Source organism: Sphaeramia orbicularis, chromosome 18, assembly GCF_902148855.1.
Source record: "Sphaeramia orbicularis chromosome 18, fSphaOr1.1, whole genome shotgun sequence".
Classification (NCBI taxonomy): domain Eukaryota; kingdom Metazoa; phylum Chordata; class Actinopteri; order Kurtiformes; family Apogonidae; genus Sphaeramia; species Sphaeramia orbicularis.
The window spans coordinates 2,576,609-2,639,961 of record NC_043974.1 but is presented as its reverse complement, the minus strand read 5'-3'; the positions used below and the strand labels follow the sequence as shown (position 1 = coordinate 2,639,961).

Below are 63,353 nucleotides of genomic sequence, written 5' to 3'. Positions count from 1 at the left end.
CAAAAGTACAAAAATGGATAAACAAAAAGAGGAAACACAACATGTTCTACATAAACCTAAAATAACCCTAATAAACTAAAAGGAAGTACAAAGTACTCTATAAAAACTAAAAGCCTGAGGTAGAGAACACATGGTTCCAGATACTTAACACTAGTGGGTCTTCACAAGAACACAGAAACAACGCACTGACGACAGACAAAGAGAGAGAGGAGAATATATGAGGGAGGCAGGATCACAAACAGGTGTGGACGATTACAGGAGGAACAGCAGGTGGAGGCAGTGATGGGATTAAGGAGGACGGAGACCAGACTGACAGAGCAGACACAACAGGAAGAAGACCACCACCACCAAAATAAAACAGGAAGACACAAAAACCCCAAAACTAAATCCACATAAACATCGACCCATGACAACCAGTAAAATAAGAACAGAATATAAATGATGTCAACTCTAAACTTTTCTCTATGTTCTAGAGCGAAAAAAGTAAAATTACATGATGAAAATGTTTACATCTACAAACTGTCCTTTCAAACAATGTGAATAACATGAACAAACTGAAAAAAATGTGTAATTTGAACACTATTCTGCCTCAGTTTATCATTTCCACATGTGCATTAGAACTGACAGATCACAGTGGATCTACAAACACACAATTTAATTTAACATTTAATAACAGACAGAATATGATTAAAACTGTACTGACTTTTCTTCACACATTTCAGGTTGTTCATATTTGTTCAGGTTATTCAGATATTTTTACAATATTATACTTTGTTATAGTGTAAATGCATGACAATATTTACATTTACAAACAGAAACATTTGGAGTTGTGAGTATTTATACGTTATTATGACCCACCTGAGGTTGAACTGGTCTGAATGTGGAACCTGAACTAAAAGGACTGGTCAGATCTTTGTGTTATTTTTGCATTTCACAAATTCATCCCCAGGACCGGACTGGACCCTTTGGTGGGTTGGACTGGACCCTTTGCAGGGTTGGACTGGACCCTTTGGTGGGCTGGACTGGACCCTTTGGAGGGTTGGACTGGACCCTTTGGTGGGTTAGACTGGACCCTTTGGAGGGTTGGACTGGACCCTTTGGTGGGTTGGACTGGACCCTTTGGTGGGTTAGACTGGACCCTTTGGAGGGTTAGACTGGACCCTTTGGTGGGTTAGACTGGACCCTTTGCAGGGTTGGACTGGACCCTTTGGTGGGCTGGACTGGACCCTTTGGAGGGTTGGACTGGACCCTTTGGTGGGTTAGACTGGAGCCTTTGGTGGGTTAGACTGGACCCTTTGGTGGGTTAGACTGGAGCCTTTGGTGGGTTAGACTGGACCCTTTGGTGGGTTAGACTGGAGCCTTTGGTGGGTTAGACTGGACCCTTTAGTGGGCTGGACTGGACCCTTTGGTGGGTTAGACTGGACCCTTTGGTGGGTTAGACTGGAGCCTTTGGTGGGTTAGACTGGAGCCTTTGGTGGGTTAGACTGGACCCTTTAGTGGGCTGGACTGGACCCTTTGGTGGGTTAGACTGGACCCTTTGGTGGGTTAGACTGGACCCTTTGGTGGGTTAGACTGGAGCCTTTGGTGGGTTAGACTGGAGCCTTTGGTGGGCTGGACTGGACCCTTTGGAGGGTTGGACTGGACCCTTTGGTGGGTTGGACTGGACCCTTTGGAGGGTTAGACTGGACCCTTTGGAGGGTTGGACTGGACCCTTTGGAGGGTTAGACTGGACCCTTTGGAGGGTTAGACTGGACCCTTTGGAGGGTTGGACTGGACCCTTTGGTGGGTTGGACTGGACCCTTTGGAGGGTTGGACTGGACCCTTTGGAGGGTTGGACTGGACCCTTTGGAGGGTTGGACTGGACCCTTTGGTGGGTTAGACTGGACCCTTTGGAGGGTTGGACTGGACCCTTTGGAGGGTTGGACTGGACCCTTTGGTGGGTTGGACTGGAACCTTTGGAGGGTTAGACTGGACCCTTTGGTGGGTTGGACTGGAACCTTTGGAGGGTTAGACTGGACCCTTTGGAGGGTTGGACTGGAACCTTTGGAGGGTTAGACTGGACCCTTTGGTGGGCTGGACTGGACCCTTTGGAGGGTTGGACTGGACCCTTTGGTGGGTTGGACTGGAACCTTTGGAGGGTTAGACTGGACCCTTTGGAGGGTTGGACTGGACCCTTTGGTGGGTTGGACTGGACCCTTTGGAGGGTTACACTGGACCCTTTGGTGGGTTAGACTGGACCCTTTGGTGGGCCGGATTTGGTCCCCGGGCCGCATGTTTGACACCTGTGATCTAGAAACAGACGACAGTTCTTCATTTGCTTCTCTAATCAGTGGATTAAAATTACATTTTCATGTGGTATAACCAAACGTGTCGTCAGCAAACAAAAGAGGCGGGACATTTTTACAACCCATAGGGAGATCATTCATGTCAATCAAAAAAATCCCACATCATGATGTGATCCCACATCAGAACGGTTGTCCTGGTTCTGCAGGAAATCCAAGTAATTATTGACAGAAACAAACAAAACATGGCATTATTACTTTGTTTACTGGAGCCAAAACAAAAATATAATGTTGTAGTGAATCACAGCTGAACTGAAAGAATGTCTTGGTTTATTTGGCTGGTTCTGTTTCGCAGCCATGAAAGAAAAACACACAGTTTAACATCATATTTATGCAGACATTTTCCTGAGTTTTTTCTGAGTGTTTTTATTCCTCTAGGCCAGGGGTGTCAAACATGCGGCCCAGGGGCCCAATGTGGTCCACCAAAGGTTCCAATCTGGCCCACGGGATGTATCTGCAAAGTCCAAAATTCCACAGTCTTGAATTGAATTAAGCAAAAAAAAAAAAAAAAAAAATTAGCTTGAATTAAGCAAAAAATGTTGAATTAAGCAAAAAAAATATCTTCACTTAAGTAAAAAAAAAAAAAAAAATCTTGAATTAAGCAAAAATGGTAAATGGACTGAACTTATATAGTGCATTTTCTCCACCTTCATGGTGCCCAAAGTGCTTTACAGTTCCTCACATTCACCCACTCACACACACTCATACACCAGTGGGTGTGTGCTGCCATACAAGGCACCGCCTGGCCCTGCTGGGAGACATTTAGGGTCCAGTGTCTTAACCAAAAAAATCTGACATTTAGCAAAAAATCTTGAATTAAGCACAAGGTCTAACTTTGCAAAAAATCTTGAATTCCGCAAAAAAAAAAAAAAAATAAAATCTTGAATTAACAACTTCAAATGTTTGTCTTTGTTTTAGTGCAAAAAATCACATTAAATTCTGAAAATCTTTCCATTTCCAAACTCTCCTGTACCAATAAAATGTGACTAACCTGAACAAATGTGCCCAACCTGAAATGTCTGTATTAAATTCAGTCCAGTTTGAACTCTTTTCTTCCTGTTCCTCCGTGTTTAGTGTCTTTGGAGATCTGATCCAGAATGCACATGGACAAAACACTAAGCTGAAGCAGAAGACTGATAACATTGCACTGATTTTTCTGAAGAAATTTCTTTTTTTTTTCAGGTTATTCACATCGTTTTTGTTTGGATAGTTTATAAAAGTAAGCATTTTCATCATTTACTTTTTTTTTTGTACTAAAACAAAGACATAAATTGTCAGTTGTCATTATTTATTGGTTATTCTGTTCTTATTTGACTGGTTTGACCCACTGGAGATCAAATCAGACTGAATGTTGAACCTGAAAGAACATGACTTTGACAGCCCTGCTCCAGGAATTAAAAAAAAACAAAAAAAAAAGCGATTGACATTTTTTTATGAACCTATTTTTCATGGAGTTGCAAAAATATCCATTCAGCTGGACACCATGCATTTAATTTTTGACACAAAGAAACATATTTACTGACAAACTGTGTGAAAATTATAAAATAAAAACATTTGTGATGCAGCTAATTTGATGTTTTCTGACATTTGAACATACACTAATACAGGTCATTACTCACTTCATGGAGATAATATGCAAAAAAGAAACCATTTTGTTTAAAAAAAAAAAACCCTGTTAACTACAGTCTAATAACAAGAACTAGTACTTGATTTACTCTCAAACATGTTAATACAGATCAGGTTTATGTAGAACAGTACAGTTACAGTAACAGTATGAACTGCAGTGTATGTGATGGTGCATGAGCGTCCACTGTCGGCTGATACGGAACTAAAACCATAAAAGCTGTAGTGACCACTGTGCAGGAAAGAAGGTTATTATCGTTAATGAAAACTAACGAAATGATGAAAACTAGAAGTGTAAAAACATTTTCGTTAACTGAAATAAATAAAAACTATAATTAAAAGAAAAAAACATAACTAACTGAAACTGTATTGTGTGTTTACAAAACTAACTAAAATGGATAAAAATTCTGGATCAAATTCCCTTGGTTTTGGTCTTTGTCAATGTCAGATTGATGTTCAATGGATTTCTTTGTCTCTCTCAGTTTTCTGTGCTGTCTCCATACGACACTTTTTGCTCCGTCACTTGTGTTCACTGTGTTTTCCAGTCGTCTTCTGGTCCCCACTCTACCTGGAAACATGGAGACTAAAGCAGCAGAGTCCTGTCTGGGATTGATTTGAATAGGAGCACAGAGAAGAAGAGAAAAGAGACCACTGAACTACAACTGAACTAAAACTGAACTAAAACTGAACTACAACTAAACTACAACTGAACTACAAATGAACTACAACTGAACTACAACTAAACTACAACTGAACTACAACTGAACTACAACTGAACTACAACTAAACTACAACTGAACTACAACTGAACTACAACTGAACTACAACTGAACTACAACTGAACTACAACTAAACTACAACTGAACTACAACTAAACTACAACTGAACTACAAATGAACTACAACTGAACTACAACTGAACTACAACTGAACTACAACTGAACTAAAACTGAACTACAACTAAACTACAACTGAACTACAACTAAACTACAACTGAACTACAACTGAACTACAACTGAACTACAACTGAACTACAAATGAACTACAACTAAACTACAACTAAACTACAACTGAACTACAACTGAACTACAACTAAACTACAACTGAACTACAACTAAACTACTACTGAACTAAAACTGAACTACAACTAAACTACTACTGAACTACAACTGAACTACAAATGAACTACAACTGAACTACAACTAAACTACAACTGAACTACAACTAAACTACTACTGAACTACAACTGAACTACAACTGAACTACAACTAAACTACAACTGAACTACAACTAAACTACTACTGAACTAAAACTAAACTAAACTACAACTGAACTACAACTGAACTACAACTAAACTACAAATGAACTAAAACTAAACTACAACTAAACTACAACTGAACTACAACTGAACTACACCTGAACTAAAACTAAACTACAACTGAACTACAACTGAACTAAAACTGAACTACAACTAAACTACAACTGAACTAAAACTAAACTACAACTAAACTACAACTAAACTACAACTAAACTACAACTGAACTACAACTAAACTACAAATGAACTAAAACTAAACTACAACTAAACTACAACTGAACTACAACTAAACTACAACTGAACTATGACTAAACTACAACGAAACTACAACTGAACTACAACTAAACTACAACTGAACTAAAACTAAACTACAACTAAACTAAACTAAACTACAACTAAACTAAAACTGAACTACAACTAAACTACAACTAAACTAAACTACAACTTAACTAAACTACAACTAAACTACAACTACAACTAAACTAAAACTAAACTACAACTAAGCATTTAGAAGAAAATGAAAACGAATAAAAACTATCAAACCTGCTCTAAAAACTAATTAAAACAAACTGAATTAGAGGAAAAAAAAAAAGTCCAAACTAAATAAAACTAAACTAGAATGAAAAATCCAAAACTATTAGAACCTTGGCATGAAAGGGTTAAAAGGCTGTCGGTTCAGGTTTGTGCAACAGACTTCTGTATTATCATTAATCGGAGTCATCAAAAGTTAATTAATAACCAGTGGTTCTACAGAAACCATCCATTTTTCAGATATCCAAATGTGTGGAATCACTAACAGATTTGTATGGTTTTTGGAGTTAATCATATGCTTTGACGGCCTGTGTGTGTTTTTTGTTTTTCACTATCATGTCAGTTTGAGATTTCAGATTTTCAGACAAATCCGACCCAGTAACAGGTGATGACATGAGAGATTTAAAGGAGGAAAAGGAGTGTTGAACTGAGTATTTTCAAACTGTAGCTGCTCGAACCGTTTGTCTAAGGTCTCATAGCCCACCTTTAATTTCATGGTGTTAATTGCTTTTAAACTAAATGGAATTCAACTCTTAGGTTTGGTTTTGTCAAGTTAGGTCGAGGTCAGGGCTCCTCAGGCTGGTGTAGGCATTGAATGGAAACATATTATTAAGTATGACTAACCCAACAAAGGGTCCAAAGGGTCTGATCTGACCCACAGGATGAATTAGTGAAATGCAAAAATTACACTGAAGATATAAACAATCAGTGGTGTTAGAATCATTTTAGTTCAGGTTCCATAGATCATAGAAAATAGGACCTGTTCCAAACCTGCTGCTGCCCTGTTAATAATATGATAGTGATATGTTAATAATATATGCAATAATATGAAGCACTTTATTGCACTGTGCACTTCAGTTTTTAGTCTTCTAGTCTTTTAAATTTTTATACATATATATTTCAAATGTTTATAGTATTTTAAGCTATTTTTTTATATTTTGCGAGGTGTGTTTTTGTTTATTTTATTTATAAACTGACACTGTGGTGAACCAAGCATCAACATTTTGTTTCATCACGTACTGATGGTGCATTTATTGAATGACAATAAAGCAAGTCTGAAGTCTGAAGTCCACATACAGACACATATAAACCAGTTAGATCTCAGTTGGCTCAGACCAGAAAAATACTGTCATAAATAATGAAAACTGCAGAGTTTATCTTTGTTTTAGTGTTAAAAAAAAAAAAAAAAAAAAAGTAAAATTACATGAAAATCTTTACATTAACAAACTCTCCTTTAACAAAAAATGTGAATAACCTGAAAAAATATGAACAATGTGAAATGTCTTGACAAAAGTAAATGCAAATTGATCACTATTAGACCTGTTACTAAATGTTTAGTGCAGTTGTAATGCACACGTGTACATGATAAACTGATGAACTGAGGCAGAATATTGTTACACCGCTGATCTGTGACATAAATATGAGAACAACTGGATTAACTGATCAGGATCAGGTTGGGTTTGGACACAGACATTAAAGTGCCGATCAAATATGGACATAACTGTGTCAGGTTCAGACAGAAACAGAGACAGTGGGTGCATGTGGAGGCACTGACAGGGGTTCTGCTGCTGCTGCCCTGGGGGGGGGGGGGGGGGGGGGGGCGGGCACTGGTGAAAACACAACAACAGCACTCCTACATTTATGTCCAAACCCGGCCTGACCCATCAGGTCCTGTCAGGTTCAGGTTGGAGCCAAAGTTTGAATAGTTTTGGATTTTTCATTCTAGTTTAGTTTGATTTAGTTTGGACTTTTTTTTTTCTCTAATTCAGTTCATTTTCATTAGTTTTAGAGCAGGTTTGATAGTTTTTATCAGTTTTCATTTTTTTTCGAAATGCTTAGTTTTAGTTCAGTTGTAGTTTAGTTGTAGTTCAGTTGTACTTCAGTTGTAGTTTAGTTATAGTTCAGTTGTAGTTTAGTTGTAGTTCAGTTGTAGTTTAGTTGTAGTTTAGTTGTAGTTTAGTTGTAGTTCAGTTGTAGTTCAGTTGTAGTTTAGTTGTAGTTTAGTTGTAGTTCAGTTGTAGTTCAGTTATAGTTCAGTTGTAGTTTAGTTGTAGTTTAGTTGTAGTTCAGTTGTAGTTTAGTTGTAGTTCAGTTGTAGTTTAGTTATTGTTCAGTTGTAGTTCAGTTGTAGTTTAGTTGTAGTTTAGTTGTAGTTCAGTTTTAGTTCAGTTGTAGTTCAGTTGTAGTTCAGTTGTAGTTTAGTTGTAGTTCAGTTGTAGTTCAGTTATAGTTCAGTTGTAGTTTAGTTGTAGTTTAGTTGTAGTTCAGTTGTAGTTTAGTTGTAGTTCAGTTGTAGTTTAGTTATTGTTCAGTTGTAGTTCAGTTGTAGTTTAGTTGTAGTTCAGTTGTAGTTTAGTTGTAGTTTAGTTGTAGTTCAGTTTTAGTTCAGTTGTAGTTCAGTTGTAGTTCAGTTGTAGTTCAGTTGTAGTTCAGTTGTAGTTTAGTTGTAGTTTAGTTGTAGTTCAGTTGTAGTTCAGTTGTAGTTTAGTTGTAGTTCAGTTGTAGTTCAGCTGTAGTTCAGTTGTAGTTTAGTTGTAGTTCAGTTGTAGTTCAGTTGTAGTTCAGCTGTAGTTCAGTTGTAGTTTAGTTGTAGTTTAGTTGTAGTTCAGTTGTAGTTCAGTTTTAGTTCAGTTGTAGTTCAGTTGTAGTTTAGTTGTAGTTTAGTTGTAGTTCAGTTGTAGTTTAGTTGTAGTTCAGTTGTAGTTTAGTTGTAGTTCAGTTGTAGTTTAGTTTAGTTGTAGTTCAGTTGTAGTTCAGTTGTAGTTCAGTTGTAGTTTAGTTTAGTTGTAGTTCAGTTGTAGTTCAGTTGTAGTTTAGTTGTAGTTTAGTTGTAGTTCAGTTTTAGTTCAGTTGTAGTTCAGTTGTAGTTCAGTTGTAGTTTAGTTGTAGTTCAGTTGTAGTTTAGTTGTAGTTCAGTTGTACTTCAGTTATAGTTTAGTTATAGTTCAGTTGTAGTTTAGTTGTAGTTCAGTTGTAGTTCAGTTGTAGTTTAGTTGTAGTTCAGTTGTCGTTCAGTTGTAGTTTAGTTGTAGTTCAGTTGTAGTTTAGTTGTAGTTCAGTTGTACTTCAGTTATAGTTTAGTTATAGTTCAGTTGTAGTTTAGTTGTAGTTCAGTTGTAGTTCAGTTGTAGTTTAGTTGTAGTTCAGTTGTAGTTTAGTTGTAGTTCAGTTGTACTTCAGTTATAGTTTAGTTATAGTTCAGTTGTAGTTTAGTTGTAGTTCAGTTGTAGTTCAGTTGTAGTTTAGTTGTAGTTCAGTTGTAGTTTAGTTGTAGTTCAGTTGTAGTTCAGTTGTAGTTTAGTTGTAGTTCAGTTGTAGTTTAGTTGTAGTTCAGTTGTAGTTTAGTTATTGTTCAGTTGTAGTTTAGTTGTAGTTTAGTTGTAGTTCAGTTTTAGTTCAGTTGTAGTTTAGTTGTAGTTTAGTTGTAGTTCAGCTGTAGTTCAGTTGTAGTTTAGTTGTAGTTTAGTTGTAGTTCAATTTTAGTTCAGTTGTAGTTTAGTTGTAGTTTAGTAGTAGTTCAGCTGTAGTTCAGTTGTAGTTCAGTTGTAGTTTAGTTGTAGTTTAGTTGTAGTTCAGTTTTAGTTCAGTTGTAGTTCAGCTGTAGTTCAGTTGTAGTTCAGTTGTAGTTTAGTTGTAGTTCAGTTGTAGTTCAGCTGTAGTTCAGTTGTAGTTTAGTTGTAGTTCAGTTGTAGTTCAGTTGTAGTTCAGCTGTAGTTCAGTTGTAGTTTAGTTGTAGTTTAGTTGTAGTTCAGTTGTAGTTCAGTTTTAGTTCAGTTGTAGTTCAGTTGTAGTTTAGTTGTAGTTTAGTTGTAGTTCAGTTGTAGTTTAGTTGTAGTTCAGTTGTAGTTCAGTTGTAGTTTAGTTGTAGTTCAGTTGTAGTTTAGTTGTAGTTCAGTTGTAGTTTAGTTTAGTTGTAGTTCAGTTGTAGTTCAGTTGTAGTTCAGTTGTAGTTTAGTTTAGTTGTAGTTCAGTTGTAGTTCAGTTGTAGTTTAGTTGTAGTTTAGTTGTAGTTCAGTTTTAGTTCAGTTGTAGTTCAGTTGTAGTTTAGTTGTAGTTCAGTTGTAGTTTAGTTGTAGTTCAGTTGTAGTTTAGTTGTAGTTCAGTTGTACTTCAGTTATAGTTTAGTTATAGTTCAGTTGTAGTTTAGTTGTAGTTCAGTTGTAGTTCAGTTGTAGTTTAGTTGTAGTTCAGTTGTCGTTCAGTTGTAGTTTAGTTGTAGTTCAGTTGTAGTTTAGTTGTAGTTCAGTTGTACTTCAGTTATAGTTTAGTTATAGTTCAGTTGTAGTTTAGTTGTAGTTCAGTTGTAGTTCAGTTGTAGTTTAGTTGTAGTTCAGTTGTAGTTTAGTTGTAGTTCAGTTGTACTTCAGTTATAGTTTAGTTATAGTTCAGTTGTAGTTTAGTTGTAGTTCAGTTGTAGTTCAGTTGTAGTTTAGTTGTAGTTCAGTTGTAGTTTAGTTGTAGTTCAGTTGTAGTTTAGTTGTAGTTCAGTTGTAGTTCAGTTGTAGTTTAGTTGTAGTTCAGTTGTAGTTTAGTTGTAGTTCAGTTGTAGTTTAGTTATTGTTCAGTTGTAGTTTAGTTGTAGTTTAGTTGTAGTTCAGTTTTAGTTCAGTTGTAGTTTAGTTGTAGTTTAGTTGTAGTTCAGCTGTAGTTTAGTTGTAGTTTAGTTGTAGTTCAATTTTAGTTCAGTTGTAGTTTAGTAGTAGTTCAGCTGTAGTTCAGTTGTAGTTCAGTTGTAGTTTAGTTGTAGTTTAGTTGTAGTTCAGTTTTAGTTCAGTTGTAGTTTAGTTGTAGTTTAGTTGTAGTTCAGTTGTAGTTCAGTTGTAGTTCAGTTGTAGTTCAGTTGTAGTTTAGTTGTAGTTCAGTTGTAGTTCAGTTGTAGTTCAGTGGTCTCTTTTCTCTTCTTCTCTGTGCTCCTATTCAAATCAATCCCAGACAGGACTCTGCTGCTTTAGTCTCCATGTTTCCAGGTAGAGTGGGGACCAGAAGACGACTGGAAACCACAGTGAACACCAGTGACGGAGCAAAAAGTGTCGTATGGAGACAGCACAGAAAACTGATAGTGTGAGCGGTGGTGTTTTCTCTGTGTTGTGTTTCTTTGTGTTGTGATGCAAGATGGACCTGCAGGACACAACGCTGAGACTGGAGGAGTAATGGACACTCACACTCTGTTTATTTCCTGACAACATGTAAATTCAAATACAGTCAGTCTGACTACGGTCCAACCCCAAACTATAAAGAGAAGACAGCGGTTAGCATGTTCTGAACACACACTCCATTCACCTGTCAAACATCTGCACAACCAACCAGTACTGACACACAACCCACTGGAACACCACCCAGACAACACAGATCACATGAAATGTCCAAAAGGAACAGAAAATCACTTAATAATACACGATGACAACAGATAAAAACAGATGACCTACTTCTTCCCATAATGAGACATGACAAAAGGGAAGAGGAAGAGGAGGACCCCGACTTTATACTGGGGTACCCCTGGAAGTACATGAAGAAGAACGGACATAAACCAACGAAAAAGAGTGTGGAGGACCAAACACAACACAGGACTACGACTAAAACAATGCCAGATAACACACTGAGATTAAAAGAATAATCAGAATAATGACAAAAATAACATTATTATTCAAATCAATAACTTCTACTTAACAAACATCCTGCACCACAAGGGGGCGCTACTGCCCAGTTTATCATGATTTAAAACTACTTTAATAACTATGTTACACTAGAACAAAATAAATCACTTTCGTATCAATCCGACATTGACAAAGATGAAAACGAAAGGAATTTTATCCATAATTTTTATCCGTTTTAGTTTTGTAAACACACAATACAGTTTCAAATAGTTATGTTTTTTTTTTAATTATAGTTTTTATTTATTTCAGTTAACGAAAATGTTTTTTCAATTGTAGTTTTGGTCATTTCGTTAGTTTTCGTTAACGATAATAACCTTGGTTGCAGCAGTCTAATGTGGATCACTCATGTTAGGCGGTCTGCTGCAGTAGGTCTGGTTTTCAAACACCACACCTTCCTCTCCCCCTGCCCAGAACTCTAACTCCAGGTATGTCAGTCCATTCTGCACTGATAGGACAGCAGCCAAATACAAACTGACCAATAGGAGAAGAGATGAGCCCAGGACACGCCTTTAAAGACCGCCCCCTTCATTTACATAATGAAGCATAAATGCAAACAGAAAAAGAAAAAGGACAGGCAGAAATGTAAAAGAGAGAAATAAATAGGCTTGGAGAAATAAACAGAGGAAGAAAATGCATGAGGAGGAATACTGAAGAGGTAAATATGAATATGAATAAAAAAAGTCAATAAATAAATAAAATGTCAGATGAAAATAAAACAAAGAAATAGATAATTTTGTGGCCATTAAGAGATAAAGAAAATGTAAATATGGAAAATATAAATAAGGACAAAATAAATACATAAATAAATGGCGTGGAAAATGAAATGTTAAAGTAAATAACTAGGGTTTTTAACACAATTAAATTAAAATGGTTAAAATTAAAATACACATACCCATTTTTGTCACATTTTACAGAGAACTTCATAGAAAACGCCTTTTTTTGGATCATATATTGGCACATGGATTCATTTATCAACCCATTTTTGTATTTCTGTGTGTATTTTTCTATATGTTAGGTTCGGTCCTCCATACAGGAACAACTTGTGCAGTGAACGACACTTGGCCAGAACACTAGAGACAAATAAATGTGTTTATATAGAAGGGTAATTAAAGCAGAGGATGGAGTAAAGGTCAGTCTGTCAGTGATCTACTTTGACTGTGACTGCGTTCTGAACGTATGAGCCACTGCTCAGTAAACAGGTAGGACGCCTTACTCAACTTTTATGTTTTTATGTTTTTATGTTTTTTTCACACGCAGCCTAAACCAGGGCTGTCAAACATGTGTCCCCCCAAAGGGTCCAGTCTGACCCCAGGGATGAATTTACAAAGTGTTTAAATTCCACAGTCCAGGCCGTGGAACTCATTTTAGTTCAGGTTCAATATGATCTGAAGGAAAATAATAATAATCTGCAAGAAAAAATGATTCCAGATTTTCTTCTCAGTTTGATGTGGAAAAAAAAAATTATACTATGTCTATAAATAATGACAACTTCAAATGTTTGTCTTTGTTTTTGTGCAAAAAATAACATTAAATTCTGAAAATATTTACATTTCCAAACTCTCCTGTACCAATAAAATGTGACTAACCTGAACAAATGTGACTGCTGCCATACAAGGCACCGCCTGGCCCTGCTGGGAGACATTTAGGGTCCAGTGTCTTAACCAAAAAAATCTGACATTTAGCAAAAAATCTTGAATTAAGTTAAAAAAAAATGTTGCATTAAGCAAAAGATCTAACTTTGCAAAAACAAAAAAAAAATCTTGAATTAACAACTTCAAATGTTTGTCTTTGTTTTAGTGCAAAAAATAACATTAAATTCTGAAAATATTTCCATTTCCAAACTCTCCTGTACCAATAAAATGTGACTAACCTGAACAAATGTGTCCAACCTGAAATGTCTGTATTAAATTCAGTCCAGTTTGAACTCTTTTCTTCCTGTTCCTCAGTGTTTAGTGTCTTTGGAGATCTGATCCAGAATGCACATGGACAAACGATAAGCTGAAGCAGAATATTGTTAAAATTGCACTGATTTTTCTAAAGAAATTTCAGTTTTTTCAGGTTATTCACATCTTTTTTGTTTGGACAGTTTATAAAAGTAAATATTTTCATAATTTAATGGGTTTATTTGCACTCAAACACAGACATAAATGGTCAGTTGTCATTATTTCTAGGTTCTTCTGTTCTTATTTGACTGGTTTGGTCCACTGCAGATCAGATCAGACTGAATGTGGAACCTGAAAGAACAGGAGTTTCAGAGCCCTGGTCTAAATCCTTCTGGGTGCTGTCAGATTTGAACCAAAATGAAGAATTAAAGTGATTTGAACTGATTTCATAAGTGATTTCATCTGAGTTATCCAGACGAACCTGAAGTCTGTTTGAACACAAACACCCACATGTAACCCATGTGAAAAAAACAAGACAGAAAGAACACATTTAAATGCTTAGAAACTTTATTAGAATATGCAAAAACAGGTGAAAATCCATAAATAGGGTTAAAACTCATAAAAGCATTGATGAAAAATCAGTTAAATCCATTTTGATGAGAATAATTGAAATTCTGTTAAATAAGTGAACTTTCCCTTTAAGAGCTGAGTTACAGTTCACTGTGAAGGTACAGGAAAAGAAGGAGAAGCAGACGGATGAGTGTGTGACAGAACTGATAAAAACAGGTTTATTTACTGTGAAAACTAATACTGACCTGGTTATAGTTTCACAACAACTTCTGTGTGAACTAACCACAACAGTTCTGGTCAGTTTTGGGTTGTTGTTGTCGTGTACTTTGATGATCCAGTAAGAATTTCACTGTTTGGATTTTGAACTGAACTCAAATCTGACTGAGGAACTGGAACGGATCTGGAAAAAGGTTTGAACTGAACTTGAACTGACTGAATTATTATTTTGTGAACTGTGTTATTTTCATATTTGCAGCATTTCTGGTTTTGTGATATACAGTATGTGATGTTTTATTCCATAACGGTGTTGAAAAGGTTAAGGTTTGTTTCTGACCTGTGGAAAAGCCTAAACTCAAAGGAATAACAAGAACATTTATGCAGCGCTATTTTTGGATCTGCTCCCAAACTGATGGGGTTCATCCTTGGTCCATGTCTGACATTTGAACCAAGTTTAGTGGAAGTCAGTGCAGTAGGTTTAGTGTGATCCTGTTGATCCACAAGTGTGTGAACACACAACCCTCCTCACAGAGGGAACCTCTGCTGTGTTCCAGTTCCAGCTGTAACTGCTGTTTTTCCGTCCTTCTACTGCTGTAAATGCACTGGAATGTTCAGTCAAAGCTGGGACTTCCACCTGTGAACTCCTACTAGATCCATGTTCTCCCAGTTCTGAGCTCTGATGTCATGTACAAGCCCCCCCATGGATGTGGTGTTTATGCAGATTATTCATTAAAACAAGATATTACTCTGAAATTATTTATCTGTAAATGTTCTGTATAATCAGCTGCTCTAGTGTTAGCTAGTTTCAGTCCAATGAGTGACAGAATAAATTCAAACCAAATCTGAATCCAAATAAACAGAGAACATCAAAGGTAGAACAGCTGCTCTGTCCTTCTGCACCGTTCTTCTTCCTCTGTTTCCTTTAAATAATCAAAGAACAAACACCTGTGGGATAGAAATGACTATAAATGAACAGAACCTACGCTCCACCATGCTGGTTTGTTTACATCTAACTCCCACAATTCCTTGCACTCAGACAGTTTGGTGTGACTTGCCTGAATGTTACAAAGTCGTGAGTCGTGGTTTGAAGTCGTGACTTAAGGGTTCAAAAAACGGCCTCGAACGCAGCATAAATAAATATGTAATCTTTAAGAGCTTCAATTGTGTTGAACTCTTTCTTTATAAAATACAAGTGACTTTTTATTGTAATATGACTGATGACTTTATTGAATGAATGTTCATTCATAAATGTTCATGTCCTTGTTTCATGCTTTTATTTTTTAAACTACAGGATGCTTCAGCAACAAACTCCACTGAGCGCCTTCGCTGTGTTGACCTGTCTACTCCTAAACAGCTGTTGTGAAGGTGATGTCACATCAGAAAATCTGTGCACTGGTCTGCCTTGGTGGAGGTCTGTGCTCTATGAGTGCTCTTCTACTTTTGTTAGTTTTTCCTTAGGAATGTACCACTCAAACATAACGTGCCCACACTTTAAAACCCTCATCCTTTGGTCCACACCACGGTTTCCTTATCATAGACTATCTGCTACCCCCCCCCCAGTTGAGAAGTACTGGTGCAGCAGACAGACGGACGACGAACTGATGCCAATAGGGCTGAGGGTAAAAATCTGAGAATATCTGAGGTTTTCTCTCATAAAATACATGTTTTTGGAAATCTATGAATTTATAAAGATCAACAATATAAATTTTTTCCTCATAAATTTAACACCATTTACCATGCAGAGTTTATAAGCTAAGAAAATATCCTTTTGTTGTGCATTTTGTATTTTTTCCCTCAGATTTACGACTTTAAAAGAGTTTTTTCTTGCATATTTGGGAGTAGGGATGGGAATCGAGAACCGGTTCTTTTTGAGAACCGGTTCCCAGTAGCTCGATTCCTTGGAATCGTTTGCCTGCCTGCTTATTGATCCCGCCTTCGTTGCGCATGCGCGATGATGTCACATGTACGCTGCATTGTTTTGGTCAGAAAGTAGACAACATGGTGTTAAAGCAGAAACAGTCTAAACAGACCACACCAGGTCCAAACAGACCACACCAGGTCCAAACAGACCACACCAGGTCCAAACAGACCACACCAGGTCCAAACAGACCACACCAGGTCCAGTCTAACACTGTCACAGCTTCCATTTCTTCTAAAGGTGGAATCCCTCCAATATCCTTAAACATTTGTCCACAGCATGTGACTCATTTACAGGAATGTCACATATTTGATTCTCTACTTAGTGGCGCTTGTGAATGTAGCAGCAGAGTGAATGTCACACGGAGGTTACCCCTTTAAGCCGGATCCCCGGGCCACACCAGCACAGACACAAAAAGGCAGTGTTCGTATAAAAATGATTTATTTGTAATAAAATAAGAACAGAATAGAATCTATGAATAAAAACAGTTAAAACACAACTGATCAGTGGTTAAAATATGCTAAAACATAAAACAATCTAAAAAAAAAGGGGCCGCTACGAATAAAACACAGGAAATGTCTGAGTCCCACATCCATTCAATGAAATCAGCGCAAAGCGCTAATCAAGATACTCAAGTCTGCTGACGGCGTCCGTGTAGCGTCACGCGGTGAATCCTTATTCAGGCCTTGCCTCTGTGGGTCCGGTCACAGTGCCACGGCCTCGCTCCGTTGCAGCTTGTCCGGGTCGGGGAAACTGTCGCGGCGTCAGCTTTATGTCCTCCGGTGAACCGTTGTGTGGCCTCGTCCTCCTGCAGCTCCGATACGTTGTTCCTCGCCGGCTCGTCCTCCCCCAGGAACGCTCCGCCACGGCTGGAAGAACAGTAGCAACTTACGAGCTGATCTACACAGATAGCAGCCACATTCACCCACACAAACACAGTTTCATACGTTCCTTCACTTAGCGTATTTGTGGCTCATCAAAGTCCTTTTCCCCCCGACACCGTCCGAACGCTGGAGCGCTGGCCATGAAACGCCGTCCTGCAGAGCCTCGAGCTTCCTCCTCATCGCTGAGTCTGTGTCTTTTATAGCTGCTCAGGAAGTCCGTGAAAGGGGAGAGTGTAACACCTTTCAGGTGCGCACCCCTGCTAATTGTCAAGCCCAGCTGGCTGTGGACCAATAGTTAATGTAGGGGGAGGGGAACAGGGGGAGACAGCAGTGCTGAATAAAAAAAGTCCAATCCACATTGGCTTCTGCTAGTCCATATAAAATCACTGCAAGCTGCACACAGAATAAAATGTACACACCATGCAATATAAAATTTACAATAAAAATGCACAGCAAGCATAAAACACTAAAAGCATGTACGATTGTTTAACACATAACAGCCCCTGTCATCCTGTGACATGAACACCGGGCCGGTTCTGGTTCGGGCAACAAACGTCGTAACTCCTTAAATACAAGTTTCTGAAGGTAAGAAGGGAAAGGAAATGAGGTGCACAACAACGGGAGACAAGCCGAGTCGAACCAGTTCCACGTAGTAGAAATGCAGCAATAGAGGAATTAGTAAAGAGTCTGTAGTTTCACTTTCACTGTACACCCACCCAACCCCCCACCCCACCCCACCCCACCCCCCGAACTGGCCCAGCATCATCTGTTATTATTAGTTCATACTGTATATGTTCTATTTTCTGTGCAGATGGAAATATAACAGACAGTTAATGCAAACACACCTGTTTGTACTCTTTTATTCCCTCAGCCAATGAGAATCGATAAGAGAATCGGATCAATAAGCAATTTCGGTAATGGAATCAGAATCGTTAAATTCTTAATGATTCCCATCCCTGTTTAGCAGTCACATATCTGAGTTGATCTCTTAGTTTCTTTGCATATGTGTGTTATTAATTTCCATGTTTATTTTTACAGAATAAAAGTTTGTCTTGTTGTAAAATGTGTTTTCTGACACTCCCAAAGCTGCTATTCCTTAACCCTAGATCCTCATGATCCTCCAGAACCTCTTGGTCTGCTGTTTTGCTCCTCAGGTCAGGGTCAGGTGTCCAGTCCTTCTGAACCCTTGGTATCACTGGTTGGACACAGTGGAACTCTGCCGTGTCACCTTCATCCTGCTGCTGATGCTTCACAGCTGACTTTGGTGTGGACCAGATCAGACCTGGACCCTCGCTTCGTCCTGGTGTGGCCTGACGGTATAGAACAGGGAGGATGAAAACATCCATCCTACACCAACAGAACATCAGTGTCCCCTGAGAAACTGAAGCTGGGAGATGCTTCACTGAGGCTGTCCTCAGTAAGGCTGTCTGATGAGGGGACGTACAGATGTTTTATCCCACAGCTGACAGACTCTACAGTTCAGCTGGTTGTAGGTGAGTTTGTCTGAAGTGCACAACACAGGAACAAACGTTATACACATGTGCAGTAAAGAACTGGGTTATTTCCTGGAGGATTCACTGATTATTTATTTGTATAAAACAGGAAAAAGTGTGAAAAAGCTCCTTGTAAATAAACTAGGGCATTAACTGAAAAGTCAGTTTGTCGACACGTCGACGTCTGTGGCACAAGTCGACGTTCCTTTGGAGGAGTCGACTAGTCGTGTGTTATTCTCTCTCTCCCTTCCATCACCTGATAGGGCACTAGCCTTCATTCAGCACATGTGGATACTCTCATCTTTCTACATGAAAACATGGAGCACAGTGAGCGGTAGTGATGCATGGATCAGCAGACCCGGGTCGAGGTTGGTGTAGGTCCAAAAAATGTCACTTTATTTGCGGAGCAGGTCAAAAAATTCCACAAAGTGACTTAAAAAAAAAAAAAAAAAACACCCGTGCATCACTAGCACAAAGCCAAGACTGAAGGAAGAAGACGACAGAGTAGGAACTGAACTGACTGAGATCTGTTTAAACTGTGGTCTGATGTTCTGAACCATGTACGCACCACCAACACTGAAGAACACTGTGGACAGACTGAAGAACACTGTGGACAAACTGAAGAACACTGTGGACAGACTGAAGAACACTGGACAGACTGAAGAACACTGTGGACAGACTGAAGAACACTGGACAGACTGAAGAACACTGTGGACAGACTGAAGAACACTGGACAGACTGAAGAACACTGTGGACAAACTGAAGAACACTGTGGACAGACTGAAGAACACTGTGGACAAACTGAAGAACACTGTGGACAGACTGAAGAACACTGTGGACAGACTGAAGAACACTGTGGACAGACTGAAGAACACTGTGGACAGACTGTAGAACACTGTGGACAAACTGAAGAACACTGTGGACAGACTGAAGAACACTGTGGACAAACTGAAGAACACTGTGGACAGACTGTAGAACACTGGACAGACTGAAGAACACTGTGGACAGACTGAAGAACACTGGACAGACTGAAGAACACTGTGGACAGACTGAAGAACACTGTGGACAGACTGAAGAACACTGGAAAGACTGAAGAACACTGTGGAAAGACTGAAGAACACTGTGGACAAACTGAAGAACACTGTGGACAGACTGAAGAACACTGTGGACAAACTGAAGAACACTGTGGACAGACTGAAGAACACTGTGGACAGACTGAAGAACACTGTGGACAAACTGAAGAACACTGTGGACAGACTGAAGAACACTGTGGACAGACTGAAGAACACTGTGGACAGACTGAAGAACACTGTGGAATGACTGAAGAACACTGGACAGACTGAAGAACACTGTGGACAGACTGAAGAACACTGGACAGACTGAAGAACACTGTGGACAGACTGAAGAACACTGTGGACAAACTGAAGAACACTGTGGACAGACTGAAGAACACTGTGGACAAACTGAAGAACACTGTGGACAGACTGAAGAACACTGTGGACAGACTGTAGAACACTGTGGACAAACTGAAGAACACTGTGGACAGACTGAAGAACACTGTGGACAAACTGAAGAACACTGTGGACAGACTGTAGAACACTGGACAGACTGAAGAACACTGTGGACAGACTGAAGAACACTGGACAGACTGAAGAACACTGTGGACAGACTGAAGAACACTGTGGACAGACTGAAGAACACTGGAAAGACTGAAGAACACTGTGGAAAGACTGAAGAACACTGTGGACAAACTGAAGAACACTGTGGACAGACTGAAGAACACTGTGGACAAACTGAAGAACACTGTGGACAGACTGAAGAACACTGTGGACAGACTGAAGAACACTGTGGACAAACTGAAGAACACTGTGGACAGACTGAAGAACACTGTGGACAGACTGAAGAACACTGTGGACAGACTGAAGAACACTGTGGACAGACTGAAGAACACTGTGGAATGACTGAAGAACACTGGACAGACTGAAGAACACTGTGGACAGACTGAAGAACACTGGACAGACTGAAGAACACTGTGGACAGACTGAAGAACACTGTGGACAAACTGAAGAACACTGTGGACAGACTGAAGAACACTGTGGACAAACTGAAGAACACTGTGGACAGACTGAAGAACACTGTGGACAGACTGAAGAACACTGTGGACAGACTGTAGAACACTGTGGACAAACTGAAGAACACTGTGGACAGACTGAAGAACACTGTGGACAAACTGAAGAACACTGTGGACAGACTGTAGAACACTGGACAGACTGAAGAACACTGTGGACAGACTGAAGAACACTGGACAGACTGAAGAACACTGTGGACAGACTGAAGAACACTGTGGACAGACTGAAGAACACTGGAAAGACTGAAGAACACTGTGGAAAGACTGAAGAACACTGTGGACAAACTGAAGAACACTGTGGACAGACTGAAGAACACTGTGGACAAACTGAAGAACACTGTGGACAGACTGAAGAACACTGTGGACAGACTGAAGAACACTGTGGACAAACTGAAGAACACTGTGGACAGACTGAAGAACACTGTGGACAGACTGAAGAACACTGTGGACAGACTGAAGAACACTGTGGAATGACTGAAGAACACTGGACAGACTGAAGAACACTGTGGACAGACTGAAGAACACTGGACAGACTGAAGAACACTGTGGACAAACTGAAGAACACTGTGGACAAACTGAAGAACACTGTGGCTAGACTGAAGAACACTGTGGACAGACTGAAGAACACTGGACAGACTGAAGAACACTGTGGACAGACTGAAGAACACTGTGGATAGACTGAAGAACACTGGACAGACTGAAGAACACTGGACAGACTGAAGAACACTGTGGACAGACTGAAGAACACTGGACAGACTGAAGAACACTGTGGACAGACTGAAGAACACTGGACAGACTGAAGAACACTGTGGACAGACTGAAGAACACTGGACAGACTGAAGAACACTGTGGACAGACTGAAGAACACTGTGGACAGACTGAAGAACACTGTGGACAGACTGAAGAACACTGGACAGACTGAAGAACACTGTGGACAGACTGTAGAACACTGGACAGACTGAAGAACACTGTGGACAGACTGAAGAACACTGTGGACAGACTGTAGAACACTGGACAGACTGAAGAACACTGTGGACAGACTGAAGAACACTGGACAGACTGAAGAACACTGTGGACAGACTGAAGAACACTGGACAGACTGAAGAACACTGTGGACAGACTGTAGAACACTGGACAGACTGAAGAACACTGTGGACAGACTGAAGAACACTGGACAGACTGAAGAACACTGTGGACAAACTGAAGAACACTGTGGACAGACTGAAGAACACTGTGGACAAACTGAAGAACACTGTGGACAGACTGAAGAACACTGGACAGACTGAAGAACACTGTGGACAGACTGAAGAACACTGGACAGACTGAAGAACACTGTGGACAGACTGAAGAACACTGGACAGACTGAAGAACACTGTGGAAAGACTGAAGAACACTGTGGACAGACTGAATAACACTGTGGACAAACTGAAGAACACTGTGGACAGACTGAAGAACACTGTGGACAGACTGAAGAACACTGTGGACAGACTGAAGAACACTGTGGACAGACTGTAGATCACTGTGGACAAACTGAAGAACACTGTGGACAGACTGAAGAACACTGTGGACAGACTGAAGAACACTGGACAGACTGAAGAACACTGTGGACAGACTGAAGAACACTGTAGACAGACTGAAGAACACTGGACAGACTGAAGAACACTGTGGACAGACTGAAGAACACTGTGGACAGACTGAAGAACACTGTGGACTGACTGAAGAACACTGTGGACAGACTGAAGAACACTGGACAGACTGAAGAACACTGTGGCTAGACTGAAGAACACTGTGGACAGACTGAAGAACACTGGACAGACTGAAGAACACTGTGGACAGACTGAAGAACACTGTGGACAGACTGAAGAACACTGTGGACAGACTGAAGAACACTGTGGACAGACTGAAGAACACTGGACAGACTGAAGAACACTGTGGACAGACTGAAGAACACTGTGGATAGACTGAAGAACACTGGACAGACTGAAGAACACTGGACAGACTGAAGAACACTGTGGACAGACTGAAGAACACTGGACAGACTGAAGAACACTGGACAGACTGAAGAACACTGTGGACAGACTGAAGAACACTGTGGACAGACTGAAGAACACTGTGGACTGACTGAAGAACACTGTGGACAGACTGAAGAACACTGGACAGACTGAAGAACACTGTGGACAGACTGAAGAACACTGTGGACAAACTGAAGAACACTGTGGCTAGACTGAAGAACACTGTGGACAGACTGAAGAACACTGGACAGACTGAAGAACACTGTGGACAGACTGAAGAACACTGTGGACAGACTGAAGAACACTGGACAGACTGAAGAACACTGTGGACAGACTGAAGAACACTGTGGATAGACTGAAGAACACTGGACAGACTGAAGAACACTGGACAGACTGAAGAACACTGTGGACAGACTGAGGAACACTGGACAGACTGAAGAACACTGGACAGACTGAAGAACACTGTGGACAGACTGAAGAACACTGTGGACAGACTGAAGAACACTGGACAGACTGAAGAACACTGTGGACAGACTGAAGAACACTGTGGACAAACTGAAGAACACTGTGGACAAACTGAAGAACACTGTGGACAGACTGAAGAACACTGTGGACAGACTGTAGAACACTGTGGACAGACTGTAGAACACTGTGGACAGACTGAAGAACACTGGACAGACTGAAGAACACTGTGGACAGACTGAAGAACACTGTGGACAAACTGAAGAACACTGTGGACAGACTGAAGAACACTGGACAGACTGAAGAACACTGTGGACAGACTGAAGAACACTGGACAGACTGAAGAACACTGTGGACAGACTGAAGAACACTGGACAGACTGAAGAACACTGTGGACAGACTGTAGAACACTGGACAGACTGAAGAACACTGTGGACAGACTGAAGAACACTGGACAGACTGAAGAACACTGTGGACAAACTGAAGAACACTGTGGACAGACTGAAGAACACTGTGGACAAACTGAAGAACACTGTGGACAGACTGAAGAACACTGGAAAGACTGAAGAACACTGTGGACAGACTGAAGAACACTGGACAGACTGAAGAACACTGTGGACAGACTGAAGAACACTGGACAGACTGAAGAACACTGTGGACAAACTGAAGAACACTGTGGACAGACTGAAGAACACTGTGGACAGACTGAAGAACACTGGACAGACTGAAGAACACTGTGGACAGACTGAAGAACACTGTGGACAAACTGAAGAACACTGTAGACAGACTGAAGAACACTGTGGACAGACTGAAGAACACTGGACAGACTGAAGAACACTGTGGACAGACTGAAGAACACTGGACAGACTGAAGAACACTGTGGACAGACTGAAGAACACTGTGGATAGACTGAAGAACACTGGACAGACTGAAGAACACTGTGGACAGACTAAAGAACACTGGACAGACTGAAGAACACTGTGGACAGACTGAAGAACACTGGACAGACTGAAGAACACTGTGGACAGACTGAAGAACACTGTGGACAGACTGAAGAACACTGTGGACAAACTGAAGAACACTGTGGACAGGCTGTAGAACACTGGACAGACTGAAGAACACTATGGACAGACTGAAGAACACTGGACAGACTGAAGAACACTGTGGACAGACTGAAGAACACTGTGGACAAACTGAAGAACACTGTGGACAGACTGTAGAACACTGGACAGACTGAAGAACACTATGGACAGACTGAAGAACACTGGACAGACTGAAGAACACTGTGGACAGACTGAAGAACACTGTGGACAGACTGAAGAACACTGGACAGACTGAAGAACACTGTGGACAGACTGAAGAACACTGGACAGACTGAAGAACACTGTGGACAGACTGAAGAACACTGGACAGACTGAAGAACACTGTGGACAGACTGAAGAACACTGGACAGACTGAAGAACACTGGACAGACTGAAGAACACTGTGGACAGACTGAAGAACACTGGACAGACTGAAGAACACTGGAAAGACTGAAGAACACTGTGGACAGACTGAAGAACACTGGACAGACTGAAGAACACTGGACAGACTGAAGAACACTGTGGACAGACTGAAGAACACTGGACAGACTGAAGAACACTGGACAGACTGAAGAACACTGTGGACAGACTGAAGAACACTGGACAGACTGAAGAACACTGGACAGACTGAAGAACACTGTGGACAGACTGAAGAACACTGGACAGACTGAAGAACACTGTGGACAGACTGAAGAACACTGGACAGACTGAAGAACACTGTGGACAGACTGAAGAACACTGGACAGACTGAAGAACACTGTGGACAGACTGAAGAACACTGTGGAAAGACTGAAGAACACTATGGACAGACTGAAGAACACTGGACAGACTGAAGAACACTGTGGAAAGACTGAAGAACACTATGGACAGACTGAAGAACACTGGACAGACTGAAGAACACTGGACAGACTGAAGAACACTGTGGACAGACTGAAGAACACTGTGGACAGACTGAAGAACACTGGACAGACTGAAGAACACTGTGGACAAACTGAAGAACACTGTGGACAGACTGTAGAACACTGTGGACAGACTGAAGAACACTGGACAGACTGAAGAACACTGGACAGACTGAAGAACACTGGACAGACTGAAGAACACTGTGGACAGACTGAAGAACACTGTGGACAGACTGAAGAACACTGGACAGACTGAAGAACACTGGACAGACTGAAGAACACTGTGGACAAACTGAAGAACACTGTGGACAGACTGAAGAACACTGGACAGACTGAAGAACACTGTGGACAAACTGAAGAACACTGTGGACAGACTGAAGAACACTGGACAGACTGAAGAACACTGTGGACAGACTGAAGAACACTGTGGACAGACTGAAGAACACTGTGGACAGACTGAAGAACACTGTGGACAGACTGAAGAACACTGGACAGACTGAAGAACACTGTGGACAAACTGAAGAACACTGTGGACAGACTGAAGAACACTGTGGACAGACTGAAGAACACTGGACAGACTGAAGAACACTGTGGACAGACTGAAGAACACTGTGGACAGACTGAAGAACACTGTGGACAGACTGAAGAACACTGTGGACAGACTGAAGAACACTGGACAGACTGAAGAACACTGTGGACAGACTGAAGAACACTGTGGACAGACTGTAGAACACTGTGGACAGACTGTAGAACACTGTGGACAGACTGAAGAACACTGTGGACAGACTGAAGAACACTGTGGACAAACTGAAGAACACTGTGGACAGACTGAAGAACACTGGACATACTGAAGAACACTGTGGACAGACTGAAGAACACTGGACAGACTGAAGAACACTGTGGACAGACTGAAGAACACTGGACAGACTGAAGAACACTGTGGACAGACTGTAGAACACTGGACAGACTGAAGAACACTGTGGACAGACTGAAGAACACTGGACAGACTGAAGAACACTGTGGACAAACTGAAGAACACTGTGGACAGACTGAAGAACACTGTGGACAAACTGAAGAACACTGTGGACAGACTGAAGAACACTGGACAGACTGAAGAACACTGTGGACAGACTGAAGAACACTGGACAGACTGAAGAACACTGTGGACAGACTGAAGAACACTGGACAGACTGAAGAACACTGTGGACAGACTGAAGAACACTGTGGACAAACTGAAGAACACTGTGGACAGACTGAAGAACACTGTGGACAAACTGAAGAACACTGTGGACAGACTGAAGAACACTGTGGACAGACTGAAGAACACTGTGGACAGACTGAAGAACACTGTGGACAAACTGAAGAACACTGTGGACAGACTGAAGAACACTGTGGACAGACTGTAGAACACTGTGGACAAACTGAAGAACACTGTGGACAGACTGAAGAACACTGTGGACAAACTGAAGAACACTGTGGACAGACTGAAGAACACTGTGGACAGACTGAAGAACACTGGACAGACTGAAGAACACTGTGGACAGACTGAAGAACACTGTGGACAGACTGAAGAACACTGGACAGACTGAAGAACACTGGACAGACTGAAGAACACTGTGGACAGACTGAAGAACACTGTGGACAGACTGAAGAACACTGGACAGACTGAAGAACACTGTGGACAGACTGAAGAACACTGTGGACAGACTGAAGAACACTGGACAGACTGAAGAACACTGTGGACAGACTGAAGAACACTGTGGACAGACTGAAGAACACTGTGGACAGACTGAAGAACACTGGACAGACTGAAGAACACTGTGGACAGACTGAAGAACACTGGACAGACTGAAGAACACTGTGGACAGACTGAAGAACACTGTGGACAGACTGAAGAACACTGTGGACAGACTGAAGAACACTGGACAGACTGAAGAACACTGTGGACAGACTGAAGAACACTGTGGACAGACTGAAGAACACTGTGGACAGACTGAAGAACACTGGACAGACTGAAGAACACTGTGGACAGACTGAAGAACACTGGACAGACTGAAGAACACTGTGGACAGACTGAAGAACACTGGACAGACTGAAGAACACTGTGGACAGACTGAAGAACACTGGACAGACTGAAGAACACTGTGGACAGACTGAAGAACACTGTGGACAGACTGAAGAACACTGTGGACAGACTGAAGAACACTGGACAGACTGAAGAACACTGTGGACAGACTGAAGAACACTGTGGACAGACTGAAGAACACTGGACAGACTGAAGAACACTGTGGACAGACTGAAGAACACTGTGGACAAACTGAAGAACACTGTGGACAAACTGAAGAACACTGTGGACAAACTGAAGAACACTGTGGACAGACTGTAGAACACTGTGGACAGACTGTAGAACACTGTGGACAGACTGAAGAACACTGGACAGACTGAAGAACACTGTGGACAGACTGAAGAACACTGTGGACAAACTGAAGAACACTGTGGACAGACTGAAGAACACTGGACATACTGAAGAACACTGTGGACAGACTGAAGAACACTGGACAGACTGAAGAACACTGTGGACAGACTGAAGAACACTGGACAGACTGAAGAACACTGTGGACAGACTGTAGAACACTGGACAGACTGAAGAACACTGTGGACAGACTGAAGAACACTGGACAGACTGAAGAACACTGTGGACAAACTGAAGAACACTGTGGACAGACTGAAGAACACTGTGGACAAACTGAAGAACACTGTGGACAGACTGAAGAACACTGGACAGACTGAAGAAAACTGTGGACAGACTGAAGAACACTGGACAGACTGAAGAACACTGTGGACAGACTGAAGAACACTGGACAGACTGAAGAACACTGTGGACAGACTGAAGAACACTGGACAGACTGAAGAACACTGTGGACAGACTGAAGAACACTGTGGACAGACTGAAGAACACTGTGGACAGACTGAAGAACACTGGACAGACTGAAGAACACTGTGGACAAACTGAAGAACACTGTGGACAGACTGAAGAACACTGTGGACAGACTGAAGAACACTGGACAGACTGAAGAACACTGTGGACAGACTGAAGAACACTGTGGACAAACTGAAGAACACTGTGGACAGACTGAAGAACACTGTGGACAGACTGAAGAACACTGGACAGACTGAAGAACACTGTGGACAGACTGAAGAACACTGGACAGACTGAAGAACACTGTGGACAGACTGAAGAACACTGTGGATAGACTGAAGAACACTGGACAGACTGAAGAACACTGTGGACAGACTAAAGAACACTGGACAGACTGAAGAACACTGTGGACAGACTGAAGAACACTGGACAGACTGAAGAACACTGTGGACAGACTGAAGAACACTGTGGACAGACTGAAGAACACTGGACAGACTGAAGAACACTGTGGACAGACTGAAGAACACTGTGGACAGACTGAAGAACACTGTGGACAAACTGAAGAACACTGTGGACAGACTGTAGAACACTGGACAGACTGAAGAACACTATGGACAGACTGAAGAACACTGGACAGACTGAAGAACACTGTGGACAGACTGAAGAACACTGGACAGACTGAAGAACACTGTGGACAGACTGAAGAACACTGGACAGACTGAAGAACACTGTGGACAGACTGAAGAACACTGGACAGACTGAAGAACACTGTGGACAGACTGAAGAACACTGGACAGACTGAAGAACACTGGACAGACTGAAGAACACTGTGGACAGACTGAAGAACACTGGACAGACTGAAGAACACTGGACAGACTGAAGAACACTGTGGACAGACTGAAGAACACTGGACAGACTGAAGAACACTGTGGACAGACTGAAGAACACTGTGGAAAGACTGAAGAACACTATGGACAGACTGAAGAACACTGGACAGACTGAAGAACACTGTGGAAAGACTGAAGAACACTATGGACAGACTGAAGAACACTGGACAGACTGAAGAACACTGTGGACAGACTGTAGAACACTGGACAGACTGAAGAACACTATGGACAGACTGAAGAACACTGGACAGACTGAAGAACACTGTGGACAGACTGAAGAACACTGTGGACAGACTGAAGAACACTGGACAGACTGAAGAACACTGTGGACAGACTGAAGAACACTGGACAGACTGAAGAACACTGTGGACAGACTGAAGAACACTGGACAGACTGAAGAACACTGGACAGACTGAAGAACACTGTGGACAGACTGAAGAACACTGGACAGACTGAAGAACACTGGACAGACTGAAGAACACTGTGGACAGACTGAAGAACACTGGACAGACTGAAGAACACTGGACAGACTGAAGAACACTGTGGACAGACTGAAGAACACTGTGGACAGACTGAAGAACACTGGACAGACTGAAGAACACTGTGGACAGACTGAAGAACACTGTGGACAGACTGAAGAACACTGGACAGACTGAAGAACACTGTGGACAGACTGAAGAACACTTGACAGACTGAAGAACACTGGACAGACTGAAGAACACTGTGGACAGACTGAAGAACACTGGACAGACTGAAGAACACTGTGGACAGACTGAAGAACACTGGACAGACTGAAGAACACTGGACAGACTGAAGAACACTGTGGACAAACTGAAGAACACTGTGGACAGACTGAAGAACACTGTGGACAGACTGAAGAACACTGGACAGACTGAAGAACACTGTGGACAGACTGAAGAACACTGTGGACAGACTGAAGAACACTGGACAGACTGAAGAACACTGTGGACAGACTGAAGAACACTGGACAGACTGAAGAACACTGTGGACAGACTGAAGAACACTGTGGACAGACTGAAGAACACTGGACAGACTGAAGAACACTGTGGACAGACTGAAGAACACTGGACAGACTGAAGAACACTGGACAGACTGAAGAACACTGTGGACAAACTGAAGAACACTGTGGACAGACTGAAGAACACTGTGGACAGACTGAAGAACACTGGACAGACTGAAGAACACTGTGGACAGACTGAAGAACACTGTGGACAGACTGAAGAACACTGGACAGACTGAAGAACACTGTGGACAGACTGAAGAACACTGGACAGACTGAAGAACACTGGACAGACTGAAGAACACTGGACAGACTGAAGAACACTGTGGACAGACTGAAGAACACTGTGGACAGACTGTAGAACACTGGACAGACTGAAGAACACTGTGGACAGACTGAAGAACACTGTGGACAGACTGAAGAACACTGGACAGACTGAAGAACACTGTGGACAGACTGAAGAACACTGTGGACAGACTGAAGAACACTGTGGACAGACTGAAGAACACTGGACAGACTGAAGAACACTGGACAGACTGAAGAACACTGTGGACAGACTGAAGAACACTGGACAGACTGAAGAACACTGTGGACAGACTGAAGAACACTGTGGACAGACTGAAGAACACTGTGGACAGACTGAAGAACACTGTGGACAGACTGAAGAACACTGGACAGACTGAAGAACACTGGACAGACTGAAGAACACTGTGGACAGATTGAAGAACACTGTGGACAGACTGAAGAACACTGGACAGACTGAAGAACACTGTGGACAAACTGAAGAACACTGGACAGACTGAAGAACACTGGACAGACTGAAGAACACTGTGGACAGATTGAAGAACACTGTGGACAGACTGAAGAACACTGGACAGACTGAAGAACACTGGACAGACTGAAGAACACTGTGGACAAACTGAAGAACACTGTGGACAGACTGAAGAACACTGTGGACAGACTGTGTGTGGAGTCTGTTCATTCAGTTCATTCATGCGCTCTTTTCTCTAACATGCTGTGTGTCTTTTCTGCTGCTGTCTGAACCTTTAACCACTTTATGTTCAGTTAAATTTAACAGTAAATTCCAGGTGTTAGCCTGTGTTTAGTTTTGGTTCAGTGTCTGTGAAGGACTGTAGATGCTTGTGTCTCAGTTTTTTATTCTGCTCTTTACTGAACATTGTTCATGTTCCGGTGCACGTTTGTACCAGTTGTTCATAGTTGATCAGCTGTGTGTCTGTCAATGTGGTGATGTCATCATACGACGAGTCGACTCGACTTTGACAAATAAGTCGATCTGAAAAAATCTGGAGTCACTAATGCCCTAAAATAAACCCCTCCATCCCAAACTGACGCTCTAAAAGAACTTTCTTCATCATCGTCCAAAACTAAACACTTTCTCTGACACCTGTTGGTTCTGTTTATGCCTTTTACTGATTACATGTCAGATCCCACTCTTTACAAGGACTGGTCTGTATGGACTAGAACGTTCTCCTGAAGGAGCTACTGGTCCATCTGCGTTCCTGCCCTCACCTTTGGTCGTGAGCCATGGGTGGTGACTAGAAGAACCTGATCCTGGACCCCAGTAGTGGAACTGGGTTTCCTCCACAGTCTGGACTGTGTCTTACAGATAGGGTTAGGAGTTGAAGCATCCCAGAGGTTCTCAGAGTAGAACCACTGCTCCTTCACATCCACAGGAGTCTGCCAAAACAACTGCAAGTGTCAAAGAACAGACGAGAAAGATTTGGACCAGATCCACAAACTGGGTGACTGACAGCAAATTAAATGACAGATAAGATGAAATAATAGATGATTTTCTTTTTTCACCTGACAGATGTTATTGTATCGTATGTTCTCACACACAGCCGTCCATCTGAATACCTTCCTAGTTCTTGTGTCTCTATATTCTAATAACAGAAGCATCTGTGGTTCTTTCTTTTCTTTTCTTTTCTCTGTCTCTTCTCTCCTGTCGTCAGGTGCTGCCTCCTCACCTGTTATTACTACAGTAGAAGATCAGCAGAGCGGAGGAGTGGTGCTCCAGTGTCGTTCCTCTGGCTGGTATCCAGAGCCGCAGGTGTTGTGGCTGGATGAGGAGGGAAACCTCCTGTCTGCTGGACATCCACACACACAGACAGTCCGAGGTCCTGATGACCTCTATACTATCAGCAGCACAGTGACTGTGGACAACAAACACCAGAACATCACCTGCAGAATCACACAGAACGGCATCGCACAAACCAGAGACACCCACGTACATGTTCCAGGTGACTCAGGGTTTATGGGGTTCCTTAAAAACATGAGTTTTATTTATTCATTTATGACCCCGCCCCCCGAAGAGGAGGCAAGGGGTATTGTTTTTGGTTGGGTTTGTTTCTTTGTGTGTTTGTTTGTTTGTGTATTTAATTTTAGCAGTGAAACTACTGGTTGAATTCTTACTTAATTGGGTTTACAGATTACCAGTGACCCAGAATACATGTGATTACATTTTGGGAAAAGTAGGTCAAAGTTCAAATTCTTTATGTATTTTTAAAATCTTTTTTTTCCTCATTTACTTAGAATGGCTGAAATTTGTCTATGCTGTTTATGTCTATTAGGTGTGTAACATACACACATATTTGGTCCACATACCGAACTGAACTGTTTCAGTTCACACCTGTTCAGTTCAGTCCACAGCTGAACCCAAACGGCACAGTATAAGAAAAAGAAAAAGGAACGAAAGACATTGGTCAATGCACAACTTTAAATCCATGCAAGTTTCACACAGACATATTGAAGGAGTGCACACACTGACCTGAAATATGAAATAGAAGCTGATATAAGGTTAAAAAAAATTTAAATAAAATTAAAAAAAAAAAAAAAAATATATATATATATATATATATATATATATATATATATATATATATATATATAAAAGCTGGAACCTTCTTGTTGTGTGTTTGTCCATCACAGGTCATTCCAGTTCATCTGCTCCTCTCCTGGTCGCTGTGATCGCTCTCATACTGTCGCTCATTGCAGTGGCTTTTATTGTCCACAGATGGAAACAGAGAAACAGGAAGTATGGAAACAGTCAACAGTCAGCCAAGCTGTCCCAGCTCAGTAAATGTCCCATATCTGACCATGGATGTGGAACTACAGACTTCTGTGGGAGGAGGGACACAAAAATGGAGCAATTCTCAAGTTGAAGCTGGAGAACTGAAGAAATACAACTTCAGATTGAGGAAAATGTTATTTTTTTAATACATCATGTGTCCAAATTGCAGGAAAAACTTCCACAGTTCTTCCCAGAGTAAAGTCCATAAATATTTGGACAGTGAAACAGATGTTGTAACGTCTGTGTACAAAACTACAGTGGATCTGAAAGCTGCAGGAGACTTTCATCACCAATTTTTCATCAAATCTGTCCATCCTCAGTCATATCCTCAGTATCACAGATCTGTAAGTCTTTGGTTTGTTTGTGGTGGATGGCTCTTCAAAACTGTTCACCATTAGGAAGAGATTCAGGTGAGTACTGAGAGAAAGACTTACGGATTCATGATACTGAGGATATGACTGAGGATGGACAGATCTGAGGAAACATCTCCTGCAGCTTTAAATGAAACATTCAACATGTGATTGAAACATGAATTTTCAGCTTTAATTCAAGGGTTTAATACCAACATACTGTATGAAGTGTTTTGAACTGACATTTAGTTCAAACAGTAAATTCCTCCTTCATGGTCTCCTTCAGTGTCTGATGTGAAACAGCTGTACCACCAGCCCTCACTGTGGGAAGACTTAGACACATGGTTCATGCACTGTTAACAATTCACATTCACATGATCAGTACATTTATGTTCAGATGTTCTGTACTGGTCGTCTTCCACTTCTCCACATCTGGGTCTCGGGTCAGCAGCCCCAGCAGAGGAGCCCAGACTGCCCCCTCCCCAGCCCTCACTCATGAACAAGATCCTGAGATCCTTCAACTCGTCCACCTGAGGTCGGACTTGTGTCCCTGACCTGGAGTGGACACTCCACCCTTTTCCATCTGAGGACCATGGCCTCAGACTTGGAGGTGCTGATCTTCATACCAGCTGTGAACCGCCCCAGTGAGAGCTGGAGGTCACTGTTTGATGAAGCTAAGAGGACCACATCATCCTCAAAAAGCACAGACCAGGGGCCTCATGTGTAAAGCATGTGGACGCACAAAAACCTGGCGTACGCCCTTTTCCACGCTCACGTTCAGATGTATAAAGAGTGAAATGACCGTGGAAATGTGTGCTCCTCCACACCAACTCCACAGCTGGAGTACGCACGTTTCTAGTGCTTTAGAACCATTGGAGACACTTAGAGGAGACACTGAAAAACTGTTAAGAATGTGAAAAAGGTCATTCCTCTGACTGATGTGCACATCGGAGATACACAGAAGAACAATGAACACACCGACACGTCATCCTACTGTCAGAGCAGCACATCCACCACCAGAACCAGAACCAGAACCAACCCTGGACCCATCAGTGCCAATCCTGCCCAGGAGGACATTCAGCAACAACCATATAAGGAGACAAGGACACAGAATTCACTGGTTGATAAATGCATTTAATGCAGTGTTCATGTCTGTGAGAACATTTATTAGTCGGTCCAGTCGCTTCTGACTCCGCCCATTGTCCTCACGATGTCCTCTGGTGACCCGGGTCAGGTTGGACCCATGCCGTCGGACGGGCATCAGTAGTGGGCTGTGGTGGACCGGCTAACGCTGGGGAGGCAACAGAAGCCTCTGTGACAGGAGGATGATACTGGGTCTGACCGTTTACTGTCTCATTGTTGGAAAATAATCACTTGAGTGATTTAAAAATGAGTCTTTGATTTATGTTTACGCATTTGGCAGACGCTTTCCTCTTTGATATCCTGTCATGATCACACATGAACCTTTATCTTGCTTGGCTGTGAACAGACTGTTGGATGATCCATAAAATGAACTAATGTGTGAGTTACACTAATACTAAATCTATATTTACCTTGGGGGTGATCCCAGTCAGACCAGTGTCATCTACAGTATCGTCCACTTTCTGCTCAGTCTCAGTTCGTCTCTTTTCTCCTTCCGCCTGTTTCGGCCTCCGCTTCGCGTCCACATTGACGTCATCATCTCATCATGCACAGAGGGGAATTCCAGAGGGAATGAGAAAAAAATAAAGGAAGGTCCGCACAACCAGTGAGCTCCCCAACAATTTAATCGTGACGTTTCGGGCAGAGGCCCTTCATCAGACAGCCTCAGACGGCCTCTGCCCGAAACGTCACGATTAAATTATTTTTTTCTCATTCTACTTTTTGGGATCCTGCACACCTGTAATTTTGGATGTGCGTGTCGTTCACCTTTTTTCAATCCCAGAGGGAATCCCACCTGCAGGCCCTATTTATACTGATTTCCATATTTAAATGTGGGCGTGGAGAGGGAGGAGTCAGGTACTCCAACATATGTGTTCAGTTCCAGCTGATTGGGATGAACAAAGGAAATGTACTTGGATTTGGGCATACACAGTTTTATTCATCTGGATTTTTTTGTGCGTACGGACTTTTCTGGATTTAAGCGTACGCCAGGTTTACGTATGAAATCCACGCAGGTCTTAGAACATGAGGCCCCAGATCCTTCCACCGATGAACTCCACCCCCTCCACCATCCAGCTGCGCCTAGAAACTCTGTTCATAAAAGTTCTGAACAGAACCAGTGACAAAGGGCAGCCCTGGAGGAGTCCAACCCTCACCGGGAACGGTGACAATTATCAGTAAATAATGTCAAAGTCAACACATCTACTCAAATGGACTTCTTGGTTGTCCTAAATGATTGTTGGAATATGTCGAAGCAAAGCACATTTCTCTTGGATGTCAATCCTTCATGACAGTGAACATTATGCATGTCTGTGTTCTGCACTAATGGACAATGGTAACCTTTATTTTGGCACCGACTGATTTGAAAAGAACAGGATCCTTTACTTCATTCACATTTACTTACATGACATCCACACAGATGCACTGAACACATCTGAACTCATCTGAACTGTTTTTTTTTGGTGACAGAGAAGAAGAACCAGGGGGATGTGGAATCACAGAAAGGAGAAGAGAAGAATGACTGTGTGAGTCCTGAAAACACACCTGTGATAGAAAGAGAAACAGATGGAGGGAAACGTTCAGAGAAGGAGGAGAATGAGAGGACGAAGACCCAGGAGGAAAGAAGACAACAAGGACAAGAAGAGCAGGAGACAGTCCAGAACCAGAGACAACAAGGACAAGAAGAGCAGGAGACAGTCCAGAACCAGAGACAACAAGGACAAGAAGAGCAGGAGACAGTCCAGAACCAGAGACAACAAGGACCAGAAGAGCAGGAGACAGTCCAGAACCAGAGACAACAAGGACAAGAAGAGCAGGAGACAGTCCAGAACCAGAGACAACAAGGACGAGAAGAGCAGGAGACAGTCCAGAACCAGAGACAACAAGGACAAGAAGAGCAGGAGACAGTCCAGAACCAGAGACAACAAGGACAAGAAGAGCAGGAGACAGTCCAGAACCAGAGACAACAAGGACAAGAAGAGCAGGAGACAGTCCAGAACCAGAGACAACAAGGACAAGAAGAGCAGGAGACAGTCCAGAACCAGAGACAACAAGGACAAGAAGAGCAGGAGACAGTCCAGAACCAGGCAGACCATGTCCTGGTCCACACAGACGGACAAAGGGTGAACGAAGGAGCAGAACTTCAGACTGAGGAGACAGGAGCTCAGGTTCAGAAAGAGGAAGAAAATCATGAAGAACAACTTCAGCTGAAAGCAGAAAAAGAGGAAAAAACAGCAGATGAAAAGTTGGAACCCCTGAAGAATAAACTAAAGCAAATAGAAAGAGAGAAGAAGAAAAGTGAAGATAGAATTTCCAGACTGAATGAGAACATAAAGGACCAAGAGAATCAGCTGAATGAACTGAAAAAGCAAAAGGAGGAGGTGGAGAGGAGACTCCAAGAAGAGGACATGAGGAATAAAACAGAGAAAGAAAGAGAAGACACCATGAAAGACCTGGAGAAGAAGAAGGAAGAACTTCAACAGGAAATACAAAAGTTTGAGAAAGCACTGGAGAGAAACCAGAGAGAAAAGACTCATGTTGAAACAAAGAAGTTAAAATTAGAGAAAGAAAAGAGTGAAATCATGACAAAACTAGAGTTACTGAAACAGAGAGAAGAGGATGAAGAGGAGGATGAAGATGAAGATCTGTAGAAAAAAAAATCAACAGCAAGGAATGATGTTTCTTCGACCTCAGGAAAGATCCAGTTCTTTTACTGTTGATAATTAGTCTGGATGAATTCTTGTTTTTCTGCACTAAATGTTCATATTTGTAATAGTTTCAGATCCTGTTGTGGCTGTAACTAATGATTATTGGACTAAAAGCTCCTGGTGATCTGCTCCAGTCCAGCAGGACGTCCTCACACAGCTTTGATTCACCAACCAACAGGCTGGAACCTCCAGACCTTTCACTGACCCACTCTGTCTATGGAGCCAAAAAACCACCACTTGAATGTTTCAGATTGAAAATGACAGTTTGTGTTGAAAACACACCCTGAAACTGAAAAACATGGACTGTAAAAAAAATTATAACGGCATCAGAACAGGGAAGTTGCTGAAGTTTAAAACACAGATGTTAAATGTTATATTATGTCATTTTTATTATTGTTTTGCATTCTGATGTGTTTTTGAATGAATTATATTATTTTATTTGATGTCACAGTTTTATCAAAGACAGTTTATAATTTTGATGTTTTTCTTTGTGGATCACAGACACTAAACAAAGTTCAACTGAAATATTACACATTTCTACTGCATCACTTCTGTTTGGATCTAATTTATGTCTCCCTTTTTCTCCAGGACCAAGCAGTCATCAGTTAAAATGCTAGAGCCACCGGATGTAAAAACTGAAAAGGAAAGACAATAAAATCATCAATAAACTACTTTTAAAACCAATCATGTTCAGTTATTTTCTATGTGTAAATATGTTTGTTTAAAGTGCTGTGCCATCAAAAGCTACATGTGCAAGTGAAAGTGTTGAAGTGAAAAAGGCGCCTGTATTTATACTGAACAGAAACAAACAGCTGTTTGTTCCAATATGGACAAAAACCTGAATCATACAAACTCCAACAAAATCAAAGTCAGAATGTTCTGAGGTGTCGAAGTGTGTGGGTGTTTTTACTGAGGAGTGGAGGAGAAGAACTGAGGAGAAGAACTGAGGAGAAGAACTGAGGAGCAGAACTGAGGAGAAGAACTGAGGAGAAGAACTGAGGAGAAGAACTGAGGAGAAGAACTGAGCAGCTCCATGTTGAACTGACAGGAGGAGAATGAACTGAGGATGTGCTGCTGCTTTAACATGTGTCGATCATCTGGACTCAGCTGATCCTCACACAGTCCTGATCACAGTGACTGTTCCACAGATCATTTCCATCTGAAGAAAGAAGAAAATACAAACACAGATCAGACAGAAATGTTTCCTCAGACTAGGGCTGGGCCATAAAACCACAACTATATAGATGGTGAAAGAACTTTTCCTCATTAGAAATATGAGACATGCTGGAGACAATTTTGGTGGGATTCATTGGTCCGTGTTTTGACAGACATAAGAACAGCCAATCATATTTAAGGAACACCACTGAACCAATCGCTGTAGAGCCACGGCAAGTTCGGTCGACGCCCACAGCACAGGTGTAAGAGCAGCGGCAGCACACACACTAATGTTTGGGCTGAAGCAGGAGGTAAAGAGTGTTCCCTCAGGACTAAATGAGAGCCAGAACTCAGGTGAGCGGGTTACTGAAAAGTAGGGTGGAACCGTTTGGGTTCAGGGTCTGCAATACAATATGGAGGTGGAGCCAACCAATCCATGGAGCCCATGTGAAGAACGCAAACACTCACCTTTCCACATGAACCTTGAGCAGAACGCACACAGTATATGAAGTTTGACTTTAGGTTTAGAGCAGTTCTGTCAGTTCCACAACGCACCCCCACCTATAGACCCCCGCTATTGTTTGGTGAAGATGCTCTGTTTGGTTTGTTTGTCTTTTAAAACTTGAAAGCTTTTAAAAGTGGAAGAACAAAAATCCTCCAACTCATCAGTTTGTGTTGAAAGACATTCTGCAACACTTCCATTTGGAGAAAATCCCATTTACACCAAAAGATAAAGTCCAGTTATTTTATTCAGTTTGTCAGCCCTTTATAGATGACTTTAATATGAAATAAGTAGGCAGACCTCCTCTGCCCCCCCCCCCCCCCTTTGTGTGTAGGGAATCGATAAGAATTTAACAATTCTGATTCCATTATTGATTTTTCTTATCGATCCGATTCTCTTATCGATTCTCATTGGGTGAGGGAATAAAAGAGTACAAACAGGTGTGTTTGCATTAACTGTCTGTTATATTTCCATCTGCACAGAAAATAGAACAAATACAGTATGAACTAATAAGAAGAACAGATGATGTCAGGCCTGGTTTTGGAGAGGGGGGGGGGGGGGCGTACAGTGACAGTGAAACTCCAGACTCTTTACTAATTCCTCTATTGCTGCATTTCCACTACGTGGAACTGGAACTGAATTTAAGTTTGAGAAAAATAGTGATTTGATTTATATCGTCACACATATCGATATCGTCTGATATGAAAAAAATACTGTGATATGATTTTCTTCCATATCTCCCAGCTCTAACTGAGACTTTTCTGAATTTATTCAAACGACAGAAGAATCAATAAAAATATTCAAACAGACTTCTAATCATGGAGGTGTTCACCAAACCAGCACAAACTGACATTACTTACTCCAGTTTCTCCAGTTTACAGTGTGGACTCTGAACAAGGTCCTCCAGTTCTTTAACATCTGAATCCTTCAGGTTGTTCCAACTTAAGTCGAGTTTTATCAGATGTGAGGGATTGGACTTCAGAGCTGCTGTCAGATAAGAACAGCTGATTTTGGACAAACTGCATTTCCTCAACCTGAATAAAGAAGAAATGATGGAGATTGAAATGAACATTCCAGCCAAATATATTTAGGTTTTCAATATGAATGTGAAATATTCAACATTCACCAGTTTTTACTGACTGTAATTTGTGAACCTGCAAGAAAAATCCAACGTTAAATGGTGTCAACTATACAGTGGTTAGAAAAACTCTGTGAACCCTCAAAGTTTTCTGCATGAATTGCTCATAAAATGTGATCTGCATCTCAGTCACCAGTATAGACAAACAGAATGTGTTGAACCCAAAACCACACAAACTATGTGAATATTTCATCTGTTCACTGTGCACAGCTCTGAAACCCTCACAGTGGAACTGGAAAAAGGAAGTGAACCCTGAAACTAATGATTCTAAACAGAGATAACGAGGCTGACGCTGTCAGAGGACGATTAGAGTCCAGAATTCCTCAACATGAATTGGAATCAATGAAAGCAGATGTGAGCCGTGCATGGAGCCACTGGGACTCCTAAAAACACTCAAAGCTCTGCAGTTGGAGGTTCACAAGAAGCATCTGCTCATGTCAACCAGATTTCACAACACAGATCTGAGAAGAGCTTCAATCCAGAGTTGCTGATTTGCATGTGAGTGAAGGGGGCTCCCTCTTCTGCCTGCCTGCTTTCCTCTTCCACTTCCTGCCTTTTCTGCACAAATACAAGATCCAAAAGGACAAAGCACAAACCTGGAGAAGCACTGGACATGTTTCCACATGCTGCTGTTCAAGCATTTCCTGATTGAGAACAACCTCAAAGACTTGAAGGATTCACCAGTCCAAGTTGGACAAACTGTCCACAAATGGACAGGATTGAATTGTGTGGCTACTCTGCCTAAAAGTGAACGCCCAGCCAAGCTGACTGCAAAGACACAAGCATGAGTGGAAACAGACAAAAAAGAAGCAGAGAGGAACAGCTGAAGGCTGAAGGACTCACTGGAAGACCATCACATCTGTGTTCAGGAGTCTATTCCACAGCAGAGATAGAACAGACTCATGTCCAGTGCATGACAGCACAGAGGAAGATGCACTTTTACAACAAGCATCAGTGCATGTGGAAAAGTGAGCAAAGAGCACTGGAACACTTTACAACATGAATGGAAACATGTTCAGACTGATGGAACTGGAACTGTTTGGAAGAACACACAGCACTAGGTCTGACACAAACTACAACATCATCCACACCATCCCAGTCTCAGATCCAAATGGGAAACAGCTACGTTTGTCCACAGAACAAAACCTATCAGTCTCACAATTAGAGCCTGAAAATTGGAAAATTTTTGCTTTTTTTTATCCTATTCTTTTCCATTGGCCTGTGTCTGAGTGACGGAACTTTCAAGATTCAGGCTGAGAACAAAAAAACATGGTGGACATTTCTGTCATATTTAGTGAAAAAAGATCAATATTTTGAGTTCGTTTCTGCATAAAAATGTGTTTTGGTTAAATTTCTATTGAGAAATATACATTTTATTTTCATAATATTCACTCAGTGAATGTACATAATCACTCACTTGCTCGTTGTTACAAAGATTTTTCAGATCTGACCAGAATAATGTGAAACTCAACGTTAGTCAGTTGCTAAGGACACTGTTCTCACTCAGCAGAGCTGTGGACGCACATCTGCACAGAGGATTCTCTTCTGATTTGGCTCCGTCTGACGGATCAAACCCTCCCTGGCCTACTGCATGTGTTGAGTCTGAGGTGGATTTGGTGATCAACACAGAATTCTGTGGCAGCAGCACACGGTGAAGTATGGAGGAGGAGCATCATGATCTGGAGCTGATCTGCATCAGGACCTGGACCACATGACATCACACAATAGAATAGAATAGAATAGAATCTTTCTTTTGTCAGTAGTAGTTTGTCACACCTTTAACTCATCACTACATCATGCATCACACACACTGCATGCTGGGAGCAGTGGGTTCACCATATCAGGTGTCCTTGGAGCAAATGGGGGTTAAGTGCCTTGCTCAAGTGCACATTAGCCAACAACTCTCCGCCAGTCCAGGGAATGGAACCGGTGACCCTTGGGTCACAAGCCGACTCTCCAGCCAATCTAGGCCACGGCAGCTCCAATCATGGCGGACACAATCTAAAGGTCACACAACTCTCCTGACGGTAGCAGAGCGTTTCTCTAAAATGTCCCATTTCATTCCCCTGGCCAAGGTACCCTCTGCTAAGGAAACAGCAGAGGTCAGGAGGACTCATGTTTTCACCATTCATGGTTTCCCCACTGATATTGTTTCAGACAGAGGACCCCAGTTTGTCTCAGGTTTGTGGAAGGAGTTGTGCCAGCTCCTCTCTACAGGCCGGGCCAGAGGGTGTGGCTCTCCACCAGAGACCCGCCCCTTCAAGTCCATTCCAGGAAACTGGCTCCGAGGTTTGTGGGTCCTTTCCCTATATCTAAGGTTGTTCATCCTGTTTCTGTCAGTTGGCGTCTTCCCAGGTCATTGAAGGTCCATTCTACGTTTCACGTCAGCAAGATCAAGCCCGTCAAGGAAAGTGCTCTGGTGCCCGCCTCCGCTCCCCCTCCGCCCCCCCGGATCGTGGACGGTGGTCTGGCGTTTACTGTCAGGAAGCTCCTGGCAGTCCGCAATCGGGGCGGTGGGAGACAGTTTTTAGTGGACTGGAGGGTTAGGGTCCAGAAGAGCGCTCTTGGATCCCAGTGCGTTTTATCTTGGACCAGACTTTGATCAGGGACTTTTTTGCGCTCCACCCAGAGGCTTCTGGGCCGTCAGGAGTCGGCCGTAGAAGGGGGGGTCCTGTCATGTGTGCTCAGGTGTGTTAGTCATGTTCATGTTTAGTGTTTCATGGCTCGTCTTTAGTCACTTTCTGTTCAGTTCCAGTCGTTCACATTTGCTCCTGTCTTGCACTTCCTGCTTTATTTTGGACACATCTCTTCCCTCTCGTTTCAGACCCTGACTTCCTCCCTTTGTTTGTTTTGTTTTGTTTTGTTTGTGTGATTGTTAGCCCCACCCCTCATTGGTGTCACCTGTGTTCCCCTACCTCATGTACAAACAGTCCTGTCTCTCTTTGTCTGGTGCCAGTTCGTCGTATTCTGTCAGCGTGTTCATGTCAAACGTCCAAACCAGGTTTTTTCATGTTTGCTAGTTGGTTTCAGTTTTTCTGTCAGGCTTTTGTTTATCATGGAGATTCTTTGGAGTAGTTTTATACATCCTCCTTGGGAGCGCTTTTTGTTCAATCACTTTTTCAATATTAAAATACTTTGGTTAAAATCTTCAGTTCTCGGTGAGTCGTGCATTTGAGTCCACCATTTTGTGGATCCAGGACTTGACACTAGAGTGGCTTCAGAAACAGAAAAATCCCCTTTTGGACAGAGCCAGTCAGAGCCCAGACCTGAATCCAATAGAGACGCTGTGGACTGAACTCACCAGAGCCATTCACACCACACATCCTAAGAATAGAGCTGAGCTGATGCACTTGTGTCACAAAGAATGATCCCAAATGTCCCTGGACATTGTGCAGGTCAGATCAGCAGCTCCAAAAACACTGGTTTAAGGTTATTGGTGCAAAAGGAGCTTCAATCATTACATTCACTGGGACTGTTTAATAGTTGTGCTCAATAAAGACATAAAATATTATTTTGGTTTCTGTGCTATTAGGTTAAACACATTGTATTTGTCCGTACTTGTGACTGACATGTAGATTAGATCATATTTTATGAGCAATTCATGCAGAAAACTAGAACATTTCAAAGGGTTCACACAACTGTTCTTGGAACTGTAAAACATTATGGATGTCAGTTCTGTTTGTTCATAAATGAGGTTCAGCTGCTCCTAAAACAGAACTCTATCAAACTAACAGTGAACTGACCACAGTCGCTGTAGTTTACAATGTGGACTCTGCAGGAAATCACACAGCTCCTTCACTGATGAATCCTTCAGCTTGTTTCCACTCAGACTCAGTGTTATCAGATGGAATGGATTGGACTTCAGAGCTGAGGCCACAGAAGAACAGCTGATCTCTGACAAACTGCAGTTATTCAACCTGAATAAAGAATAAATCATGTAAATTCAAATGTATTAATGATCCAGTCAGATGTGTTCAGGTTTTAATTGGACTTAACTCGACTGAACTTTACACTTTTGTCCAATCACTTTCTCATTTGTTTCAGTTCCATGTCTACAGAGTCAGTCTTCTACAAACACACACCTGAAAACATCAGTTCACATCTGATGGAAAATAACCTTCAACCAACTAAAGCCTTTAAACTTCACCCAGTGACTCCTCCTGCTTTAACTAGAACAGATGCTGTTTGGCATTAGACGACTGTCCCTCAAACTACAATGAAAAAATACTAATTACTGAAATCACTGTAGAACACATATACTGTGTTTCCTCTATTTTTTCTTTGTTCAGTGTTACATTGAAGAACAAAAGACAAACCCTTTAAGTATGTGTACAGAAAATGAAACATATAAACTCTATCAAACTAACAGTGAACTGACCACAGATGCTGTAGTTTACAATCTGGACTCTGCAGGAAATCACTCAGCTCCTTCACTGATGAATCCTTCAACTCGTTTCCACTCAGATTCAGTTTTATCAGATGTGAAGGATTGGACTTCAGAGCTGAGGCCACAGAAGAACAGCTGATCTCTGACAAACTGCATTCCCACATCCTGAAGAAAGAGTCAATGATGTAGATTAAATCCATTCAGGATCCAGTTCTATATGTTTAGGGTTTAATCACATGTTTCAGACTGTTTTTGTCAGATTTCTATGTGTAAACTCAAATGTCTAAAGTATCAGACAAATGTAAACAGTAAACAGACCAATATTTACACATTATTTCTACATGTGTATAAATCTGCATCAAATAGAGGAAATGTTTCTTTATTATTAACATTAATGTCAGTATTTAGTGAGTGTCAAACTGTTGGAATATGTTTTCATGGTTTGATGTCATAGAAATGCAAACCCCAGTGGATGATGTTCTCTATGACATCACCAAAAGTCTAAAGCTTTGCCATTGGAGCTGAAGTACTGTCCTGCAGTAAATGCACATCATTATTCCACCACTGTCACTGATGGAAATGTTTGAGCTGAATATTCACTTTCTCTCTGATGTCATATTAGTTGGAGTGAACAAACACTGAAACTAGGACTGCTTTTCTTTTCAGTCTTTCCACCTATACATCTGTAGTTTCAGTTCACAACTCTCATCTGTGTTGTTGTTCATTTGGGAGCTTTGTCATTAATGGCTCATCTTTTCATGTGGGACAGATCATCACACTCATATGACTGGACTCCTCACTTTCTGGACCTGAACAATGACTGGACTTGTGGGATTTTCATCCTACAACCTTCAGACCTTCTACACACATAAAGGTGAACACTCCAGACTTACTTGTAGTTTGGACATAGTTTGGAACTTTCACCTCCGTCATTTTGGCTCATGCTGTTTTACACTCTTTAGAGTTTCTGTCGGATTTGATCTTTGGTCAATCACATGTTTAAAAAAGCACTTTTACAGCTTTAGATTCACTTCAGATTCCACAATTTACACTTTGATGATCATCTTGTCTATTTGAACACATGCAGTATTTTATCATGTGTTGATTCTTTCTTTGTTGTGAACACAAAGTAAACTCTTCCTCCATGTTGAACTGTTGTCTGAATACAGTTGGTGAACATTTGAACAACAGTGTCTTCCTGTTCTTGGTGTTCTTCAGTTTCTGTCAATTCTTTGTGTTTAGATACTGATGAATCTGTCATGACTCTATTGTACTGATGGAGTGGATTCTGATCAAATGGACATCATTATATTTCAGACAATTCCATTTTCAGTGTCTGTCAGTGCATCCATAAACACACACACTGTTTATGTTTCTGGTCATTTCAACGTACAAATTCAAATTATTCGTTTAAAAATAAAATACAAAACAGATATTTTGGATTTCATTTTGATACGTCTTATGACTTTTTTGTTTTATATTGTCACAAGATCCTTCATATATTTGTTCTCATCTCTGATGAGGCTCTGCCGTTAGTAAAACATATAAACTCTAGAACAGTAACAGTGAACTGACCACAGTGTCTGTAGTTTACAATGTGGACTCTGCAGGAAATCACACAGCTCCTTCACTGATGAATCCTGGAGGTTGTTTTCACTCAGCTCCAGTTTTATCAGATGGAATGGATTGGACTTCAGAGCTGAGGCCACAGAAGAACAGCTGATTTCTGACAAACTGCAGTTATCCAACCTGAATAAAGAATAAATCATGTAAATTCAAATGTATTAATGATCCAGTCAGATGTGTTCAGGTTTTAATTGGACTTAACTCGACTGAACTTTACACTTTTGTCCAATCACTTTCTCATTTGTTTCAGTTCCATGTCTACAGAGTCAGTCTTCTACAAACACACACCTGAACACATCAGTTCACATCTGATGTAAAATAACCTTCAACCAACTAAAGCCTTTAAACTTCACCCAGTGACTCCTCCTGCTTTAACTAGAACAGATGCTGTTTGGCATTAGACGACTGTCCCTCAAACTACAATGAAAAAATACTCATTACTGAAATCACTGTAAAAACACAGACTTTTTTCATGAGTTTTCACAGTTTTTATCAATAATCCACACCTCTTATAATATGATTTGAATTTGCGGTGGTTTTAATCTGCACATTGATAATGAGTCCGATAAGCTGTCTACAGATTTGATGAACTTCTTTAACTCCATGGATTTTATACAGCATGTCATACAGCCGACTCCCAACAGGAGACCCACTCTGGACCTGGTCATCAGCCTTGGCCTGTCCAACAGGTGTGTCCTCTGCTGTTGATTTGGCTGGATCTGACCACTACTGTGTGTTTTTGAACATCAGCGCTTTGAACCAAAGGCAGACCTCGCTGAGAACTGAGGAGGCGCTGTCTGACCCCTGAAGTGGACGCAAGTTTGACTGAAGTTGGACACAAATACCCTCCACTTCCTTTATCTGCATCCTGGGATTTTATGCTTGAAAGTTTCAATAACAAACTAAAGTCAAGCCTCAATTCTGAAAATGGAGGAAGAACAAAATAACAACAAACTGTCAATTATTCTTTCAACAACTTCAAATATACAACAAGGCAGTCAGACAAGAAAGAAACACCTACTTCACTAATAGAATTTCTTCCCATAAAAATAATCCCAAACTCTTTTTCTCCACAATTGAATTCCCATGAAAAAATTCCTGCATGTGTCCACGTGTACTGTGTGAAAACTGTATGATGTCTTCTATTTGTGCTTTGCATTATCTTCTGTTCTTCACTGCAATTTTGGAAGAAAAGGGTTTGTGGCAGCGCTCTTGCAGGTGCACGGCCCCATGTCCCTAATCATCCAACTCAATTTGGTTTGATGTACTTTGTACTGTCAAATGACAAGAAAGATTCATTCATTCATTTATTCATTCATTTATTCATTGAATCAACCCAGATCTCAACAGACACTCTGACACAACTGACTCCTTGTGTGAAAGTTCTGCAGACCATTTCAGAAGCAAAATGGATTTGATTGGATCCAGTATTTGACCTGTTCAAGAAACCATTTGAATCAGACTGAGGGTGGACCTGTACCTGATCAAACACTGGACAGTTTGGACCTGATTGATCTGTCTTGGCGGAGGTCTGCGCTCTCCGAGTGCTTTTCCTGTTTAGATCTGCTTTGACCATATGAACCCTGGTGGACCCTGAGCTCCTCTGGCACCGGCCTGAGAACTGTTCCAAAAGGTAAAACCAAGACTCACAGTGAGGCAGCTTTACAGCATTCTGCTCCTGGACTATGGAACAGCCTGAGGAGAACCTGAGGAGAACCTGAGGAAAACCTGAAGAGAGACTGAGGAGATCCTGTAGAGAACCTGAGGAGAACCTTAGGGGACCTGAAGAGAACTGAGGAGATCCTGTAGAGAACCTGAGGAGAACCTGAGGGGAACCTGAGGAGAACCTCAGGGCTGCAGAGAATGTGGACATCTGTCAAACCAGGCTCCAGACCCACCTTTTGAATCTGGCTTTGAACTAATGCTCCTTTTTACCTCCGCCAGGAAGTATTGTGATCCTTTTGCTTTATTTGTTTATTTGTTTGTTTGTTTGTTTGCAAGATAACTCCAAAAGTTATGGACGGATTTTCATGAAACTGGCACAAGGAAGAAATGATTAAATTTTGGTGGTGATCGGGGAGGGGGGCAGATCTGTCTTGGCTGCGCTCTGAGTGCTTTTCTTTTTTTTCTTCTGTTTTTATTCCTGTCTCTCTTAGTTTTTCATTTGACTTTTAATTGGACCTTTAACCACTGCTTCTGTTTCTATTTTTAATGCTTTATACTTCCATTCTATTTCCATAGATGTTTCTATTCTATTTCTATCTTTGAAGCAGTGCTTCTTTTTCTGGGTTTCCATGTACATCTCCAGTGTTTCATTGGGGGGGTCCTCCACACTGGGGGGCAGCTGTGGGCTCTGGTGGCTGTGGCGCTCTCTCGGGGTCTGCTCCTCCCTGTGGAGTGGGGGTCCCTGCTGCCTCCCTCACCGGTCAGGATGCAGCTCTATGATGGCAGCACCGGGTTGCTGGGGGCGGTGCCCACCCCTCCCTGTGACAGCGCCTCCTCTCTGTTGTTTTATGCCCCCCCCCCCCCCCCCCCCCATGCTCAGCCTGATTCTGTCCTTTATTTCTTTATCTATTTCTTTTTGTTTTACTGTTATTTATGGATATTAACACTGGTAAATGTGTGTGTGTGTGTGTGTGGGGGGGGGGGGGGGGGGGGGTGTACTGATTTTAGATGTAAAGCACTTTGTTCTACATTTAACTGTACAAAAAAGTGCTATTTAATCAAGGTTGATTATTGATACTGTGTGTTTGCTCTATTTTTTCCTTGTCAATGTTAATATCAGAATAAAAGACAAACCCTTTAAGTAGGTGTACAGATAAAGGAAACATAGAAACTCTAGAACATAACAGTGAACTGACCCCAGTGTCTGTAGTTTACAATGTGGACTCTGCAGGAAATCACACAGGCTCCTTCACTGATGAATCCTGGAGGTTGTTTTTATCCAGAACCAGTTCTAATCAATGGAATGGATTGGACTTCAGAGCTGAGGCCACAGAAGAACAGCTGATCTCTGGACAAACTGCATTTCTCCAACTGAATAAAGAATTAATCATGGAAATTAAAATCATTAATAACACACGTTGTATTTCTTTATTTTTTAGGGCTGTCAAAATTAACCACATTAACTCAGATTAATCCATCATTCATAATTAATCTGATTATAAATGTTAACATCATTAACCCATCTGCAGCAGAATGACTGTGGAACGTCTGCTCCAACACATTTGGGGTCAGTTTGTCCAGTAGAGTTAGAGTTAGAACAGAACCAGCAGAACCCACCCCATAAAGAACAGAACCAGCAGAACCGACCCATAAAGAACAGAACCAGCAGAACCTACCCATGAAGATGTTAGACACTTCTGTGGGTGGCACCATTATGCACCACCACACCAACAGATCAGTTCCACAGGAAACACTGCACTGTATGGAATATGTACATGTATTAAATATTAGAAGATGATGTTCTTGTTTAATGTTCAATCCTCCGATCAGAAGCTGAAAAAGGTTTGAAATGGAAAATTAGAAACTCAACAACAGACATTTGATGACAACTTTTCTGAATGTTATATTCTTTTTTACTTTGTGTTTCTTATGTTTTATCAGTATTTAGATTTCTTCTTGGTGCTTTTACTTGACTGTATTAAAAGAACATCTTCAACTCATCATATGATGTAAAATAAAGGATGATGATGGGTTTGTATGACAAGGTTTGGTTGTTTAATGCTCACGACATCTGATCATGTAAACGTGTGTGAATCTTCCATATAAATATTTACAGTATTTTTAAAACACATCTCTTTCAGTGTAGGTTTTCAGTGTCAGTTTTTGGTTGTCTGAGATCAGATCAGGAACAGCGTGTTGTTCCACTGGACACCATGGTGCTTCAGTAATTAGCACTATGGCCTCTGAGCAGAAGGAGGATTCCAGCACCAACTGTGTGTACTTTGGTGTGAGCGCTGCATGGTTCTACCCCTGTCTGCCTGGGTTCTCTCTGGGGTTCTCCAGGTTCCTAACATCCGCCTCCTCATAGTTTCAATGGGAAATCCAATCCCTCATAGGTGTGAATGTGAGAATGAATGGTTGTTTGTGTGTGACAGTACTGCAGTGAACAGGGTGGACCCCACCTTCATCTATAGGTAAGCAGGATCACCTCTGGCACCCCCATGACCCTCAAGAGGAAAAACACATGGATGTGTTTGGACTGAAACAGTAGACCAGTCAGTGAACTAACCACAGAGTTTCCAGTCTGCAGTTTGGACTCTCCAGTCCAGACGCCAGTTTCACTCCTGAATCCTGTAGGTTGTTGTGACTCAGATCCAAAAAATCTCAGATGTGAAGGATTAGACTTCAGAGCTGAGGCCACAACTTCACAGTGAGTCTGTGAGAGTCCCACACTGAGAAAGTCTGTAATACAGAATTTACAGGAAATTAATTATGAACACATTTATTGAACATCTGAGTCTGAACGAGGTCAGGATATGGTGTTGTGTGAACAGTTCTAAGGTTTAAAAAAGACAAGAAAACCAGATTAATAAAATAGACGAGGATAAAGACGGATGTAATGACAGCTTCCAAACTATTATTATTATTTTTTTAATACTTATTTTACCAGGTAAAATCAGTTTAGAACAGCCTTTCATTTACAATAATGACCTGGCAAGAGGCCCCCACAGACAAAACAAAAACAACAACAAAGACAAAAAAAGAAAAAGGAAAAACACTTCAAAGGAAACAGTACAGATGAATCCAAGACTCACAACCAATGGTGAAGAGACTATGAAGTTAAAAACAACATAAACAACTACTAGAGTGTATGGGGGAGAGAGAAGAAGGACAGTCACCAAATGCAACAGTCAACTGGGGAATGTTGTAGTTTGTGTTTAAACATATGGAGTGATGGCAGAGCTGAACACCCTAGATCTCCCCTAGTGGCTGGATGTTGTATAGGTCCTACTGTCCTCTGCTCTGTGGGACTTCAGACAAACTACAGTCAAAGTATATGTAAGGTAGTGTATATGTTACACCAATAGTTGGCGCTATTACACCACAGTTTCATCTTAAACTCCCGTTTCAGTAGTGCTTTTTTGGTCCTTCTGTTATCCCGTAGGGTTGGTACCTGTAGTTTAGGGCACCATGTTTTCTTTAGGACGCTGTATCACCCTACAGGGAAGCTACGTTATTTGCACTGACTGTTTAAAAACATAAAATTATCAAAATTTTGGCATTTTACATTTTGTGAGTTATTTTGTAAGTTGAAGTGCAAGAGAATTTATATCTGAATGATTTGTGGAGTCAACACCTTTATAATTGAAGTGAGAGCACAACTTTTATTATTTACATGTTAAAATTTCATTCGGAGATCTGATTTGGTCTTAAGATGTTTTAGCTTTTACTCATGGTGTTTTACGTTTGTTTTTTGTTTTTTTAAAACGCTGATTTAGTACGCTGTATCACCCTACAGATGACTATTGGGCAAAATAAACAGTCCCGCCACGATTCTGAACTCCTCTCCGTCTCGTTTCCTACGGACTGCACCCCCGCTAGCATCCCTTAAAACAACACACACAACGCAGAGCCACGTAGCTGTTGGAGGTGTTTGAAACCCAGGCCGTGGGACAGGGAGAGAGATAGGGCTACATATACACACCAATAAATGTTCATTAGGCTGATATTATTAAAGAAATCATTTTAACTAATTACAGTCTACTTCTCGTTAAAACCGCCCGCCGTTATACCGCCATTTTCGCTCACCGCCGACCAAACCAATTGTACAAAAATCCCCAAAGCATTATTCCATTAGCTACCGCCCTTTCCGCCTATCGCCATCCGCCAGCCCAGTTCCATGCACAAACAACACTTATACCTTGATTTCCTGACCGTTATACCGCCAGCGGCGCGGCGCGGCACCTCCGAGGTGCGCCGGTAAAATCATGTATAAGCCGCGTCGGAGTATAAGCCGCAGTGTTTTAAAGTGTGGGAAAAAAGTAGCAGCTTATAGTCGAATTTACGGTATATATAGGCTAACATCTTCATTTCAGATGTCAAAAAGTGTTTGCGGCTTCCCAGTGTTGTCTTTTCCATGGAAACCGGGTCGAAATGCCTCTTGAGTGTTAAAGGTTGCCGATCCCTGCCCTTACAACATAACAGAATCAAGATTTATTTAGAAACGCAATTAGAACGGGTTAACGGAGGCAGCATAGACTCATATAGTAAAGACATGCACATTATGGACGCAACCCGTTGTAACGCCATTTTCGCTATAACCGCCAATTTGGCCATGAACGGAAGTTGGCGGTATAACGATGAGTAGACTGTACTTTTGATTTGAATAAGTTACATGATGATCTTAAAATGAGTGATCGACCTGCTTCAATGACCAATCACTGTCAAAGAATCCCTCAGAAACACAAACACAAACCAATCAGTCATCTGGTGGGTGACCTCACATCCCAGTGTCTCCTACTCTGTTGACCTCTGATCCTACAACCATCATGGCAGTTCCCATATTTCACTTTGACAGAAACACAAGACAGAGGGTCCATGTGATCCATCTTTATATTCAGTCTGATTCATACTCTTCATATCTCATCAGTACTTACTTGGCCTCTCTGCAGTTCCTCACAGCTGGGATCAGTCTGTGTCTTCCTTCATCTGATGTGTTGTATTCCTTCAGATCCAGCTCATCCAGAACCTCCTCTGACATCTCCAACATGTAGGCCAGAGCTGAACACTGGATCTCAGACAGTTTCTTCCGTGATCTGTTCTCTGACTTCAGGAACTCTTGGATCTCCTGATGGACTGTTTGGTCCTTCATCTCCATCAGACAGTGGAAGATGTTGATGCTTCTGTCAGGACAGAATGTCCCTCAGTGTTCATCTCCTTCAGGTTCTTGATGACTTATCGATGCTCTCTGGTCTGTTCTCTTTGGACCCAGCAGACCTCCTAAAAGTCTGTGGTTGGACTCCAGACAGAGGGCCATGAAAGGAAACGAACAAACAGATCAGGTGTCCGTTCTCACTCTGAGGGATTTTTTTCATGACTTTTCTGAGGAAAACATCCAGGCTGTCACTGCCTGTGAAACACCTGAAAATGTTTGTGAAAAGTGAGTCTCTCCCAGAAACCTCTCCAGAACCTCTGTGTTGTTGCTGGTGTAACAGTGGTAGATGTAGACTGCAGCCAGAAACTCCTGAACACTCAGATGAACAAAGCAGTAGAGTGTTTTCTGGAAGATCACAGTCTCTCTTTTGAAGATCTCTGTACAAACTCCTGAGTACACCAAGGCCTCTGTGACGTCCAGACCACACTGATCCAGGTCTTCTTGGTAGAACATCATGTTTCTTTTCCTCCAGTTGTTCAAACGCCAGCCTCCCCAACTTCAGAAGACTTCCATGTCTGCCTTTGTCAGCTCTTCTAGGACTTGTTTCATGTCCTTTTTCATACTTCTTCTTCCTCTTTGTCTGGACCATGATGAAGTGTGAGTACAGGTCTGTCAGGGTCTTGGGCAGCTCTTCTCTCTGGTCTGAAGTCAACATGTGCTCCAGAACTGTAGAACTGATCCAGCAGAAGACTGGGATTTGACACATGATGTGGAGGCTCCTGGATGTCTTGATGTGTGAGATCATTTTGTTGGACAGATCTTCATCAGTGGATCTCTTCTGGAAGTACTCCTCCTTCTGGTCATCAGTGGTGAAGCCTCGGACCTCTGTTACCCTGTCCACACATGAAGGAGGGATCTGATTGGCTGCTGCAGGTCTAGATGTTATCCAGATCAGAGCTGATGGAAGCAGGTTCCCCTTGATGAGGTTGGTCAACAGAACGTTGACTGATGACTTGTGAGTGACGTCTGAAACAACCTGACAGTGGTGGAAATCCAGTGACAGTCTGCTTTCATCCAGGCCGTCGCAGATGAACAGAAGTTTGCAGACACTGATCTGCTCTGCTGTGACCTTCTGTAATGTTGGATGGAAAACATGGAGCAGCGTCAGCAGACTGTACTGCTCATCTGTGACCAGGTTCAGCTCTCTGAAGGACAGCGGAACCACCAGACTGACGTCCTGGTTTTCTAAACCCTCGGCCCAGTCCAGAGTGAACTTCAGCACCGAGAAGGTTTTTCCAACTCCAGCCACGCCGTTGGTCAGAACCACTCTGATGGGTTTCTGCTGCTCGGGTAAGGCTTTGAAGATGTCCTGACACCTGATTGGACTTTCTTGGATGATCTTCTTGGAAACTGTCTCCAGCGTCCTCACCTCATGTTGGGTATGAACGTCTTCACTCTGTCCCTCTGTGACGTAGAGCTCAGTGTAGATCCGGTTTAGACGGGTTCTACTTCCTGTTTCCTCAGTTCCTTCAGTCACACATTCACATCTGCTCCTCAGACTGAGTTTATGTTCAACTGCAACCAGACAACAAACACTGAAAATAAACACAGTTGGGTCAAAATATCTGTTCTCATCTGTCACTGAATGTTAATACTATTTCATATTGACAACTAGGGATGCAAATTATCGATTAATTCATTAATTGTTAGTTGGTTGCCCTTATCCATTGATTAACGATTAATTGATAAGCGGCGATTTTTCTGAGAATCTGAATTTCTTTTTCAATACGGTCTATAAGAATAAAAGCTAAATATTGATTACACACTTCATGATAAAAGCATGTCATATTCCTTAATGATTGATTAATTGAACCATTGGATACAGTCAGTGTTTCCTGTGGAATTCATCTGTTTATGTGGTGGTGTGGAATGGGTGTGTGTGTGTGTGTGTGCGCGCACGTGCGTCCTTTCACCGGTGTGTGTTGTGTGTGGGGTGCGCACAGCGCATTTCGTCGGGGGGGGGGGCTCGCATGGACGTAGTACGGCCGGGGGATGCGTGCGTGTTGGTGCGTCACTTTCCATCCTACTTCTAATACTGTGGGGGTACAGGACGGTGCAGTCCGTGCCTCCGCAGAAGTGAAAGTGAAACTTTTCACTGACTGTGGACTACACCAACCTCCAGGGAAAACGCTCCGACCCTGCATTTGTGTGTGTATTTAGTCGGGGGTGTACCGCTCCCACAAACAGACGGTCAGTCTGTGTTTGGTCCTCCATGTCCATACAGACATTCTAACTCATCAACACCATGATCCGGTTCAATGACCAGCTATCCCAGCTGCGGCGTAGCAGCACGGACAAACCAGCAGCCTTCGGACAGGTGTGGACGGGTGGAAAAGGGCAATTAACCAACAATTAATAATTTAATCGAGCAAATTCTAATCAACAATTAATCGTTAGTCGATTAATTGTTTACATCCCTATTGACAACAGTTTCCAAATGACAAACCCTAGACCTGTTACTATGGAAACCACTGATCAGACATGGATCTGATTTATACAAACAGGAATCATTCCAAAGCAGTTCTAACAACACAGACAAGATGATTGTCACTGACCAAATAATCCTTAATGTGACTGAATTTACAGAGAATCAGTGAGTTACTTTCTTAAACCATCATCGACTGGAAAACATTATTTGATCAACGTGAAATAAAATGGATGTTTTTGTTGATAATTTCCAACATATGATAGAAAATGTAGTTCAGTCTAATGCAGTTCAAATGTTCTTTGTTGTGCTGCTCAGTCAGTGACAGTTGAACACATGTTGTGTTTAGTGAAGTGCAGACATGTTCAGACAGATGTCCAGTCTTACTTTGGACAGAGCTGTGGATCTGCAGCTCAGCTCTTGTTCTGGATGTTTCTTCACACTGGGGACAGGAGGAGTCTCCTGATGAACCAGACTGGTCCCAGTATGAAGTGATGCACTGTCTGCACAACCAGTGTCCACAGCTGGTCTGGACCAGATCACTCTGGACCTTCTGACACATAGAACAGGACGGTGGGTCCACCTCAGGAACATGAGTCCTCTCCGTCTCTCTGTGGACATCAACACATTGTTTAGAAGAAGCTTCTTCAAAGTTCTTTCAGATCAGCTGTTCAAAGGATCACATCTACACTCACAACTCTGTGCTGGGTCAAGGACCTGGTCTGGTTGGGGATCAGACCCAGGACCTTGTTGCTGAGCGGTGCCAGTGTAAACCACTGAGCCGCCTCAACTCACAGTCTGTCTGAAAATGGCAGCTGGAAGGAATGATGAGCCTCCATTTCAGCTCACATGTCCAACCCAATGCACTGCTTGATTCTTTTCAACCCCATGTTCAGTCAAACCCACCAGACCTGTGACCCAACAGCCTTAACCCAGCGCTCGGGTTCTGAAAACAACCCAGCATTTCTAAGTGTGGACACACCACACAGAGGACTTCCATCTAAAAACTGCTCTGGTCTTACTGGTCTGTTTCAGAGCTGATTCTCACACAAACATGTGTTTAATGTTCATTCAAATGAAGAAAACACTTCAAGCAGAAAAACAGGCTCTTAGTGTCTGAACCTTTACACACATTTGGTTCAGGATTGAACGTCTTTCTTTTTGTCACATGTGAGTGAGTCTCATGTGTTTCACAGACTTTAAGGCTGTTGTTCATCTCAGAGTCTCAAACATCTTTTATTCACAGCAGCTGGAGTCCAATGAGGAGTTTAGAACCATTTCACTAAAGCTGGACTGGAAACTGTCAGTTCTACTCACACACCTGAGTTTGATTTGAACCAGTTACTGACAGGAACTGATCACATCTGACCTGCAAACTTCATCAATATACAAGCAACAAGAGTATTAACAGTAATAGTAGAGGACTGGATATGATCAAAAACACACACAACTATGAACGTAGAGGGTTAGGACTAATGGTTTCAGCTGTCAATCAAGACTTCAATTAGATTAAAAATTCCTCTGTCAGATGAATTCATACATGTCAACAAAAGATCAGAAATAATGTCTCATCTGTAGAAACAGTCTCTTACTCTGTGTCTGAAGGTCCAGGTTCAGGACTAAAGTATGGAGGACTCTCCTTGGACCAGTCAGTCTTCATGGACAGACATGTGGACACTGGAGACTCTGCTCTGGGTCTGTTATACTGACCTCTGGAAACACCACAAGTACAACAGTTGGATTGGACAGTATGTTAGTGTTATTCACATGTGAACACTTCATTTTCTATCACCTTTGGTTATTATTCATGTGTGTTTTTATTCTGTCTGAAGGACACATTTGGACTTTAAAGTGGACACATCATGTCCTGTTCTGTCTCTACTGTTGTTGAACCAATAAAGTCCAACTAGAATCAGTGTCTCATGTTTGTTGAACTCTGACAACCTGTCAACTGGTAGTTTACGTCCATGTCAGAACATGTTAAATAAACAGATGCCTCCAGACGGACCAGCTCTGATTTGATTCATATTTTATGAAAACTGTTATTAATCCTAGTAAACATCAGAAAAACTGAGCCTGATATTTTCATTTTTTATTGAAAAATAATCAGCCACAGTAGAACCACAACATGGAAAATAAATATAAAACTTTCACAGATATGATTGCTCAGATGTGGAAATACACCAGGACAAAAACTGGCTCCTGGATCCTAATAAATAAATAAATAAATAAATAAATAAATAAATAAATAAAAGCTCTGAGGCTCAAACGACACATTGTGTGAGTGTTCATCTAGTTGTAACTTGGTAAGATGCTGCTGTGGATTTTCTTTTCCACACGTTAAAGACATCTGACACTTTAGACCAACTTCTTGTCCATGTGTCCTTTTGTCCTTACCTCTGTCTTTTACTCATTTAATGACATTGACTGTCAATTTAACATGTGTTTAACCAGTGTTGGGAGTAACACATTACAAAAGTAATGCATGACAGTAACAGATTACTTTTGCTGTAACGCAGGTTTGTAAGGCATACTAATCAATTTTCAGTAATATTTTTACTCGGTACATGTTCAAAAGCCTTGCATCACAACACACTTTATGTCCATAATTTAATTACTCAAAAGAAAAAACAAAAAATAAAACAGCAAGACCATGAGACCTTAATGAATCCAAAATGTTTCAGTACAGTTCTATTTCCTGTTGTGTTCAGCCAATGGTGCAGACGGCAGAGGACAGTCCATTGTCCACATGGACGTCTGCTCAGTACTAACCTAACCCTGCTTAAGGCTCCAGTAATGGATTACAATTCTGAGTTTAGTTTGATTTGGAGCACATAGAATCATCAGAAAACAAAGAACCAAACAACATGGTCCAACTAAAGTTTTCAGCGCTCCAAAAGGAGTGGGAAGAAGTCTAACTTATAGACTCCCACCCCCTAATGATTAAATGAATTCTGCTTCCATTGTTTTGTTTACACACTTTTTTTCTATATATTTGTACAATAACACAAAGCATCCACACAAACCATTCACATACACTTATTTTAGTCACCTCACACACAATCAGATTTACATAATCAACTATTTTTAATATAAAGTATAATATTTATATGTACTTTAAATATTTACTGCAAATACAATCATTAATAAATGTGATAATATCTTCCAGTCTGAGACAGTAATATTGTAATGTAAGGAATTACTTTGAAATAACAGTAATCTGTAATGGATGACAGTTCGGAAGTAACTTGTACAACACTGGTTGGAACAGCCAAATGCATGTCAGTTTTCTGTCAGACATTGGGGTCCACAGCCCCTCCCTCTTCAACTTCCTGTTGAACTCATCCTGTTTCCTGGGTCTGTAATGGCGCTAGTACAGGCACAGAATCCAAAAGCAGAACTCAGAGTCAAGATGTTAAATTCAAAGAATTTATTAATCACACACAGGTGTAGGAAAAATGTTATTGACAAAATCTTGAGGATAATAGGTGGTAATTTCCTCTTCGAGTCAGTCCTCCGGACCGAGAACGACAACTCGTCTCCCCGTGTGGTTAGCGGGGTCTTTTTCCCGACTGGGGAAAAGCAAAGGGAGGTCAGGGACGGAAACAGGTCATACACAGGCAAGCTATTACTCAGGCGACAGGACATAAGGGTAAGACAAAAACTCACGTACCAAAAGTCAGGCAAGGCGATCAGAACCGGGGAATCAGATGAGGCAGAAAAAACCGACAGGGAGCAGGCAGTAGACAAAACCGGGTAAGCAAACACGGGTCAAAAAACAGGAATCCAAAAACAGACAGACAAGATCAGAACGCTGGTAAGTACTTCAAGAGTAACAAACTGGCCTCTGACAGGGGGAAGAGACAGGGTTTAAATACACAAAAGGGAGGGAAGACAACTAGACACAGGTGGAGCAAATCAGGGCGGAGACAGGTAATCAGGTGAAAGGTAAGAACGATCAGGGAACAGGAAGTAAAGACGACAGACAAGACACATGAGGGGAAACTTAACAAAATAAAACAGGAAGTGACAAACAAACATAAAAGACAGACAAAACCAGACTAACGTCTGGCTGCCGGCATGACAGTACCCCCCCTCCTAGGGACGGCACCAGACGGACCAGGAACATCAGGATGACGTTGATGGAACTCTCGGATCAGGTCAGGGTCCAAAATGAAGGAGGCCGGCACCCAGGAACGTTCTTCAGGCCCATACCCTTCCCAATCCACGAGGTACTGGAAGCCCCTCCCTCGCCGTCGAACTGCCATCAGCCGTCGAACCGTGTAGGCTGGGTCACCCTCAATAAGGCGTGGAGGAGGTGGAGGTTGGGTAGGTGGGACCAGGTGACTCTCCTTAACAGGTTTGACTTGGCTCACGTGAAAGGTGGGATGGATCCTCATAGACCTTGGTAACTTAAGACGTACAGAGACAGGATTAATAACTTTCGAGATGGGGAATGGGCCTACAAACCTGGGTGCCAGCTTGCGACTCTCCATCCTCAGAGGAAGGTTCCTGGCCGACAACCAGACCCGCTGATCCGGATGGTAGACGGGTGCAGAGATCCTATGGCGGTCCGCCGTGGTCTTGTACTGGGCCGACGCCTTCACCAGAGCCTGTCTGGCCCGAGTCCAGGTCCTCTTGCATCTATGGATCAGGGCCAAAGCCGAAGGAATGCCCACCTCCTTCTCCAATGAAGGAAACAGAGGAGGCTGATAACCATACACTACGTGAAAAGGAGACAATCCGGATGAAGCACTGGGTAGAGAGTTGTGAGCGAACTCCACCCACAACAGATGACGGCTCCAGGAGGCGGGGTTTTGGGAAGCCAACACACGGAGTCCCACCTCCAGGACCTGGTTAAGTCTCTCAGTTTGGCCGTTGGTCTGCGGGTGAAAACCAGAGGACAGACTGACAGAGGCACCAATGAGAGAACAAAAAGCCTTCCAAAATCTAGCAATAAACTGAGGCCCCCTATCGGAAACAATGTCTTTTGGGAAACCATGAAGTCGACACACATGTTGCAACAGCGCCTCCGCAGTCTCCTTAGCAGACGGGAGTTTAGGTAGGGGAATGAAATGCACCATTTTAGAAAATCGGTCCACCACCGTGAGTACGGTCGTGTTGCCATTAGACAGGGGAAGACCAGTAACAAAATCCAGGGCGATGTCCGACCAGGGTCTCTTAGGGACAGGTAGCGGATGCAGCTGCCCCATCGGCGCTTTGTTAGAAGCCTTACAAGCAGCACAAACAGGACATGCGGCCACATATTCACTCACGTCCCTCTCCATGGCGGGCCACCAAAAACGTTGCCTGATCAGAAACAGGGTTCTCCTCACACCCGGGTGGCACGCCATCTTAGAAGTGTGGCCCCAATGGATCACCTGGGAACGGAGATGAGGAGGAACAAACAGACGGTCTGGCGGTACGCCATCCGGAACATCACAGTCATTAAGGGCCTCAGTGACCATCCTCTCTACGCCCCACTGAAAAGCCCCCACCACACAAGAGCTAGGCAAAATAGTTTCAGGCTCAGAGACAGGCTTTTCAGGGGAGAAAACTCTGGACAGGGCGTCAGGCTTACCATTCTTGGAACCCGGACGGTAGGATAGGGTAAGTTGAAACGTGTGAAAAACAATGCCCACCTGGCCTGACGGGAGTTGAGACGTTTAGCCGAACGTAGATACTCCAGGTTTTTATGATCTGTCCAGATCAGAAACGGAACTTCTGTCCCCTCCAGCCAGTGTCGCCATTCCTCCAATGCCACCTTAATGGCCAACAGTTCACGATTGCCTATGTCATAGTTCATCTCAGCTTGCGACAGTCTCCTTGACAAATAGGCGCAGGGATGGAGCCTATTGTCGGCTGGCGAGCGCTGGGAGATGACAGCCCCCACTCCCAAATCAGAAGCATCGACTTCCACCACAAACTGTAGAGCAGGGTCTGGAACGGACAGAATGGGAGCAGAGGAGAACGCCACCTTAAGGCGGTTAAACGCCCTGTCAGCCTCAGGGCTCCACCTGAATACAGACTTAGAAGAGGTGAGAGAATGCAGGGGGGCAGCCACACTGCTGAACCCCCGGATAAACTTTCTATAAAAGTTAGCAAAACCCAGGAATCTCTGAACGTCTCTCCGAGAAGATGGTGTTGGCCATTCTCTCACTGCACTAACCTTTTCAGGGTCCATCTGGACACTCCCCTCAGAAATGATGAAACCCAAAAATGAGACCGTAGGTTGGTGGAACTCGCATTTTTCAGCTTTGACATACAGCTGGTTGGAGAGGAGCCTCTGGAGCACCTGTCGCACATGCTGAACATGCGTGCTCTCATCTGGGGAGAAAATTAATATGTCGTCCAGATAGACAAACAAAAACATTTAGCATATCCCTGAGGACATCGTTAACGAGGGCCTGGAAGACAGCAGGGGCATTGGTCAGACCAAAAGGCATCACCAGATACTCGTAGTGACCACTGGGAGTGTTAAAAGCTGTTTTCCACTCATCCCTTCTCTGATTCTAACCAAGTGATAGGCATTACGAAGATCCAACTTAGTAAACACTTTAGCCCCATGCAAAAGTTCAAAAGCTGAGGACATCAGCGGTAACGGGTACCGGTTGCGGATAGTGATGTCATTAAGTCCCCGATAATCTATACACGGCCTTAGTGATTTATCCTTTTTGTCTACAAAAAAGAAACCCGCCCCTGCAGGAGATGAAGAGGGTCTGATTAACCCGGCTGCCAGAGACTCGTCAATGTACTTTTTCATAGCTAAATTTTCTGGCCCAGATAGAGAAAATAATCTCCCCTTAGGTGGAGACGTACCAGGACGTAGTTCTATGGTGCAGTCATACGAACGGTGAGGAGGTAAGGCCGTAGCCTTAGACTTACTAAACACCTCCTTTAAATCATGGTAACACGGGGGAACCTTCTCCAGTGCTGGAAAGTCCTTATCCTCCCCTACCGGAACACTAACTGGGGCCACGGAGATCTGTGGAGTCTTGGGTGAGTATACAGGTAATTTAATATATTTACAACGAGTCTCACAGTCTTTACCCCAAGACTGAACCTCCCCAGTGCCCCAATCAATAAATGGCTCGTGAATCTGTAACCACGGATAACCCAGAATTAGTGGCTGGGACTCCGACTCATAAATGTGAAAGTTAATGCTCTCAGTGTGTCCATCAGTTAACTGAACGGAGACCGGCTCGGTACAATGGGTTATCCGGCAAATCACGTGGCCATCCAGGGGCCCGGGCCTCCAACGGACGCTGGATCGGAATCGACCCGAGTCCCAACTTCTGTACCAGGCTCTGGTCCATTAAATTAGCGTCGGACCCGGAATCGATCAGTAACGGGGTGCTGGAGAGACAAAGAATCAGAGCAGAGGAGAACCACAGGAAACGGACGAGAAACAGTGGATAAACAAACAGTTCTGCTCAACAGCGTCCCTCACTTGTCTTGCATCAGGCTTAAGTGGGCAATTACATACCCTATGTCCCCCTTGTCCACAGTACAGACAGAGACCCTCGTCAGGCGACGTCGGCGTTCTTCAGCTGAGATGTGGGTCCGGCCCAGTTGCATGGGTTTCCTCCTTCCCACCGTCTTCTCAGTAACCGGGAGTCGAACCACCTCCCGAACGGGCCCCTTGCCAGACGAAGAGCGAACCACAGACTCATCTGTCTGCCATACTGACTCCTGATCAGCGACCCGGATGGCCTCGGCGATGATGTCATCCAGGGAGTGGAGCTGTTGACGGAGCGCCATCTCACGGCCCACGGAGCGGCTTAGCCCGGTCAAAAAAGGCGGTGATCAGGGCCTGGTTGTTTCCACCTGATTCAACCGCTAGGGAACGAAAAACACTCACATACTGCCTGATAGACTGATCTCCCTGTCTCAGCCTCATAAGCTGATGACCAGCGAATTGTCCCCAGAACCGGGTGGTCGTAGAACCCTTGTGAGGTTCAGTCACTAGGGAGGAAATGACTGAACTGCTGGGGAATTCTGCTCAAGAGCGCGTTGACATAACTCAGAGGAGGACCCTCTAACAGACTGGCCACATAGGCGATCTTAACAGAATCTTTAGAAAAAACGAATGGTTTGAGAATCAAAATAA

General features: G+C 42.4%; 2 protein-coding genes across 2 annotated transcripts; one reads left to right on the top strand and one right to left on the bottom strand.

Moving 5' to 3' along the window:
• Positions 1–14,169: 14,169 nt before the first annotated feature.
• On the top strand, positions 14,170–33,179 carry LOC115438143 (butyrophilin subfamily 1 member A1-like). The gene is given in 5 exon segments (XM_030161556.1): positions 14,170–14,329; positions 15,427–15,500; positions 18,092–18,430; positions 31,815–32,102; positions 32,791–33,179. Coding segments are annotated over 4 exon segments (933 nt in total). The 5' UTR covers positions 14,170–14,329; position 15,427; the 3' UTR covers positions 33,024–33,179.
• Positions 33,180–53,316: 20,137 nt separating this feature from the next.
• LOC115438935 (NLR family CARD domain-containing protein 3-like) lies at positions 53,317–56,935 on the bottom strand. Its single transcript, XM_030162828.1, has 4 exons — positions 56,836–56,935; positions 55,631–55,854; positions 53,574–54,333; positions 53,317–53,398 (listed from the first exon to the last, which is right to left on the bottom strand). The coding sequence occupies exons 1-4, from the start codon at positions 56,901–56,903 to the stop codon at positions 53,317–53,319; spliced, it is 1,134 nt and encodes a 377-aa protein (XP_030018688.1). The 5' UTR covers positions 56,904–56,935.
• Between the last annotated feature and the right edge of the window lie 6,418 nt (positions 56,936–63,353).

Coding starts and splice junctions, on each gene's coding strand:
- LOC115438935 (XM_030162828.1), bottom strand. CDS start 56,903: ATGAAGACTGACTGGTCCAAGGAGAGTCCTCCATACTTTAGTCCTGAA. Junction 54,334..55,630: donor GATCCACAGCTCTGTCCAAA/GTAAGACTGGAC, acceptor GTCTGGTTGCAG/TTGAACATAAACTCAGTCTG. Junction 53,399..53,573: donor AGATCCACTGATGAAGATCT/GTCCAACAAAAT, acceptor ATCATGGTCCAG/ACAAAGAGGAAGAAGAAGTA.